Genomic DNA, 72,089 nt, shown 5'->3' with positions numbered 1-72,089 from the left:
GTGAGGGGACAAGTGGTGGTCCTTACTTGGCTGATTTCTCAGCTCGAATAGTGCTATGGGTAAACAATACACCCAGTTCTTTTTGAGTGAGAAGCATAGTTTGGACAATCTTCCTTTTAATAGGCCGTTGATCTTCTCCACAACGTCATTGCTTTGAGGGTGATAAATCGAGCAAATCTTGTGTTTGATCCCCAATAATGCAGTAACTTCCTTGAACAGTTCATTCACAAAATGAGTGCCATTGTCTGAGCGAATCATGTCGCAAATTCCCCAGCGCGGGAATACTTCCCTCACTAGGAACTTTGCTGCGCACTTAGCATCAGGACGTGCACATGGACCAGCCTCAACCCATCTTGAAAATGGACATACAACTACTATCAAGTAGCGTGCCCCATTACACCTCTCCCCCATGTCTGCTTAGTCAATATGTAGTTCCCGGAAGCGCCCTGTTGGTTTTGGAATTGTCCCACTGAGAGTCCGTAATGTCATCCCAGAATTGTATATTTGACACGTTGTGCACTCCATTGCTAACCTTGATATATGTTCCTGGAGCCCTGGCATGAACCAATCTTCCTGTATCTCTGCTGCTATGTGTTGTTTGGCATTGTGTGCTGGAAAGTGCAATTGCTGGAACGCTACCTCCATCAGTTTAATGGGAATCACCACTTTACCTGTGTTATTTTGGCGCCATAGTAAATCTGTTGCCGACTGGCTGCAACCCCTTTTTTCCCACAATGCATTTTCTTCATTGCTTGCTTCTTCCTGTAACTCTAGTATTTGTGATATGGGCATGGCATTGTACCCTTCTGGTAATTCCTCACTCGCTTGTTGCTGCAACATGTACTCACCTGCAATTTCCTTTTGGAAATATGACGCCTCCTTGGCGGCAGCGTACGCTGCCGCGTTTCCCAAAGATACAATATCTGTATTGGACGTATGTGCTTGGCACTTGACGATTGCCACCATTGTAGGTTCTTCAAGTGCCTCAATTAATTCCTGTAGCAACTCGGCATGCTGTACTGGGGTTCCATCTGCCCTGCGAAAAGCTCTCCGTCCCCACCGGGCCAGACCACCGTGTACCGTTCTAGTCATGTATGCTGAGTCTGTATATATTGTGACTGTGCATCCCTTGGCTGCATGTAAGGCTTCAATTAGGGCAACAAGTTCTGCTGCTTGTGCGGAAAAGTGTGATGGTAGGCGATATTGTACTAGCACTTCGTACTCACCTTCCTCTAGTCTCACCACCGCCATTCCTACATGTTTTTCACCTGTATCCATGTCAATTGATGCTGATCCAACTACAAAGTATACCACTCCTTCTGTTAGGGCATTTTCACTTACCACCGTGCCCTCACCCTCTTCTCCTGTGTATTTTGCACAATCGTGTTTTTGCATGTCTTCTACTGTACATGGCTCTGTGATGAATGTCGCTGGATTTACTGTTCTACACCTCACTATGTGAATGTTAGCGCTGGATAACATTATCTCGTACGCTGTTGCTCGCTGTGTTGTTAGTGTACTTTTTGATCTTTCCAGTTTCGCGAAAAGGGAGTTTTCCACATATAATGTAACGAGCATCCCATTACTAGGGTGGCGCTTTTCTCAATGGCGAACGCGGCGGCAGCGAGAGACTGTTCGCACACAAAGTATCCTTGCATAACTGCGTCTAGTGTGCCACTGTAGTAAGCCAATGGCTTGTGTCCCATGGATGTCTTTTGTGTCAGAACAGCTGTCATTAGTGTTCCCTTGCAGTGAGAAAACAGGTAAAATTTGCGCTCATAGTCTGGGTTGGCGAGCACTGGAGCACTTGAAATTAGTTGTTTGAGTGACGCAAATGAGTCACTCATCTCTTTTGACCATTTTATTTCTTTATTCTCCCGCTGGGCCTCTTTGAGTGCTTGTAGTAAAGGTCTTGTGTATTCTGCGTAGTCTAGTATCCATGCTCTGCAATAGTTGCACATTCCTAAAAACGTCTGCATTTATTTTACCGTTTTTGGCTCTTTTACTGCTGTGATTGCTTCTACTCTGTCAGGTATTATCTTTTTGCCATCCTTTGATATCAGCTTGCCCAGGTATAATACTTCTTGTTGGCAGTATTGCAGTTTCCCTTTATCCATTTTGTACCCCTTGTGGGCTAACAGTGTTAGGAGTGTAACTGAGTCCTTCCTGCACTCTTCCTCATTCTGTGCCCATATGAGCAAGTCATCCACGTACTGAATGATTGTACTCTCAGCTGTCAAATTTCCCAAGTCTTCATGGAGGATACGATTGAATATACTGGGGCTCTCACAGTAACCCTGTGGTAACCTGCAAGGCTCATATCTTTTCCCCCCTAGTGTAAATGCTGTCAAGTATCTGCTCTCTTCTGCCAGGGGAATGGAGAAAAATGCATTTTTCAAATCCACTACTGTGAAATATGATGCGTTCTTTGGGATACTGCAAAGTATTGATGCATGGTTCGGGAATAGGGGAAACTCTTTTTGTATGACGTCCTTTAGTGGGCGTAGGTCCTGGATCATCCTCCATGCCCCTCCCTTTGCTTTTTTGATCGGGTAAATGCAAGTATTACATGGGGAATTTGAGGGTACTATTATTCCCTGGGCCAATAAGGCACTTATCGTTTCTTTTATCCCTTCCTCAGCTTCACGGGACAATGGGTACTGTTGACTCGGGGCAGGATTGCTCCTGGTTTTAGTTTTATCGTGACTGGGGTAATTCCGTGCAACAACCCTACATCATGGGGACCTGTAGTCCACAGGTTGCTTGGCACTAATTTCATGTCATCATCAAAGAACGAAGGTGGTGCTCCCACCACAGCCATTAACTGTACAGGCACTTTTCTCGTTTGTATCAAGATATCACATGGTATTGCTATTTCCATTATTATTTCTCCGTCACTTTCTGAGTCTGAGAAGAGATCCTCATCTGATAGGTCACGTAAGGCAATGTCTGCATTGATGCACAACAGAGTGCGCCATTGACATCCGTCTATGTCCATACCAATTACTGCAATTCTTTTGGCTGATATCTGTACTGCGTGCAAATCCAGAGATATCACTGACCCCGTTGTAATGTCTGTGCGTACTATTGGGCGGAAGATGAATTCTGCTGGTACCCTCCATTCTAACCTTTTTAGCTCAGGTACTACTCGTGCTAGAGTTTTCAACCCTTCAATGAACACACTTTCATCTACCTGCATGCCACGTATCTCTGGTGCTGTTGCTCGCGCATGTACCACTAGCATTACACACAGCGGGCATATTCCTGGGGTTGAGCAAACTATCCCTCTTTCTGTGAAGGATATATTCATATTGAGCTTGCTGAGAAGGTCCCTTCCGAGCAAGTTTATTGGGGAATGTTCGTAATACAGTAGGGGTGTCCTCACTGTCTTACCCAACACGGTCACATCCAACTGTTCTGTGTAAGGAACTTCGATGACAGCCCCAGAGAACCCCTGCATCTCCAACCTATGGTTAGAAAGCGGAAACCGACCCTCACATATGCATGACTTTTCGGCTCCCGAATCCACCATAAATATGAACTGCTTGTCTCCTATCTGCGCCCCCACTAATGGTTCCTCCGCTGCATTGTAGGTGGTAGATAGGACGGGACACGCAAGTGTTCCCTGTGGGATGTCCTATGCTGGCTGCCTCATTGCTTCCCCCTGACTAAAAACATTGCCCGACACAACCGCCACACCGCTATAGGGGGCTGGAGCAGGTGCCCCGTTCGAAACTGTGGCGAAGGGGTTTCCTGGTGTGTAGTGCATGGGTTCGTCGTTCTGTGGGTGACCCTGTTTTCTGCTGTGTTGAACGTGTCTTTCTTCTACATACCCTTGCTCCTCTGGCCTCTGTTGTCTTCGCATTGGGAGGCCATATGGACTCCCTGGGTGGGGGTTACCGTATTGCTCCACATCCTGAAAACCGTTGTTTGGTCTGTTTCTACATTACCGTGAGAAGTGCCCCCACCTCCCGCAATTCCAACAACTCCCTTGTGCACCTCTGTGGCCTTGCCCCCCATATCCTCCATTACCACCGTACCCCTGCCCTCCTCCTCTGCGACCCCTGTACCCACCTCGTCCCCCACGAGGGGCCCAATCCTGCCACTGCGGACCTCCGTACTGCTCCTGTCCGTTCCACTGTGCTTGTCTCGCTCCTACCCAATTCGCTGCCATCCTCCCATGTATTGCTACCAGCCCCTCCTCCTCCTCGTCTCCCTCCCTACTATGTGGGAGCGCCGCTACTGCTGCAGCGACCTTCACCAGTTTCGTTTGTACTAACTTGGCTTCATCTGCCAATCTTTTTTGTGCTATTTCCTTTTCTCGTTCCTATATTCGTTTGCAGTGGTGTACTATTATACTCTGTATTTCGGGCCACCCCTTCGCTTCGATTCCTGCAATTTTGTCAAGTGCTTTTTGTACCTCTTTTGGCAATCCTCTCTTGATTATGAAATAAAATAATGATGTTGACTGGTGCCCGTTTCCGCTCTCCACATCTCCTGTACCCGAAAAATGTAATCCATAGCATCCTCCCCCTCATTCATTGTGCATTGCATAACCGACTGCAAGTCTGGTGTGTCTGGAAATGTTTCTCTTAATGCGTCCCACACTCGTGCTCGTACTGTGTTAAAGGAAGCACCATCATGACGGTCACAATCTAATGGTATCCCCGGAAAACTGGCTTTTATCCACACTCTATCTGCTTGGTCCCCAACCGCTGATACTAGTAGGCTTTTTACATCCCCTACCACCAGTGGGACCCTCACTGTGTGTTTCTCGAATGCATATATCCACTTACTTGCCCCTCCGGACAGTGGTAGTAATAGTTTTAACAGATTGGCCTTATCCATTTGAGCCCAGGGTATGTAGTTTAGTCTCCCTCCTCCCCTGTGTATCAATGGGAGTTGTAACTTCCCCTTTGTTGCTTTGATTGTAATCACCTTCGTTCACTTCCTTCCTAGCGGGGCCATTCTCGCTAGCCTGTTTCTTAGTCGCCCAGTCCATTCCTCATCCATTGTTCTCCCCAGATGTGCACTATCCATTCTCCCACTCTCTCCTCCCATTGCCACACTTAATCTCCTACCTTCTTCTTCATCGTCCTCCACATCACACCACAAGTCCTCTCTTCCACCTGTAACCAAAAGCTCATCAACTGCATGCTCACTTGCCCCGTCTATTTCTATTATTCGCGTGGGCTCTTCTTGTATTCTGAACAATATTTCCCCCTTCTTCCACCCCTCCTCAATCGTCCTGTCAATGTTTTGTGCCCTTGGTGTTTGCTCTAGTCGGGCAGCGTTCGTCCCACTTTGCTCGCAGATATTTCTAATTCTAGATAATTCATCTCTTGCTAATGAGAGCCTTGAATCTAAATCCTCTGTTAACTTCTCTATATCTACTGTGCATGTACATATCTGTCCACGCTGTCTATGACCCTCGTATGGCGGGGCGCAGTCGGGCCATGTGTTGTTGTAGCTTGAGTTGGGGGCACAAATGTGGGGTCACTATAGCCTTCTGCGGGCACCGGTTTATTAAGTATAGGGTACAACCGTGTCACTTGTTTTTCTTCCTCAGTCAGTTCTTTATCGCTTTTGGGTATCAGTAACGGGTTGTCTGTGGTAGATGGCAAATTGGTAGTCGGCTCTATTTTTTTGATGGGAGGCACCTCTTCAAACAATCGCCAGAGATCTAATATCTCCCTCCTATTGTGGAACTGTTTCCCCTTATATTTCATGAAAATGCATGTAGCCACCATGTCTAGAACATTTTTATCAAAAGATCCTCCTTCGGGCCATATTTGGGGCAGACCTTCTCCCTTTAACTCTGTGACCCACTGATCGTGGTACTTTCTAATGCGTTCAGCATATCCAGGTAAACTCTTACAGATATGAGCCGGGGTGTCTCTGTCCCCATTGTATTTGGTTGGCTTCTGTAACAATATATGTATAGATATGTATCTCTAAAATTCTATGCTTTTCTGACACCTTGGCAATAAGGGGGTGTGCGGTTGTGTACTTTATACTAGAAATTACTTAGGGGGCACATACACTAGCAAACCACCTTCTGCACACTACCAATATTTCCAGCACAAATATTCACAAGAAACAACTTAATTCATTGGGCTTACCACCTTATAATGTTTCCTGGTCACACTTACCATGACCACACCATGATCATGCACATTTTACAATCCACTAAAATCATCATAACATGGATTTGTGTCAACACATATAATGCATATGCAATGATAGTCGGTACCCTGTTGGAACTTTAACCTTTAATCTCTTTCCCCCCTCCCTTGTTTCCCCTAACCTTTCTTTATGTGTTATGAGGTCTCCCTTTTTCATGCGAATCTCCTTTTGTCTTTACTAAGTATTTCACCTATTTTCATTTATAGACCCAGAAAGAATCAAAGAAAAGCGTTTACTAATATATTCACTGTGTCTCCTTTTTCTACCAAACACTTTTATCTTATTCTCCACTTGTTTATATATTCCCAGTACTAGTCAAGATAGCACGATGCGGCGCCGCCTTCTACGCCCTTGCAGAGCTAGGTTCCCGTCTCTTTATCTCTTTTCACCTTTTGATCCTAATGGCCATATGCAAAGAAAAAGGAAAGAAAGGATAGTATTGATTCTAGTGATCCCCACCGCGTCCCCCTTTTAAATGGCCTCGTTTTTTAAAAAAAACAAAAAAATGTAATCCTGTTCCCTTCCCCTACTCCCCGTATCCCTTATGATCACTCGCACTTAATACTTACGTGCCTGTCTTGAACCGAGAGTCTCTGAACTGGGTTCGTCTAGGCGGCGCTGCCTCACACTCAACTTCCAGGCCCAGCTCCGGCGAGCGGTACTCAAAGGGGATTTTTTTAAATGGAATCCCGTACCCTTTCTCTAATGAGTGCGCACTTCTGAGCGTATCAGGAGATGTAATCACGCAATCGGGATCACCACTGAAGGCAAGCGTCCCCAGATGGCACGACCCTCCCTGCAATGAGAGGCAAGAATGGACTCACCCACGAATGGGAATAAGGCTAAAACCAAGTGCGGTGAGCTTAAGGGAAGCTTTATCTAAGTCAAAATAGGGCATGCAAAGAACTCTGCAAACTCTGAGAGCGCTCTGTCTGACAATAGCAAAGACAGGCGTTTATATTTACAAAATGTGTCATAGGCACCTACACACTATAGGGGGCACATGTACATGGGGATTGGGTGGCGACGACTAACTATATGTGCAGCCGTGATGCATCTCTCCGTGGTTGGTGGACACCGCCGGGTGCCAACGTGGGGTGGGGTGGGCAGGTCAGCTGGGCTCATCCGGGAGGCGCTGTCCGGTCAGGCGTGGTCAGTGTCATTGATGGACGTCTTTCTTGGCTTTCTGCCCTAAGGGCCAGGCACACCCCATTCATTCAATGTTGCAATGTCAGTTGTCCTGTAAATCCTACAACGGGTTATTCTACAGGTTAATATAACACAGGGGGAATGCGCATTAGGTGGGGTACTTTGGCGATACATCAATACAGGGTTGCTGTTATCCTGTTGACTAGGCATCATAGGCCACGGGGTCGGGTCTCAGGGCATGGGGCAAGCTGTCCAGGCTTTGGGTCTCGTTAGAAGTCATGACGGATGCTTTTACACAATGTTGGTGCAATGTTAGGTGTCTTCTTTTACAAGCGTCATTAATCTGGGGTGAGCTGATGGGTCGTGGGACCTATGAGGGGGCACCTCTGGCCTCTCGTTATGGCCGGATTTTGCTGCTGGGCTGTAAATAATTCAGGTGGCTGTTCGTGGCCATGTGAGCTGCGGGGGAATCATGAATGCCTGAAACGGCTCCAGCCGAATTGGGGGAGGTGAGGCGGTGTCGCTCGGGGCTTTGCTTTCTCTCGCAGGCTTCAATGGGAAGGGAGGAGAGGTGGCCTTGGATAGGGCCCACAACGATAGTCTTCTAGCAAGCTGCAAACTGTAAAACGAAGGGATTCCCATAATATAAAATGGCTAAGGGGCCACACATCAATAGCATTTACAGCAGTATATATTCATTTCAGAATTCGTTAACTATATCTACAACTCCATTAGTCACTATAGGGTAAGTATTTGCAATATTAGCAGTTTTAGCATCACACTGTAAACATGATACGCGAGGTAGCATTAGGGTTGGTGGAGCACGCAGGAGCAACAGACCAACACGGCCAGGGACCCTGAGTGTATTGTGCATACTGAGGGGGTTTGGGTATTATGACCATGTGGTCGCACAATGACACATTCTTCGGTTCGTACAGGGTTTGTAGATTTTTGACACGGAAGTCGTACACGAGGGATACCATTGTAATGCAATATATGCATATATGTATATGTGTATTGAGCAGTTTCCTGGTGAGGGATTAAGGCTTTTGTTTCATCGAGGGCGGTTTACAGTTATTTTCCAAGCCAGCCCTGCTGCCCGGGTCACGCTGAGGATAATGATACACTGCGGAAGGTGAAAGATGCAGTGTTTGCTCTAACACTAGCTCATGTCCGACTGGTCGTGGGAACGGGCTTTCAGCGGATCTGCCAGGGAGCGGAGGCAACAGGGTAGACGAGGACTCTCTAAAGGTGGGGGCCGTGCTGCAGCGCACAAGGAGTCATGTCTTAAGATGGCATTCTGGTTTTCAAAATGGTTTCCTGGACCTAGCCTAATACAGTATGTTTAGTCGATGTGTCGGCCAGTGGTCCACCCACCACCTGGGCCCTGGTGGCAGGGGGGGCCCTGATGAGTCATGGACATCACAAGGAGGGGACTGAAGGGGAGGGGGGTCTCTTTGACCTGTCCTCCCATACAGTTGCCAGGAAGGCAGTGCAGGTGTGCGAATGGATGGGGTGGGCGGTACTTGGGCCTGAGATCAGAGGGTACCAGGTAACCAGTGCAGTTTCAGTTTCTGCCAGGAAGTCAACAGGAGACAGGAGAAGAAAAAGCAGAAGCAAAGAGAAAGGTTTTGAGGTGCTTCCGGTAACCGGAGATGATTGTCCTCAAGTTTCAGGGAGGGAGGGAGGCTGTTCCAGAGGGAGGCCCCAGCCAAAGAAAGAGATCTACAACCAACTTGTTGCTTGGATAAGCGACTAACCATGAGGGAGTTGGAGGTGAATTTGCGAAGAGCTTGAGAAGGAAGATATTTTGGAAGAGATAGTTGAAGGTATAGAGGCCCCCAGTGTCAGAAGGCCTTGTGGACAATGCAGAGGGTTTTAACTTAATCCTTGCAGTCACTGGGAGCCAATGTGGAGATTTCAGTCCTGGAGAGATACGATCCCTGGGCTTGAGGCCAAGGACAAGTCTCGCAGTCCTGTTCTGGATGAGTTGCAGAGAGTAGAGGCAGGCAGATTTATAAAGAGGCTGTTGCAATAGTCCAGCCTAGAGAGAACCAGAGCTCTGCAGACAGTAAGCTTCTAGGGGAAAGAGAGGAAAGGAAGAATACCTCTGAGGAGGTGCAGCTGGTAGTGTGACTTCTTAGAGACATCGGAGATGTGAGCAGAGAAGGAGAATGTGGAGTCGAAGATGACCCGAGGGATTTAGCCTCACAGGTGGGAGCAGGAAGACGGCCAAGAGAGGCAAGCCAGAGAGTGACATGTTGGAAGGTGAGGCAGGGTAGTATCTGTTTGAGTGTATGATGAAAGTGGAAGAAGCATTTATTTACCACTGCGTTGACTTGTGGTTCTAGAGAGTTAAGATGTTTTCCATTAGTATTCCAAGGATTTTAATTACTTTTGAGACTTTCCCATGTGACGAATCCCGAGATGTCGTCACTTCTCCCCGAGGGGGCGCCCCTTCCCATGAGGCCAGGGAGGTAAGGCTGATACACGATAGTCCCCCTGGGGGTGGTATTCAGCTGGATGATCTGATGTGGTACAACTTTAGTTTAGTTATAAGTTATAACAACATCCTGACATTTCCATTAGCACTTTTAGTTGAGGCAGGGAAGCCCCTCATAGATATAGGGAAAGATAGGTATTCTCTTTATTTTGATCTTAAATAAATGTCTATAGCAATTACTATGCCACCTGAGTGTCATTCTCCTCCTTCTGCACCCTTACACACATTTCCGTATGCCATGTGATGTAGAGTGGGTTTGAGGGGTTGTTGGGCTTGATCATGATTTCTGTTTTGTCTGGGTTGAGTTTAAGACTGTTGGTGGTCATCCATTTGTTAATGTCTGAGAGGCAGTTTATGAGGGTTAGATTTGTGTGTTGTCTCCATGGTTGTAGCAGGTGAGTCTGTGTCCTTTCACTAGATTGATGAGAGGGGTCATGAAGATGTTAAATAGCAATGACGAGAGTGATGACCCTTGTGGAACTTTGCAGGTTGTAGTGCTTGGTGCTGTGTTATAGAAGCTGAGCCACATTGTTACCATCCTTTCTGTTAGGATCATTTTAACCATAGTAAAGCCATGTCACTGATTCCTAGTTCATTGAGACTTTTGATGAGGGTTTTGTGGTGGACTATGTTTAAGTCTGCTAATAGGTCAAGTAGTGTTAGCACAGAGGTGACGTTAGAGTCGGCATTGGTTTTTAGATCATCCCACATTGGAAATAATGCGTTTTCATTCTTCTCATTGGTCTAAATCTGACTTGCACTTGATCTAATAGCTGGTTGTTTTCTACATATTCCAGGATTTGTTTGCAGACATAGCTTTCTAGGAGTTTTGCCGGGCATGGAATGTTTGGTATTGGATGTAAGTTGGTTGGGTCTTCGGTGCTTCCTGAGTGGTCTTTAAGGAGTTGTTTGAAGTATGCAGATTTGAAGCTTCATGGTAAGTTTGCAGTTGTCAGTGAGTGGTTAAAGAGGTTGTAAAGGCAAAAAGCCAGTACTTCAGAGAACCAAGATATAACATCAGCAGGGGTAGGAAGGAAGGAAGGAAGGAAGGAAGGAAGGAAGGAAGGAAGGAAGGAAGGAAGGAAGGAAGGAAGGAAGGAAGGAAGGAAGGAAGGAAGGAAGGAAGGAAGGAAGGAAGGAAGGAAGGAAGGAAGGAAGGAAGGAAGGAAGGAAGTTTGCATTGTCCATTAATGATCCACTCCCAAAAAAAAGCATCTAATTTAATCTCATTCTTCATTTAACACAAATAGGTCAAGCAATTAAGTCACCTGACTAAATGAACAATGTAAGCCGATCAATAAAGATAAAGTTCTATATTTTACTCCACCCTTGATATCTTCATTCTATACCGAGCTCAGGTAATGTTAACGGGAGCTCTCAAGCTAGTAAAAGTGTTGCCATTGCTGAAGAAGCACACCGGATTCAGCCAACCACTGCTAACTACATCTCCACCAGCCCCGTTCACTAGAAAAACTTTTAAAATGTACATATGCAAATAAGAGCACACTGCATCCGGGTGTAGTATGTAATATGTTTCCTTCCAGAAAATAGATGACACCGTGTTCACACCAAACAGTTGAAACGCCCACATCCAAACCAACCCCTTATACAGCTCTATGTACAACATCAACACCGGTTCTAGTCCTTCCAAAAGTTCAAGACCCTCCACGGCCCAAAAACTCCTCCCCGCCCCCTCAGCAGCACCACTAGACACAAGCTCATTCCTCACCATCTACACACAAAACATTTATGTATCTTAAGGGGAAAATATGCAAATATGGAGACTGGACTGTAGGAATGTCTTGCTATCGAAACCCACCCTGCTTCTTCTAATAGCAACCTTACATGCAGTGGTCACAGTGTACAAAATAAAGTAGTGGACCTATTTTCCCCCTTCCCCAGCCCCTTCTACTCCCTCTCCAACCCGGGCCCCTTCATTCCGTCAGCACCGATTATGAGGTCGCCTTTGCAGGACCCCGATCAGACGTCTGGTAAAACCAGATGTCTTTTCCAGGTCACGCGAGGGGAAGAGGGGACTTGTAATGTGCCTTTGTTACCTCCCTCCCCATTCCCATTGATCACTATGGGGCCTCAAATGGGAATGGGGAATGGTTCCTGCAAGGAGGAATTACCGGGTCCTCCTATGTCGGAGTAACCGGGTAAGTCCCCATTGCAGGAACCCGGTAATGGAGCCAGGTTTGGAGGCAGCCATGGTGCTAATAGCACCATGGCTGCCTCCAAACTTGTAATGAGGCCCCATGCCTTTCTTTTCTCCACTCCACACTTCTGTGTTTACAACAGTGCTATCAAGACGGACATAAACACAAAGGAAGAAAATACAACAAGACCAGCCCAGCACCTGCAAGAAAATGCAGCAAGGTGTGAAACTGGTGTGTTACTAGCACAGCCCAAGTTCAAATCCCCAGTAGGGGAGAAGTTAAATAAATAAAGGTGTCCTTCACTGCCGTCCTGGAACAATGCTCGGGGTCGAATAAAGTAAGGGAACAATGACTCATTTCCCCAAAAAGTAAGGGAATATCGTACCCCTTGGTTCCCGCCGGCTTTGACCTCTGCTTACATGCCCCTGACGCCTCATTACTGGCACACAACGCTTCAGCGATATCATCGAAGTTTTAATCCACACACAATGGGCCTCATGCCAAGTTTGCCGGTCCATAAATAAGGGTGCCGGGAAGGTCACTGGCACCCTTGTTTCCGGACCGCAAACTATGGGTTTGCCTGCCAGAGACGCTATGCCTGTCGGGTCTGACGGTAAGCAAAGCCGTCACGGAAGCACCGGCAGCGTTAACAACGGTGCCTGTACTTTCGTGTCCCCATTCCCATAGAGTCCTACGGGACTCTATGGGAATGGGGATTTACAAATTTACTAGCGCCTGACTTCCTGGCTGCTGGACTTGTAATGAGCCGGTGGCACTGGGAAGTCAGGCACCAGTACATTTTTACAGGTCCAGCGGCAACCCGCCGATAGCACCTCTGGGTTACCGCCATGCCCGTAATGAGGCCCAATGACTCCCATTTCACTTCTGTACTATGAATGAATGGGTTGCCTCTGCTACAACTAAATTCACCATCAACAAGCAAGGTTCCTGGCAGAAACGTTCTTCACGTCCAAGGAGGTCACTGGGAAGAAAGGTAAATCTTTGCCAAGAAAGACCGCTACTCACAGGAAAACACAGCTGTCTAGCTTAAGGCTTCTATAAATGTTTGGACACTTCTGGAATAACCAACCCATCAAACCGCTTAACACACCTGTCTATCGTTTATTTGGGTCAGAGTGATCTCTTCAGGATGTACTGGTTAAGTCTTTCAGTGGTATAGCCAGTAGCCAACTATTTGGAACAGACTGTTCTAGACCTTCACCAGTAAACCAAAGGTTTGGACTTCCATATTAGATTTGCAGCAGGTGCAGAGACAGAAGCCTATACGAAAGTGAAATTACATTTGAGACACCATTCATTGACCTCAGACTGGACCCCTAAGCCAGCAGGACAGACCCTTTAATGCTCAGCATGTGAAGCTTTGCGCAAAACAAGCATTGACCCTAGCATCTGCCCCAGGTTGGAATCCTGGCACAGCTGATTCAGTAGTTCAGGAACAAATGCCACTCCAGTCCAGATCCGCCCAGTGTTAGACAGCGGCACTGCTGCGGTAGTGCGGCGTGCAGGGAACAGTCATTAGAGCGAATTCTGGCAACTAGCTCAGCTGAGACATCTTTAAGAACAATTTATTTTAAAGGTTAAGAGGAACTCACCCATTGCCTCACGGCGTGGCCATACTATGATCAAGCCCAAGGGACGGCATGAAACTACCATTGGCAATGGCAATATATCTGATCATTTCAATGTACAGGGTAAAATACGAATTTGAAAGTTTTCCCTGCAGTGCACGACAAAGAAAAAACATTTATAAAGCCAAACCTATTAACTTATGCAAGCTGCTCATTCCGCCATAAACCATTTACAACTGGTTACTGGAATTTCCATGAAATTGCTGATGAGTGTAGCAGGGTGAGTGATGTTGTGGCTGGGCACACTGGAAAGGCGAGGGGGGTCAGGCTAGTAAGCAAAAAACAACTCTTCACTGGTAAAATGCAATATTTGTTCCCTTGTCACGCCTCCTGCCTGTCTCATCCAGTTCCCTCTGGTACTGATTCAGGGCTTGCCCAAGGACTGCAGAGTTTGGTAAACACAGGATAAAAGTAGCAAAGCAGGAGGAAAGAGCTGACAAGCAAAGGAGGGAGGTCCCCAAACCTCCCTGAAGCGAACAGAAAACAACGGCAATGATGCAGCAAGAAGGACCCAATAAATCGCCCTGGGCAACAGTGAGCTGTGGTGTGCTGATACTTGTATTTCGGCAGCTATGGGTGGTCAGCTTTGTCCAGGGTGTAAAAGGGCAAAGTCACAGTTTGACTACACGAGCTTTGCTATTTTATTTCCTTTCAATGACAACCCAACCGCAACAGAGGACTACATGAAAAAATATATACACATATCCTTAAAGGCCTTCTGGGAGGACAATACTGAAACTGTGACCAACAGCCTGAAGCATTTTCTAAATACAAATAACCAAAAAGTGACTTACTGCATTTGCTATCCAGAGCTTAAAAGTAGGCGAGCAAAAGGCTTAGTTGAGAGGGACATGGAAATGACTGTTTAAAACATGCCTGCCTTCAGTATGTTGGCACATGCTATGACTGACACTACCCCATCCCTCCATTCCACTTTGAGAGCAGCACAGCACTGTTTATTCTCTTGCCTGCTTGTCGTTTTCAGTGCCCCACATAAATCTTTGTGACTGGAATGCTGGGGTGAAACTTCTGGAGTGTAAGGCTTCTTGTGAAGGAAACCAATCAGAAGCAGACACAAACAGATAAGTTATTCCAGAGGTGAATCCTTGAGCTGCCTTGCTATTTCCAAAGCTTCATTCTCTTCCTATGCCTGATGAAGTCATTTGATATTTGCGAAAGTTTCCACGTAAATTACTTTGTTAGCCTAAGTAAGGTATCATATTGTCTTTTCTGGAGCAACTATATATATTTATTTATTTGCCAAACCATCAAAGCTTTCACACCAGCACCAAACAGTCACAGGCACTGTGGCTAACTTAAAAAAAGACTCGGTGCACGATCTATAAAAGTGATAGATTTTAATTTCAATTCATTTTACCAGCTAATTTCAGCTCAATTTTAAATGTGTCATGGCTCAGGAAAGGTCTGCCATGCAACCGTGCACAAACGAAATGCATTCCGTTCAATACAGGTCTTCATAAGACTATGGGCCTCATTACGAGGTGTGCAGTAATGGTTAACGGGCACCGGTAAGGAGACCGGTGCCGTTAAACCCTTAGCACCCTATTCCAAGGTCCCTTAGCGGGTCCCGCTATGGGCGCCTGGTTTTAGCAGGCGCCCTTAGCGGGAGCCGCTAAGGGACCAGGGAGCTAATAACGGGCCCGCTATTAGCGGGCCCGTTATTAGCTCCATCCCCATTACCATTGAGCCCTATAGGGGCTCAAATGGGAATGGGGAATGGTTCTCGGAATGGGGACTTACCGGGTCCTCCAAGGTCGGAATGACCCAGTAAGTCCCTATTTCAACAACCCGGACCCGGAATGCGGTAAGGGGGTAGCCATGGTGCTAGTAGCACCATGGCTACCGCCTACCTTGTAATGAGGCCCTATGATTATTTACAAGCAGAAAGCTCTGTGATTTAAACATACGACGCTGCTTCACTTCCTGTTATTTAGAATCACGTTTCCAAGCTATCGTGCATTACAAGTCTTAACCAATAGCAGCGCCATTACTAAATGGAGTTCAAGCGTCACATTCAATTGAGCAGATAACGGATCAAAGTCACAGGGCCTCCAAAACCGGGTCCGGGTTCTCTGAATGGGGAATTACCGGGCCATTCCAAGTTCGGAGGGCCCAGCAATTCCTCCCTCAGGGAACCCGGGCCCGGACCTTCCCCATTCCCTTCCCATTCGAGCCCCCATAGTGCTCAATGGGAATGGGAGAGGGAGCTAACAACAGGCCGATTACGACCGGGCCATTGTTATCTTCCTGGTCCCCTCACGGGACCCGGTAACGACGCCTGGTTTTACCAGGCGTCCTTCCTGGGTCCCGCGAGGAGACCTTGTAATCAGGCAGAATGGGAATAACGGGTCCGTTAACCCATTCCGCCTGACTCGTAATGAGGGCCACAGATTCCCTAAAAGAAAAAAGATATCACATGACAATAAATTCGAAGAGCAGCTGCATCATTATAATTTAAGATATCTATGGAGCTAAAGTGCAAATGCAAATAACTACAGAACAGTCACGAACTATAAATACTATATATATATTTATGACATTGTCATAAGCAGAAAAGTACAAAGTGGCAGCGGAAATTAGATGTCATATCTAATACATGAAAAAATGCAATATTGCAAAGAGTGATAAATAGACAACAGTTTGGCATTCAATTCAACCAGAGTGGGCACGGCACAAACGTTATCATATTGATAAAGTGCAATGTAATAGCAGCACAAATATCAGTACATAGTGAAAATGTAAAGTGCCAACTGAGAATAAATATGATCTCAAATAAATATAAAATGTAATGTTGCAAAAAATAGTAAAAAGACAACAATTTAGCCAATCAATTCAACCCATGCAGGTACAACACAAACTGCATCATTATTATTAAACGGAAGTGCAATGTGCTAGCATCTAAAATACAAAATAAAGTGCAATGTGCTAGCAGCTAAAATACAAAATAAAGTGCAATGTGCTAACCCCAAATCCTGGTCAGTCATCAATATGTGCGGCCCAAGTGGGCACAACAGAGACTCAATGTAATTCTATTCTCAAGGAGTTTATTCAAATATAGAGAAAACAGCAACCATTGTTCAATAAAAGAATTCTCTTGCTCAAACGGGTGGAAGGAAGAGAAAAACAACCCGAATTAAAGACATTAATATTAAATCTAGAAAAGACATATTAATCTAAGAACACAAGTAACTCTTCATTACCATAATGTCCAAACATTTTCATTGTTCCCATTTTCAAAATCTTGATTCCAATCTACGTAGCTTTTGTGTTCTATTGCCCGTTTTATTTTTCTGTAATAAGTGCTAAAGACCTAAAGGACACAAGATCAACATTACTGCCGTGAACCTGTTTGAAATGTACTGACAGAGGATAGTTTTCCTCAAAATTCTTTGCTCAAAATTAATATTCTTAAATTCAATGGCCCTATGGTCGAGCGGATATATATAAGCTTACACTGATAGTCAATGTAATAAACCACATATTTTGCAAGACAAGTTATGTCTTGACACATTTTCTACTATTCTTCTTCAAATATCCCCAACCTTTGCATAGCCACACATTTGACATTTATTGCATTTGCGGAAGCCCTGCGTTTTTCTTAGAGTACTTCGCCAATTATCTGGTTGTACCTTTATTTCCCTGTGCATGCTATGAGCCAAATATGTTTTCAAAGACGGAGCCTTACAAAATGTTATTTGAGGTGTAGATGGCAATACTTCTGCTAGATCTGGGTCATTTAATAAAATAGGCTAATATTCAGACAATGTTTTTCTAACTCCTCCAGATTGGACATTACATTTAGTAATGCATCTCATAATAGATTCTTCATCAGATTTTGGTTTCGGTTTCAATAACTCCAATCTTTGTTTGAGTGTAGCTTTCTGATAGGCTAAATCAATGGTACGTCAAGCATGACCTCTAATCAAAAAGCAGTCACCAATTTTTCTAGCCACTGAGTTAAAGTCTTCATATCTCGAGCAAATGCCTACTTGTCCTAATAAACTCACCATAATGAATGCTGGATATCAAAGATCTAGGATGACTCCCAGCATCAAACAGAGAATTCGAAGCAGTGGATTTTTCTGTGCGAATCAGACATCAAACACTCATTATCAATGTAGAATCATACATCTAAGAAAATATGTTCCTTGGGACTAGTTGTTACTGTCATGATCTCTGCTTCCAAAAGGTCAGGGTTTTCCCAACTCGCTTGGAAGCAGATCCATAACCCAGGTTCCGAGTGCCAACCAGTCCCAATTGGGACCTTTTGGACCCAGTCCTGGCGCCAGTGGCACCAGGCTCATAAATATGCCCAGTCCCAGCGCTGGAAGCGCCGGGCTCATAATGCTTGGGTGGACTTACCTGCAGCAGACCATGCTGCTTACTTGCCTGCCAGTTGAGCCTCTGATCCTCTTCTGTTTGGAACTACTTTTCCTGTTGGGTGGGGCTGGAGCCACTCCCTAGATTTAGAACACTGGAACTCTTCTGGAAGGCAGGAACTCTTTTCTTACCAGGAACTCTTTTCTTACTTAGGCGTGGCTGTGGAAGGAGACACCTAAGCACTACAGGAGGCTATTTAAACCACACCCGGTGGATGAATCTTGCTTTGCGTTATTCTGCACCCTCTGCAGCAGGACGCTCATCGTGTCTTCTGCATCCAGTCCTTGGCCTAAGGAAAAAGGCTTACCATCCTGAATCCAGTCTTCAGCAACACCTATAAAGACAAGAAAGAACAGGTTAGCATTCCGGCATCTGAAAGGCAAAGGCTTACCATCCTGAATCCAGTCTTCAGCAACACCTATAAAGACAAGAAAGAACAGGTTAGCATTCCGGCATCGGAAAGGCAAAGGCTTACCTACTCTTCGTGCGCTCCGGAGGTCTTCATACTGCATTCCGGCATCTGAAAGACAAAAGCTTACCAACTCTTCGCACGCTCCGGAGGCCTTCGGCGCTGCATCCGCATCTGAAAGACAAAACAAGGTGCGTTTAAAGACATTGGGGAACTTTAATACTCACGTGCCATTACTCCTTTCCACATCTAATCCAGTGGGTATTCCGGCACCCTGCAGCCGCTCCGAACTCGTACCTGCAAAATAAAAAGACAGTTAGAGCGCATAGTGAAGCAGGCAACAAGCGCTTACTCACGTGCTTCCAGGCGCTTCTATTCATCACACGGGCTCCATCTTCAACTCACTTCAGCCCGTCATCCGCCATCGCCGGAACCCTGCAAAACAAGAGACATCATTACTAAAGACTTTAAAAAGACATTTGAATGACTCGAAACTTACCATTCGTGCAGTAAACGAAGGACAGCAGTCCTCTGAAGTCAAGAGGCCTGCGCTACCTATCCAGTGAAGAAACTGGCTACAGCACCCTGCCCCGAGGCAGATGGAGAGCTCGGCATTCACTTACCTAAGGTGAGAGCGTTAACCTTTGGGGTCTACAGGAGAGGAGAAGAGGAAAGAGATAGGGACACCCCAATAACCCCAGTTCATTAACCCCATATTTTCTATCTGCAGACATCTCACTCTACACGTCAGGCATACAGTCCACAGAGGTCCAGCCCAAAGAGCCAACCGGGTGCTACACATCACCTTTGAAGATACGGTAGTCGCCCAGTCAAGACCGGCGCCTCTGCGAGAATCAGGTGAGCGTTACAGAACGCAAAGCCTACCGCAAAACTCTCGCCCAGGCGCTATGGAAACCTCGGATACTGACCCCCTAGCCCGGTTACTTGGGGAACTAAGGGCAGAAGTGCATGCAACTCGTCAGGAAATGAATGCTCTAAGAAGGGAACTAATTATTTCCAAGGAGAGAACAGACAATCTTGCTAGACAAGTGCTACAGTCACAAGCCGGACAGACCCCGTTACCCGCATCAGGGGCAAATCTTCCTTCAACATCCTCTATGAATCCAGTGCAGATCAACCTACCTGGGAATGTACCTCTGGCTCCGCCCGAGCGATTTTCTGGTGACCCAAAGAGGTTTGCAGTATTTATCAATCAGTGCCGGTTGCACTTCTTATGCCGGCCAGCAGCCTTTCCAACTGATCAAGCTAAAGTAGCTTTTGTACTTTCGTACCTTAGTGGCAATGCGGCAGACTGGTCGATCCCTCTAGTTCATCAAGATGATCCGGTTCTCCATGATTTTCAAGCCTTTCAGCTTAGTATGGAAAAACTGTTCGCAAGACATTCACAGGGACAGGCCTTGGACAATGAGCTTCTTTGGTTGCGACAGGGTAATCAAGACCTTTTGGCTTATGTTGCATCTTTCAATAGACTAATAGTGGAAACTCAATGGCCTGAGGACAAAAGGATTACGCTGTTTTATAGAGGTCTACGTGGAGAGCTCAAAGACGTTTTAGCCCAAGTAGTGAATCCCCCACAAGACTGTTCGGATTACATAGACTTGGTCGTTCAAATAGATCACAGGCTGCAGAACAGGAAGGCCGATCGTTCCAAGTTTGATGCTCGAGTATTTTCCAAACCGCCAACTCCTTCCAAAGGAGTAGACTCTGGGGAATCCATGCAAATAGGGGGTCTGAGAGGTCCTCTAACACAACGGGAGCGGGAAAGGAGGAAACAGTTGCAATTATGCCTATATTGCGGAAACTCAGGGCACTTTCTTCGAGACTGTCCGGTGAAACCTGCCAAGAAGGCAGTAGGAGCTGCAGTTACCAAAGTTACAAACTCTGAGCAGGGAAACGACCTCGCCCGACAAGAATAGAGGTCCTCTTGCCGAGCGTAAAAACCAGTTCCGTGACCTCGCATTTCGTGATACCTATGGTCCTCATTAGCCCTGATAATCCGGATCGATTACATGCAATTGAAGCTTACGTCGACAGCGGTGCCATCGGCAATTATGTGGATCATGAAATGGTTTTGAGGATGAATCTAACTCTTTGTCCCAAGGCTGTAAAGGACGTCATTACTACGGTGGATGGTACGGAGATAGCCTCCGGGCCAGTAACGCATACCACTCAAGAAGTGACGCTAGTAAGTCAAGATGGACACCATGAGAAGATCGTGTTCGATGTGATCAAGGCCCCTCAGTTTCAGATTATTCTAGGAATACCTTGGTTAGAGAAACACAATCCTCTGATCGATTGGCGAGCAAGAACGGTCCAGTTTCCAGAATGTGTCTCTACTTGTCACCCTCCACCTGGTGTTGCACTGGCCGCAATTTCTTCAGAGACTCCCCAGTTATCTCCCGAATACCTAGAATACCAAGATGTTTTCCGGAAGGATCAGGCTAACTCTCTACCTCCTCATAGGTCTTATGACTGCCAGATAGACCTGATACCTGGATCTACTCCTCCTTGTAGTAGAATTTATGCCCTCACCGAGCCTGAGAACCTTCACCTTCGACAATACCTGGATCAATACCTGGCAAATGGGTTTATTCGTCCTTCCAAGTCCCCTGCTTCTTCAGCTTTGTTCTTCGTTCCAAAAAAGGAAGGAGACCTTAGAACTTGTATCGATTATCGCTCCCTGAACCAGATCACCGTTAAGAATAGATATCCGTTACCTTTGATCCCTGAACTCCTGGACCAAGTCAGAAAAGCATGCATATATACAAAGCTGGATCTTAGAGGAGCTTACCACTTGGTGCGAGTAAAAGAGGGCGATGAATGGAAGACGGCCTTCCGCACCAAGTATGGGCTATTTGAATATCAGGTCATGCCCTTCGGACTTTGCAATGCCCCGGCCCCCTTTCAATATTTTATGAACGATGTCCTCAGAGAGCTCATAGATGTATGTGTTGTTGTTTACATTGACGACATCCTCGTTTATTCTTCATCGGAATCTGAACATCGGAAACACGTGAAAATGGTCCTCGAAAGATTGCGTCAACACAAACTTTTCGCTAAGTTGGAAAAATGTGTTTTCAACGTGACTGAAGTTGAATTCTTGGGATTCATATTATCACCTGGCGGGGTGTGTATGGATTCAAAGAAGGTCGATGCAGTTCTCAAATGGCCATCACCATCCTCCGTAAAAGGTGTGCAAAGCATGTTAGGCTTCGCTAACTTTTACCGCAGGTTTATCCCCGAGTTCTCTCGAATAGTCCAGCCCATCACTGCCTTGTTAAAGAAAAACAAACGTTTTGAATGGTCTACCGAGGCGGAACAAGCTTTCCAGGATTTGAAGACTAAATTTATCTCTGCACCAATCTTAAAACACCCTCGCCCCGAACTCCCCTACATCATGGAAACTGATGCTTCAAGCCTTGCCATGGGGGCAGTTCTATCACAAAAGGACCCGGTAACCAATCAGTTGCATCCCGTGGCATTTTGGTCCCGCAAATTCTCGCCTCCTGAAGTCAATTACACGATTACTGACAAGGAACTTCTGGCTATCAAGTCTGCCTTTAAGGCTTGGCGGCATTATCTGCTGGGGGCCCGACACACCGTTACTGTGATTACGGATCATCGAAACCTGCAATATTTGAAAACCGCAAAAGCCCAATCCTCTAGACAACTCCGTTGGGCATTATTCTTTGCCGAGTTTGACTTCATAATTACCTATCGACCAGGTACAAAGAACGGTAAAGCCGATGCCCTTTCTCGGATGGGAGTGGAAGAACACTTGATCAACCCTAAACCTGTACCAATCATTCCCGAACAAAGAATTCTGGGTGTAATCGCCACAGAATCCATAGAGGAAGTTAAGGATAAAGCCAGGCAACTTGTAACTCCAGCAGATATACAGAATTGGCATCTGCAGGGAAAGGACTTTGCAGTAAAGGACAACTTATTGTATTTCCAAGAACGATTATACCTACCCAGCACAGATTTACAGAAAAAAGTAATCTCTTGTTATCACGACTCTTTAATGGAAGGTCATCCCGGTATAGCCAAGACCTCAGAAAAGATCAAGCGCTACTTCTGGTGGCCGTCTTGGAAAAAAGATATCAGAGACTTTATAATGTCCTGTGGAGTATGCGCCCAAAACAAGAGTCAAAAGGAAAGACCAGCAGGCCTCTTACGCCCTATTGACATCCCACCTCGCCCTTGGCATACGCTTTCTATGGACTTCATCACCGATCTACCTCCATGCTCCGGATACAATACGATTCTAGTAATCGTGGACTTATTCTCCAAGATGGCACATTTCATTCCGCTCAAAGGCTTGCCAACAGCAGCAACTCTGGCCCGAGAATTTCTCGAAAACATCGTCCGACTGCACGGTTTTCCTTCGGTTCTAATTTCGGATCGAGGTAGTCAATTTATTTCTCATTTTTGGCGAAGTTGCTGTCGGTCGGCTCAAATTGATGTGAGACTATCGACCAGTCACCACCCTCAGACCGACGGACAAACCGAGAGGACCAATTAAACTCTGGAACAGTATTTACGCTGCATGCTGCAACAAACTGAAAAAACTTGGAAAGATATCCTTTGGATAGCCGAGTATGCCTACAATAACTCTGTCCACTCGGGAACTGGGAAAACCCTGTTTTTTCTTTTGTACGGCAGTCACCCTCGAACCTCGGAGTTGGATCCCCTCCAAAATCTTGAAACACCAGCAGTAGACTACCTGCATTCTACAATCACCCAAGCCTTTAAGGAAGCTGTTTCTCACCTTCAAAGGGCTAAAGAACAATACAAGAAAGGAGCAGATCAACATCGGAAGGAAGCCCCTCACTATCAAGTAGGGGATCAAGTCTGGTTATCCACCAAATATCTATCTCTAAAAGGGCCACGCACATTCAACCCAAGATACCTTGGTCCCTATTCTATCACTACCATAGTAAACCCAGTAGCGGTCAAGTTGGACTTGCCCCCGCACATGAAGATACATCCGGTCTTCCACGTCTCTCTATTAAAACCCGTGCAACCTCAAACCCGACTAACCAAATCTCCAAAACCTATCCTAGTGGATGGAGAACTCGAGTTTGAAGTCAAAAGCATTCTGGACTCCAAGATCTCCAAATCTAAACTATTCTACCTAATTGACTGGAAAGGCTACGGCCCCCAAGAGAGATCATGGGAACCTGCTGAATATGTCCACGCTCCTCGCCTAATCAAAAGATTTCACCGAACATTTCCTGACAAGCCAAAACCCCCGGAGAAGCCCGGTTTGGGAGGGGCCTTGAGGGGGGGGTACTGTCATGATCTCTGCTTCCAAAAGGTCAGGGTTTTCCCAACTCGCTTGGAAGCAGATCCATAACCCAGGTTCCGAGTGCCAACCAGTCCCAATTGGGACCTTTTGGACCCAGTCCTGGCGCCAGTGGCACCAGGCTCATAAATATGCCCAGTCCCAGCGCTGGAAGCGCCGGGCTCATAATGCTTGGGTGGACTTACCTGCAGCAGACCATGCTGCTTACTTGCCTGCCAGTTGAGCCTCTGATCCTCTTCTGTTTGGAACTACTTTTCCTGTTGGGTGGGGCTGGAGCCACTCCCTAGATTTAGAACACTGGAACTCTTCTGGAAGGCAGGAACTCTTTTCTTACCAGGAACTCTTTTCTTACTTAGGCGTGGCTGTGGAAGGAGACACCTAAGCACTACAGGAGGCTATTTAAACCACAGCCGGTGGATGAATCTTGCTTTGCGTTATTCTGCACCCTCTGCAGCAGGACGCTCATCGTGTCTTCTGCATCCAGTCCTTGGCCTAAGGAAAAAGGCTTACCATCCTGAATCCAGTCTTCAGCAACACCTATAAAGACAAGAAAGAACAGGTTAGCATTCCGGCATCTGAAAGGCAAAGGCTTACCATCCTGAATCCAGTCTTCAGCAACACCTATAAAGACAAGAAAGAACAGGTTAGCATTCCGGCATCGGAAAGGCAAAGGCTTACCTACTCTTCGTGCGCTCCGGAGGTCTTCATACTGCATTCCGGCATCTGAAAGACAAAAGCTTACCAACTCTTCGCACGCTCCGGAGGCCTTCGGCGCTGCATCCGCATCTGAAAGACAAAACAAGGTGCGTTTAAAGACATTGGGGAACTTTAATACTCACGTGCCATTACTCCTTTCCACATCTAATCCAGTGGGTATTCCGGCACCCTGCAGCCGCTCCGAACTCGTACCTGCAAAATAAAAAGACAGTTAGAGCGCATCGTGAAGCAGGCAACAAGCGCTTACTCACGTGCTTCCAGGCGCTTCTATTCATCACACGGGCTCCATCTTCAACTCACTTCAGCCCGTCATCCGCCATCGCCGGAACCCTGCAAAACAAGAGACATCATTACTAAAGACTTTAAAAAGACATTTGAATGACTCGAAACTTACCATTCGTGCAGTAAACGAAGGACAGCAGTCCTCTGAAGTCAAGAGGCCTGCGCTACCTATCCAGTGAAGAAACTGGCTACAGCACCCTGCCCCGAGGCAGATGGAGAGCTCGGCATTCACTTACCTAAGGTGAGAGCGTTAACCTTTGGGGTCTACAGGAGAGGAGAAGAGGAAAGAGATAGGGACACCCCAATAACCCCAGTTCATTAACCCCATATTTTCTATCTGCAGACATCTCACTCTACACGTCAGGCATACAGTGCACAGAGGTCCAGCCCAAAGAGCCAACCGGGTGCTACACATCACCTTTGAAGATACGGTAGTCGCCCAGTCAAGACCGGCGCCTCTGCGAGAATCAGGTGAGCGTTACAGTTACAGTTAATTTCAAATTGTAGGGATTTTCATTGTGGGAACTGACATAGGGCCTCATTATAAGTCAGGCGGTAAGGGGTTAACGGTGCTGGTAAAGGTGCCGGCGCCGTCAACCCGTACCGCCTGATTACGAGGTCCCCTCGCCGGACCCGCTCTGCACGTCTGGTTTTACCAGACGTGCAGAGCGGGTCCCGCAAGGGGAAGAGGGAGCAAACAACGGGCCGCTCGTAATCGGCCCGTTGTTTGCTCTCTCTCCCATTCCCATTCAGCACTATGGGGGCTGAAATGGGAATGGGGAAGGTCTGGGCCCGGGTTCCTGAAGGGAGGAATTACCGGGCCCTCTGAACTCGGAAAGGCCCGATAATTCCCCATTCTGGGAACCCAGACCCGGACCCGATTTTGGCGGCAGCCATGCCGCTAATAGCGGCATGGCGTCGTAATGACGGCTATAATATCTCTGCAGGGCCGTCCCAAATGATGAATAGATCATCTATATAATGATACCAGTGTCTTACATGGGTCATAAAATTATTATATTTTTCTGACCAAGGTGTTGTCTCTTCCCCCCAGCCCATGTATAGGTTAGCATAGGTGGGAGCCATACAAGAGCCCCTGGCAGTACCAACCATGGGTCTCATTACGAGTCCGGCGGTAACCGAGCTGGAAAAACCAGCAGGTTACCACCAGACTCGTACTACCATTCCTCCTCCATGATTCCTGGAATTACAGGAGCATTACGACCCCAGTGACCTGGGAATTCCAGAGGCGGAATTGTGCAAGTCCTCATTGCCATGGAGCCCCATAGGACTCCGTGGGGATGGGGACCATGGAAACACCGGTTCCGTCTATGACAGAGCCGGTGTTTCCATGTCCGCCTGCAGGCGGGTGGTGTTAAACCGGCCAGGGGAGTGACACCTCCTGCCTGCAGGACTCTTAATCAGCCGGTCCGGAAAGAACGGTGGTGGCGGTTTTACCACCACCGTTCTTTCCGGACCAGCAGGGTCATAATGAGGCCCAATGTGTCTAAAATATGTACCTTCGAATAGGATATTATGTGTGAGGCAGAACTCATGGACAGGAGCGTCTCATTGTGCTGCTTATAGTTTACTGATCTAGCATCTAAGTAGTTTTTGCAGGTCTGTAAACCAAATGTATGCTTAATACTAGTGTACAATGACACCACATCTAATGATACTAGCATAAAAAATGACTCCCAAACCAGATTGTCAAGTTTCAAAAGCAAATCTGAGGTATCCCTAATGTCAGAGTTAAGACTCACAACACATGGTTGAAAGAAATTGTCAAGATATTTTGAGACTTTATAGCAAAGAACCAATAGAGGAGAAAACTGGTCTCCCGCAGGATTCAAGATATCCTCATGAACCTTAGGTAGAAAATGCAAAAGGGGAGTCACAGGAAAATCAATGTTCAAGAAAAGAATATCTTCCCAGTCCAAAAGACATCTTTTATGCCAATCATCAAGTAAGGAGTCAAACAGTATCTTATTTTGTAACAGATCTTTTTCCTCTGCCACTTTATAGCAGCTTGAGTCTAATCATTGTCTGTGTGCCATTTGCAAGTAATTCGATCTCAAATAACCACGCCTTCACCTTTATCAGATTAGTGTATTACTATTTATATATATATATATATATATATATATATATATATATATATATATATATATATATATATATATTTTTTTTTTTTAGTAATAGTTTATTTGAAACTTTTCATTAATAAATATTGCAGTTTTCCTCATTAAAAGAAAACAGAAAATAAACAAAAAGAAAAGTAAAGGAACAGAAAAGAAAGGAAAGGAAATTCCTGTTTTAGGTCTGTAAAACCACAATAAATCAAATAGCAGTCCAATATACCCATTGTGGTTCTCCAGTGATCTATTGTCCAGTCCCAGCACGTTCTGCAAGAATTGCACAACCGTAAAGATTAGTTTATTTTCTCGTCCATTCATTAGAAGAGACCATCGAGCTGTTACGCTCACCTGGCTCCCACAGGGGCGTCGATCTGAACTGGACAGCTGTGGTCTCCACCAATGTGACACGTAGTGCCGAGATGACGGACTGGACTGGCCCACCTAGCTTCGTTTGCTTGCCCTGTACGAATATTCTTCTACAAATGGAGAACGGGAATTAACCACCCGTGGAGTTCAGCGTTAACCCCCCCCCCCCACTACCGCTGTTCTCCCCACTGATCACCTTTGAAGTCCCCTCTTATAGTCTCACCTGATGGTTTGGAAAGATGAGCTCTCCATCCTGCATTTAGCGCACGGGCGCGTAGATAACCAGTTGCTTCACTGGCTCAAAGGAATTGGTGAGTTCCAGAACAATATTGACTCTGAGATTCCCGGCAGGACGCCGTAAGTATGTAGTTCGTAAGAGTTCAAATGTCTGACTTTCACTCTTGTCCGATTCCTTGCAGGTTGCAGCTTGACCCTAGCGAAGAGTTCCTTGTGGCAACCGGTAATATTCAGGTAAGGATTTGTAATATCCAACACAGTTCGATAAAATAATGTCAATATGTAACCTGTTGCTTTCTCCCTTATTCAGGCGCTGAGAGAAAGTATGAAGTCTCGGGGAATAATGCCTCCGGCAGTAAAATCAGGTAAGTCTTTTGTGGTGAGGAGGGTTCCCCTTGTTAGTCCCTTGTTTCACCTTGCTGTCCTTTTGTTTCCCCTTAGGGGCCGGGGTTCGGCGAGGATGAAGTGGAAGCTGCGCTGACCCATGAAGAGGAATAGTACCCCCGGTGGTAAAATCAGGTAAGTCTATGGGGGGTAACTAATATTGCCTCTGTGTATTCCGTTGGCTCACCTTGCTGTTCTTGTCTTCCCCTTAGGTGCCGGAGTGCGACGTGAACATGCAGAAGGATGCGGTGGAATGTGAAGATGCTGCGAGGCCGGTGAGTTCAGTGCGGCGCTGCAGCAGGCGAGGCAACGCGCATAATATAACTTCTTTCTTCCAGCTCGAAGGCGCAATGGATCGGGAATTCAGGTAAGGATCAAAGGTATTGTTCTTGTTCTAACCTTTTCTCCTTCTTTCTCCCTTTTTCTAGGAGCTCCAGACTCGAAGCGGGCGTGGCAGAAGACTGGATGCAGACTTGCAGGCACGGTGAGCGTTACGCTGCTGGATGCAGAATAACGTGAAGCGTGTGCTGCTCTTCGGGCGTGGTTTAAATAGCCCCCAAAGTAGTCCCAGGTAAGTATTCCTCCCCAGCCCCGCCCAAGTAAAAAAATAGTCCCTAGGTAAAGTAGTCCCTTCCAAGCCTCTTTTGGCTTGGAGCTCTTGCAGCATGGTCTGCATCAGGTAAGTTTTAATCCATGAGCCTGACGCCTATTGCGCCAGGACTGACTCTCCATATGAGCCTGGCGCCATAGGCGCCAGGACTGCACCCAAATAGCCCCTAGCAGGATTTGTTGGGCTTGCTTAGAATAACTTGATGCCTGCTTCTGGGTTTGCTGGACTTGGTCTGGGTCCCCAGGGGTAGGCATTATGACACGAGCGTTCTTATCCATATGCTGGGTTGAAATATTGAAATATTTGACAAAAAATAAGCCTTTTTTGCATCAGTTATGGACATACCATTAGTAGATGGTGTATTGTTTCTGGCACTTCACTGTTTTTGCAGAATCAGCAATGTTGTTCTGTCTTGGGAATTTGCCGGGCCATAGCTAATTTTTCTCTGGTTGGTAGCGTGTTAAGCCGAATTTCCATATAAGTTGCACGCACCATACAATCAGGGAACTTTTCCATGTGCTTAGGTATCTCATTAATTGATCGTATATCAGATTGGCAATGGAGATTTCTGCAGTACAAGGTTTTGGCATTGCAGGTCTTAATACAGTCATTTTCCGCAAGTTTTTTTGTGTGCTGAGGTCTTTTCGTGAGCATTTCAACTGATATATCTTCGTTCTCTAGCTGTCGTAATACATATTCTTTCCAGGTTTGAAGGACTGCATTATTCATGGCCATAGGGTTACATCTCAAAATTTCGATTGCTGGTATTTTCTCTTCAGTCAGAAGTTTTCCCATTAGATCTAGTTGCTTCCATGTAACTATTGATGATAATGATTGTGTAGCAATTTCATGTCGAATTCTCATCATTGGATACAAGGCAGGTACTCTTAGAATCTTTCTCCAGAACATTGCCTCCAATCTTGTCCAGTTTCTGGGTTGTGTGTAGATCATTGCATCACTTCCATAGGTGATTGCGGGAATCACTTTCTGTCTGTAAAATGACATAATGGGCTTCAATGAGAATTGGCCAAACCCCTGGTGGAGCACACATCCTTGCCTGGCTAGGCTTTGCATTTTTCCTTCTAGGGTGGTGAACTATTGTTTTTCTATTATCGATTGATTTATCATAATGCCAAGATATTTAAATGTTGACACTTCCTCGAGGCAGATTTCATCAATGGTCAATTTCAATGGCCTTTGCTTCCTGTAGGGATGTTTCACCAGGGCCATTACTTTTGTTTTAGCAATGTTAATGCGTAATTCATTTGCCTTCATATAGACCCCCATGAGGTGCACACTCTGTTGTAGCCCTGAAGTTATTTTGTCCAGTAAGATGATATCATTGGCACACAAAAAAAACTCTGCATTGTCCACAAAGCCTTCTGGGGCCTGGGGCCTAAATACCTTCAACTCAATCTTCCTAAATATCTTCCTTCACGAGCCCTTCGCTCATCCGTCTCCAACTCCCTCATGGTCAGCCGCTTCTCGAAGCAACGAGCTGGGGGCAGATCTCTCTCCGCAGCAGGGGCCTCCCTCTGGAACAGCCTTCCTGCCTCCCTGAAACTTGAGGAGAACCATCTCCGGTTTCGGAAGCACCTCAAAACCTTCCTCTTCGCTTCTGCCTTCTCTCTCCCTCTCCCCTGCTAAACCTGCTTAACTCCCCACTGAATTCTGCACTATACCTGCATCTAGGCCACTCTCAGCGACCTCGGTCCAGGGCCCAGTCACTCTCCACTTGCACTGCCTCCCTGGCTCCCCCTGCACTGCGGGACTGTCACTGTATCCCTACAGCCCCCTTCCCAGCTCTGCACTTACCTCGCACTTGCCACCAGCTGGCCCTTTTTATTTATTATTTATTATTTATTTACGCTACTTACCTTGTACTGCACTTTCCCCCCCACCTCCTCCCCCTGCACTTTCTCCTTTTCCCCTTCCTCTGCACTTGCGCGATCTGAATGACACCTGGCCTAGTAGGATCGTTTGTCTGTCTTCCCCTTGTTTCCCTCCCTCCCTGCCTCGTCGCGCCTTGAAACACTTGTGTATAGGCGCGTTACAAATACCTTATCATATCATATCATATCATACATCAGTGCTGGAACTGGGATCGGATTCAGTTTTGGGGGATTCAAGGTCAGGTTGCTTAGGTGTTCTTCAGAGTCTGCTGTATACAAGTTGTAAAGGGTGGCTGCTAAGGGGCATCCTTGCTTTAGGCCCTTTGTTGTCTTCATAGGAGGAGTAGTAATACCATCCTTCGATAGCCTTACCACTATTGAAGTGTTAGGGTAGAGCAACGTGATTGGTTCTAAGATATCGGTCGGGCAATTCCATGCTGTTAGCTTCTTCCACAACTTTGATCTTGAAATAGAATCAAACGCCATATGTAAGTCTAGAAATGCTGCATAGACCATTGTTTTTCTTTCTATGGCTTCATGCTTGATCAAGTACATTATAATCAAGTTTACATTTGTTCCAACATTGAAACCCGTTTGGCCTATTGAAAATCGATTGGTTTTCGTGCCTCACTCCTTCAGTTTTTTAAGTAGTATCATAGAAAAAAGTTACCTAATGGATCAAGTAATGCAATAGGTCTAAGGTTCTGCAGGTTGTCTCGTGGGCCCTGTTTGTATATTGGGACTATTGTGGCAGTTTGCCACGATGGGGGAATTTGGTTAGGTTTGTTTATCACCTCTAATAGTTGCATCATAAAGGTGATCCAGAGCTTAACGTTCTGTTTTAAGCTCACATTTGAAAGACTGTCAGGTCCCGGGGCTCGGGAGGTATTCAATTTACAGAAGATCTCTGACAGATCCTGCTTGTCGCAGTAAATCTCCCATTTCTTGGTCACAGTCTGTTCTGTACTAATCATGGCTGTAGAGCCATCACTGTACATGTCCACAAAGTGCTGGGTCCATTTCTGTTGAGTGACATTTGCCGTCAGTGCAAGTTGTTTACTGTCATTGTTGTTTAAGAGATTCCATAGAGCTCTGGATTATAATGGCTATTATATGTTTTCATGATGGCTTCTGTGTCATCTTGAGATAGTGTCGCACGGTAGGAGTTTCTCCAATTCACATAAGCTTGTTTTATTCTTTTCTTCTGCACAATGTGTGACATTCCATTCACAGTTTCTAGGTTGCATATGGCGTTGTGCATCTCTTTTTTTTCTGTGCAAGCTCAACAATATAAGAGTGCTTATGCAACTTGGTTCCACTCGTCTTCTTCGGTTTTAAGAAAGGGATCAAAAAACCTTCATATTTGAGCTTGTCTGCATCTGCCGTCGTCAGTTGTTGGATACGCTTCGTCACATCCCACGTTTGTGCGTAGGTCATGCGTAGTCTAAGATTTTCACCAGTGACTTCTATCTGTGGGCATGGACCAAGCTTGCTGGGCTCGCACAGACCGTGTCCTTTAACTGTTAGCTGATGGTGGTCACTTCTTGTCGTTGGCTCGCTCGTTATTTTCGTAATTGATTCCATTAGCTCTGCTGATAGATATATATGGTCTATTATAGTCATTGAGTTGCCTCGTACCCACTTCGGTAGAGTTGCATTCAAATGATCTTTAGGCTGGTCAACTTGTCTGAGGTTTTGCATGATGATTTCTTTCTGCCACCTCTTAGCACGGATAGGTAAGTCTGCATGCTTCATTCGTTCTCCAAGCTTTGTGTATAAGTGGATATTTAAATCGCCGCAGATGATAAATTCGGAATATTGGTAATCTGCAATTGTTTCATCAATAGTTAGAAATACCCCATCTAGGAAAATGTTATCAATCAAATTTGCAGGGTTCCAGTATACATTCATAATGGATATCAGTCGGTCAATTTTCCTCACGCTGTTGGTGTGTTGGTTTTGCTGAATTTGGACTACAGTGTTTTGCGTCCATGGATTGATGTTTTTGTTGCTTGGGAGAGATTCTGATCAGGGTCAGAAGTCCCGCCAAGGGTCTACCATGTGTTCCTTTGATAGCAGGGTTCAAAAAAGTGGTGAATCCATCACAGCTTGGTTTTTCCATCAGCCAAGTTTCTTGTAGGCAGACAATGTTGATTGATTCTAGTTCCTGTAATGGCTGGTTGAATAGGTGGCTGTTCCCTATTCCAAGTACATAAGGACCAGTAAGATTCATTTTTCATTGATGGTTATGACATACTATATATGTGGCTGCTTGCACATTTGTTATGGCCAAACTTTGTTCTTTACTTACATTATATTGGGTAGAAGAAATTTTGTTACACAATTCTTTTAAATCCTTCAAAACAAATTCCTCAAAAACATCAATTTTCTCATTGGAAATATTGGGACAAACTTGCAGTGAACTTGCAGACTACTCTCGGTGCTAATATCCAGAGTCAGGCATAGCTAACTTGGGTGCAGCCCCTCTGCAGCCCCAGTCTCCAGTAACCTATGAAGACAAAAAGAGGGGATTCAACCTTGCACACCTGAATCAGATCTGCCTCGCTGAATATTGCTGAGGCATGAAAGCATGATCTAGGAGGAGAACACCGCTGGAATGTGAGCTGATTGCAGCTGGGTCCCAGAGTTTTGCCCCTGAAAAAAATAGATACAAACCCTTATCTAACTATTAACTGCACTACCAAAGAAAAAAAATGTAAGTGTGCACTTTATATAGATAGTTTGTACACAACCTCTGTCTTACTGTCACACAAAGAGTTGGCTGTTTGGCTTGAGCTGTTTGAGGTTAATTTTGATGATGCAAAAGTTGAATCATGGTGGTGGATTTGCAAACAGGAGACACTGTCTGGTCTGAGGGAGCAAGCCGTCAGAACCAGCAAGATCACGTTCATTGCGATGAAGGCTCTGGCCTCCAATTGCTCTTTAATACCCACAGCACTAGCCTGGAGGAGGGAGTCAGCCAGATGAGTATGCCAGGAGCAGCCCAATGAGTGGTTGCAGTGGGAGTCCAGATGAGACTGTAGAGAATTCCTGGCCACATAAGCCAGGATCGACCCAGCTGTGGTGAAGGTGGGGCACAGGAGGAGGTAGTCCCAGATCCCCTAGGCCGTGCATGCCAGATGGAGCCTTGGTGCTGACTTGAGTGAGCAACTGAGGGCCTGGGGTAGAGCTGGAGGAGACTTTTGGAGAGCCTTTGGCCGTGTTGGTCAAGGCTGTCATGACTCTTAGCATCCCAGGGGGTGCCGCAGAAGACAAGACTGCTGCTAGAAGGATTTACTACCTGGTGTTGGGTTTATCGACAGCAGTGGCAGCTGGTGAATTTCTGAATTGGAGGAGTGTAAATGACTCTGACAAATATGTCGGAGCAACCGAGTACAGCGAGGGAGCTCCAACCAGGAAATGTTTAAAATATTGGGTTAAAATCATGCATTTTCAGAACATTTACTGTAAACATTGTGGTAAAAAGCCACAGTTTGCAATCAGTTTTGTAAGGTAACACAACAAAAAATTAAATAGATGCAAGCCATCAACAGTGTACAGAAGCATTTTCCAACTAATTTTAATGATGCCTTAGCCCGTATATGTCCATTGTGGCTCCACCAATATATGCCATACCAGAATTACCATATATGCACATACTGCTGTTGGCTTTACCAGTAATAAATGCCATGCCATGGTAAGAAGTTATGTCCAGGTTGCTGCACCATAGTCAGGACTAGCCAGTTAATAACACTTTTCATGCTTGGTTTACCCTTAATGTTTAGTATTATATGCCTTGTCACTGTAAGAAAATATATCCAAACTGGCTGCGCAAATGTAAGTCAGTCTAGCCACGCAACAATACTCATCATGTTGACTTCACCCTTGAAGGACAGCAAATAAATGCCATGCCACGGTGAAGAAATATGTCCGGACTTCCACACAAATGTAGAGCAGAACCATGTAGGAATGCTCATCATGCTGCTTTCATGACTTGATACCCAGCAAAAAATGCCATGCCACATTAAAGAAATATGTTCAGACTGTCAACACCAATGTGGGCCTGTAACATGTAGGAACATTCATCATGCTGCCTTCAACCTTGATGTATAATATAAAATGCCATGCCACAGTAAAGAAATATGTCCAGAATGGCCCCATCAGTGTAGACCGGTATCGCACAGGAACACTCTTCATGCTACCTTCACCCATGATGTGCAGCAAAAAGATCCTATGCCACAGTAAAGAAATATGGACAGACTAGGTCACCTGTGTGGGACAGTTCATTGGAGGAAAATTCATCATGCTACTTTCACACGTGATGTGCAGCAAAGAATGCCATGCCACAGTAAATAAATCTGTCCAGACTAACCCACCAATGTGAGCTAGTATCAGATAGGAACACTCATCATGCTGGCTTCACCTTTTATGACCATTACAAAATGCCATGCCACAGTAAAGAAATACATCCAGACCTGCCCACTAAGATGGGTCAGTGCTACAGGGGACCACTCTTCATGCTGCCTTCACCCTTAACGCCCAGTAAGAAATGCCATGTGAAAGCAAAGAAATATGTTCAGACAGGCCCACCAATGTGAGCCAGCACCACGCAGGAACACTCATCATGCTACATTCACCTTTTAAGTGCAGTAAAAAATGCCATGCCACAGTAAATACATATGTTCAGAGTAGCCCACCAATGTGGGCAAGTACCAGGTAGGAACACTCATCATGCTGCCTTCACCCTTGATGGCGAGTAGAAAATGCCATGCCACAGTCCAGACTGGCCAGTACTGCATGCAAACACTCATCCTGCTGCCTTCACCTTGATACCTAGTACGAAATGCTGTGCCAAAGCAAAGAAATATGTTCAGACTGGCCCACTAGCGTGGCCCAGTACCATGTAGGAACACTCATCATGCTGCCTTTACCCTTGATGCCCAGAAGAAACGGCCAGGCCACAGTAAATAAATATGTCCTGACTGGCCCCACCAGCATAGGTCAGTACCATGCAGGAACCCTCATCATGCAGCCTTCACCTTTGATGAGCAGTATAAAATGACATGCCACACTAAAGAAATATGTCCAAACCTGTCCACTAATGTGGACCAGTACCAGGTAGGAACATTCATCATGCTGCCTTCACCCTTGATGGTGAGTAAATAATGCCATGTCACAGTCCAGACTGGCCAGTACTGCGTAAGAACACTCATCATGATGCCTTCACCTTTGATACCCAGTAAAATATGCCATGCCAAAGTAAAGAAATATGTTCAGACTGGCCCACCAATCTGGCCCAGTATCATGCAGGAACATTGATCATGTTGCCTTCAACTTTGATGCCCATTAAAAAAATGGCATGCCCCAGTAAGTAATTACCATATAGCTAATTTCTTTGAGTCAAAAACATTGTACATGACAAGACCGAATGCACCAGACTATTGAAAGAAATGGCGAAAAGATTTGAACAAAGGGATGCACATGAAGAAGAATTCAGGAGCTCTTTACACAAAACTGACACCATCAGTAGGAAAACTACACTGGAAAAAGAGAAAATCACCACGCAATCTCCTTTAATATACATAACGAAATACTAAAAACATAGTAGCAAGATCAAAAAAATGGTGGAAAAACACTTCCATTTCCTATTCGAGGACAGAACTTTGGGAAACCTCTACACCACACCACCTATGTTTGCTTATACGCAGAGCAGAAATATGAGAGGCATGCTAGTAAGAAATGACACACGAAAGCTCAAATAGAAACCCAAAAGAAAACCCAAAAGACAGGGCACATACCCATGTTTGAACTGCATGAATTATAACATGATACAAAAAGGAGACATAATATTTCATCCTAACACTGGCAAAATAGTCTTTTTGAAGAAATACGCTACATGCGTCACCCCAAATGTGATCTGCAGCATCAAATGCCCATGTGGAAAGTACTAAGTCGGACAGACCATTAGGAAAGCCAAAATACGCTGGAACGAACACTGAAAAAATATCTGACAGGGAACACCAAATCTCCAGTGGCACAACATTTCAAAGAGGCAAAGCACCATATCTCACAGATGAAATTTCAAATATTGGATACCATAGAAAAGAGAGGAGATGCCAGTATACACATCAACAAACTCCTTATTCAAAAAGAAATGTATTGTATAGAAAAATTGAATTCCCTACACCAGGGGGGATGATCGAAGAGTGTAACTATGCGTGTTTTCTTTAATCAAACTTGGTCCAAAAGGTTCACAGTAAATGTGCATTGGTGAACATTATTGGAAAATACTCAACCAATGACCTGGACAAATAGTAAAGCAGCAGAAAAGCGAATTGACTGAACAAAAAGAACACCTCTCCGCACTAAGATGCAGAACGCTTCAAGAAGGCGAACCGGGGATTCTCTATTAGCATACCAAATATTTTCCAATTAATTTCAATAACTCTTACTATGAATTCTCTGTATTAATCCATTCTGAGCACCAGATCGCCAATCTTCATTTTATTCGAAGTGACAAAATGTATGATGTATAACTGATGGGCCATATGTAAATTATGTTTTCACTTAATTTATTTACACCACGTGAAGACCTCTGTATGGATAATAACATTATTTCGAAATTTGACTAATCCAAAAAGGGCCGCTGGCACGTGATGACGTCATCACGTTACGTATGCCAGTGCCCAGGGCTCCAGATAAAGCGAGCACTAGGCCTTTTTACGCATGAAAATCTTGTAAATACACCAGATTTATTATATTCCTGGGTACATTTACACACAGGTTTAGAGTAGAGGGCAGTGCAGCGGTCAGGTTACTTGACAGAAACCAGAAGGCTTCTTGTGATTTTTATCTACATGGATGTAATTGCAAGCCACCTCTGAAACAGAATGTATTTCTCTGAAGCCTTTCAAAAAAATAAATTGCACACTGATAAAAGAAATGGTTTCTTTCCATTCAGCTTCAGAAGCACTGTGCATGTTTTCCTATAATGTTAGGATTGTATAATTAATAAGATGGAAAACTAAGTTGCAATTGAGAATTATTATAATTATTTTTTTTAACAAGCTATGCTTTTTTCCAGGGAAAGCAAACCAGTATTGCACAATTGTATTTGCAGAGTTCCGGTGCTGTGTGCATAATCATGCAGAGGTAGATAATTTGTACACTTCTAATTTAATTTACAGTCTAATTATAAAAACAGTGTGTAAAATGAAGACTATGCACAGTCTAGTTTACATCCATTCAACCTTGCAGTCAATGGGGTACATTACTATAAAAGGTCAGTGCAGCCGAGTCTTTGCTCAAGGGTGAGTAATTGTCATTACACTGATCACATGTGTTCTAGCCTCTCAAATCTTCAAGACTACAAATAAAACATCCAAAACCTGACCCTGGAAAGTGCAAGCGCTATTCAAAACAAACAAATTAAAGTTACATTGGTAATCGAAATAGAAACTCAGCAAAATCTGTCCCTGTGATAATCCAGATAGGTATTTAACTTTATGTAGCTCTTCATAAATGGTTTGTCATACATCTATGTACTGTGATCATTCTACCTCAGTCGATACTCAGTTAACCAACCTCTGAAGGATGTTAGCCAATAAGATAGCTCAGCCGGTTGAGCACTCGTTGCTGCAATCTCTGCGTGATCTGTGGGTTTCGGGTTCGAATCCCGGCAAGTTCAACTCAGCCTTTCATCCTTTTGAGGTTGATAAAGGAGTACCGACTTTGGTTTGGTGGTAATTGTGATAAATATGTTCTATGTACAGCGCTTTGCCAAAAGAGCTATATAAATAACCATTTGACCACTAGATTAGATATAGAATTTAGCATGGAGTCCTTGCCTCTCTGCACCGTTGTAGCATAACATTGGCATACCATTAGGTAGTAATAGCTCCAGGAAATTATGACTTTGATTAAACATCAAAAGACAATTCTGCTATCGAATCTCAAAACAGACCATACAATTCATGTTTGCTTTACTATATAATTGGCTAGGATTTTGTGATTTCAACATTTAAATATATACAGGAGAGATCAAATGGACAGAAATAATGGAAGGTGTATTCTGTCACAATGCAGAAAGCTGCTGCATAGTAATGATTTCCATACATTTAAATATATTTCACACGTCAGCTGGATGTCGCATACATTTTACTCTCTTGTGAAGGCTATTTTACTGCTCCCCTTTATTCTTTGGACTTCCTGCCTCCCAGCTTACCCCCCCTCAAATCCATTTACCACTCTGCTGTTCGTACCCTTTGTCTCCTTACCTCCCGTGATTCCATCTCCTCCTCGCCCTCTCTTCTTCGTTGGCTACCTTTCCACTCTCAGTTAAAATTCTGCTTTCTCTGCCTTGTTTTTAAATCCTTATATGGTCTCGCTCCTCCTTATCTCTCCTCACTTCTCACCTTCTACTCCCCCTCACGCCCTCTTCGTTCTGCTGACCGTTTCCTCCTTACTTTACCTCCTTCCCCTTGTGCTTCTTCCAGGTTTCGTTCCTTCCAACTTCTTGCTCCTCTTCACTGGAACGCACTCCCTCTCTCAATCTGCTCTTCCACTACCCTTCCCTCATTTCGCACGTCCCTTAAATCCCTTCTCCTCCACTCTCCTCCTTGAAGATCTTCCCATTCTCTCTTCACCCCCCCTCTGCCTCTTCTGACTCCCTAATCCCCTCTCCCTCCATTCTCCCACCTTCCTATTCCTCACTTGTTCTTTTCTTTTCTATTCCCCCTCGCCAATCCTACTTCCTCTCTACCTCCCCTTCTCCACAGTTAACTGCTTTTTGCACTGTTTTACTGTTGAATGATTCATCATGTAATTTTGTTCACATTGTTTGTTTATTGTTTATTGTTGTTCACTGTATGAGTTGTTCCATTGTACAGCGCCTTGGCATAAAGCGCTCTATAAATAAACAAATCAATCAATCAATCAATGTCGCATACATTTTACTCTCTTGTGAAGGAGAAAAGTAATTTTTACTCTCCTAAAATCACATTTACTCTCAAAAGTTTAAAAATAGAGAGTAAAATACTCCCACCTCAAAATCTTATCTGGAGCACTGCTGGTGCCCATTTCTCAAATAAAAGGGAGCAGGACACACAGGTAGTCGCATCTCTGTGAACCTGGTCTCCTGCCAGAAAATGCTATGCAAAAAAGGTAAGCTGAAATACCGTCCAAGCTATGCCAACTTTCCATAACTATTATGGACTCTGATCTCACAATAATAATGTATAATTACCTATAACTAATGCTTTTTTGATATGCACGTTAGCAACAAACATTAAGGTATGATATATATATAACTTTTCATTAAAGCACTGAAACTGCATTGAAAGGATCTAGGAGTTCTTAAAATACCACAATATCAATAATTCACTGATATATTACAGATACATCTGAGGGCACCAGACCAAAAGAGATTCAGATTTTGGCTAAAACCAAGCAAAGACATAGAAACCTGGTAATTATGAATGTACAACAAAAAGTGAATTTAACATGAAATACATATGAATTACAATTACAACAGTTTAGAAATATGTTTACATTAAATATGGTTTGCTGTATATGTTTTTTTCTGTTTTGAAATAGTCCCTGAAGATGGTCATAGTGACCGAAATGCATTGGACGTTCATTTCAACAGGCCTTTTCTTTAACAATTTCTTTGGAATAAATAGTTTTCCTTGGAAATCTTCAAGACATGTTATGAATATTTTTTCAACATTTGCAAAGATCCCTATAATATAAGATAGAAAGCAATCCAAGTGGATATCCACGCAGGTCCTTCCAGCTGTCTGGGGCATTATACCCAGACAAACATTTGGGCAAATTTTACTTAGCACTCCATTGTGCAAATGGGGTGACATCTGGCGATAGGACCAAATAACTAAGAATGCAGCACAAGAACTATTGGAAAAAACTTTCACAAACTAAGCTGTGCCCACTCAACCCCACTTGATAAATTGAGGCCTCATTAAGAAAACATATTCTCCTGTCTGTTCTATCTCCTCACCCACCCAAATCAGAGGCCTTCCTCTGCCACACATGCCGCAACATTCATACAGCATCATTAACACATATGCATAAAAAGTAATTCTTCATTGACTCTCACATTCATACAGCATTCATACCTCTTTCATTCACCCATTCACACAAACAACATGTGCTCTCTCATTCATGCACACACTAAAACAAAAACCCTCACATGAAAGCATACACAATTGCATTTGACTGCATCAATCATAGGAAGCTTTGGGGCACCCTATATGAGCTGGGCATGCAAGGCGAGCTCCTACAGATGTTAGTCGAATTGCACTCAAACTTATCATCCAGAGTAAGGATGGGAACGCAAGGTAAAATGAAACAAGTATTTCGGATTTTCTGAGGAGCAAAGCAGCGGTTTGTTATAGCGCCCCTGCTCTTCAACCTCTATAATAACTCTCTGCAACCACACTAGCCGTTTTGACGAGTGATACGCCCAAAATGTCAGGACAAAAGAAGTGCATACTTTTATATGCAGAAGACGCAGTCTTGCTAACCAAACCAAACACGCTCTCAAAACATTAGTAATTGGATTTAAAGACTATATTGAACAAAGAGATTTGAAAATCAACATTGGGAAGTCAAAAGTGATGTGTATAGGACCCAGTTAACCACTTAGGAATGTAATAGTTATTAACGAGGAAAGCTTTGAGTGTGTACATTCCTTTCGCTACCTAGGTGTAACAATATCTCGTGATTTAAGGTGGATTACACACACAGAACAGCAATCAGTAAAGGCTTCCCAAATAAATTGCTTCATTTTGAGATATGGCAGGAATCTAGGTGGCCTACCACTGGACCACGCTCCAAAGATTTTCTCTGCTAAATCAGCAGCCATTTTAAGGTTTGGAGCTGCTGTATGGGGGTACGCGTGCACTAATGTGGGCCAGGTTACCGAAAATAAGTTTCACAGGAAAATGGTGGGTGTCCATCAGGGATTTCCTGGGTACTTGTTGCATGAAGAATGTGGCATGACCTATATTGAAGACCTGATAGCTGTGCAACCACTAGTTTACTGGCTTGTTTGTAGGGAAAGCCCCACCTCTTAACTCACAAAAAGATTGCTGGAGGATGTATTGTTCTCAAATGTAAGCAGCTCATCATTTTGGCTAAATAATATTAAATCCGCCCTGCGCAACCTTGGTTACGAACGCTTGATTAGTAAAGAACGAGTGGCAAGCCATTATGAAAAAAAAGGCAGCTGGTGAATGATTTCCTGAAAGCCAGGGAAGATGCTAGGCTGAAGAAAGAAGCGACAAAGCAAAGTGTTAAAATGTATCACTCAAATGTCACCGGCATCTCCAATACCATGGGTTATGTACAGTGGTGCACAGACCCTAGGAAGAGAGCAGTTGTCCTCCGTTTTAGAACAAGTTTACTGTTCACAAACGATAGCGGGAGCAACAGTGTGAAAAAGAAGACATGTTTATGCTCAAGATACAAGGTAGATGACTTACTACATTTTATGTTATTTTGTCCTCCCTTTACGACCCTAAGGAAGAAACTCCCCTTATCTTTATTGAATGTTCATGGAGTAAGAAATGTACAAACGGCTTTCAGGCTTCTTTTATCAGTGCAAGATTTGTCCGCCGCCCAATGTGTTTATTTGTATATTGAACACCCGCTCAAATTGCAAAGGAAGCTATTGTCTGAAAATCGCTCATGTCCGGATGTAGCACTGCTGGACTAATTATGATATTTTTTAAGATGGCTTGTGTTCATTTAACTGTTGTCTATTTAATTAAGTGTTTTTATGCCATGTTTTTAAATTTTGTATAAATTTGACAGCTTATTTTATTCTGAATAAACTTAACTTGAACTGAACTGTTCATATGCATACTTTTAAAAACATGTACTTATCTGTAGCCAGACTCTGCTTTGCGCTATCTGCTGCAATGAAGTCAATACGGCTCCTGTGCTGCATACAACAGGAACCAGAAATCAGAGAGTGCTTCCTGAATCCTGCATGTGTGCGGTAGAGTCGCAGCACCTTCATCATGCCGCAGGCTTGCATAGCTCACTGGTCATGCACTCTTGGGTACTTGGGTACTACTTAGCTGTCAAGGGGAAACCTTTTGTCAGGTATAGGAAGAATGAGGCTTTTGGAAAAGCAAAACAGCTGAAAGATTCACCTCTGGAATGTCTTATCTGTTTGTCTCTGTTTCAGATTTGTTTCCTTCACAAGGAGCCTTACACTTCAGATGTTCCCCCCCGTATTCCAGTCACAAAGATTTCATAGGGGCACTAAAAATGAAAGGATCGAGAAAATAAAAGTACTGTGTACTGGGGAGACCCCCGGCCGGCCCATAGAGTCAGGGTTTGCTCCAAAGTACTTTAATACGAGATAGCTGCACCTTTGAGATGGATGGGGGTGCAGGTATATTAATGCAACACCAATCAATAAGAATAACTCAATGGTTTGGCAAAGGGGAGTCCGTACAAAAAACGGGGAAACATGGAAATCAACAGTGATGCGATAGTCCGTCTCGCTTCAACTCCCTCGAACTTCATACAAATGGTAACATTTATACCCAAAACTCGTCATCATTGACGTGTAACACTCAAAAGTTAACATGCAATTCTATTGGTTAGGAAAAGGTAACTTTACCATAGGTACTATATCTGTATATGGTAACGGAGTGAGAGGATTGAATAAATACTATCAGGTGGGCGTCTAAGCCCTTCCTTCTAACATTACTCTTGTAGACGTCACAAAAAGTACAACGTCCCATTTGTTCTACTACCTATAGGACCCTAGATTATTTGGTCCATTGTTATTGGGTTGGCTTCAACCCAATCTCCACTTTACTTAGCAGCACGCAGAATGGTCAGCCAGGTGCAGGGTGCCCTACGATTCACCCGGCCTCCCTTCAATCAGTTATTACTTTAGTGGCTATGTGTCAGTTAGTTGGCTGTGGTTGGCCTCAAAACTGTATCGTCTTGTCAGGAAACGTTACGATATCTCTGTCTGGGCTTCACCCAGGCGTAGGTATGGACCCGTGCCTCTTCTTTCTCGGATGGTCATGTGCTGTTATCCCGTGAATCTGGCTTGTTTCCCTCAATTTGTGCATTTAGTTCTTATTCGGCTTGCCACCTACCCTACGCCTCCTTATCTCGGCCTTCCTGAGATAGGCTATTCTGTTCGATTTCGATTCCGCAAAGCTACTGTTCGCTCCTTCTATTGGTCCGACCTTGGCTCTTTCCTGGAGCACGTTGCCTCTGCTGAGTTTCGATTCAGCCATCTCTTCTCGTTTTAGCTGGAATACTAATCCTGTCCTGTTTGACCTCTAGCAACCTGATATGATTCTGCTTTTGTGTAAAGTGGACTCGCACTTATATAATGTGCTTCGTTGAGGTAGGTATGTATAGGTGGCACTTGCCGCGGTCTATCTGCTAAGCATAGCAAGCCGCTCTGTTTTCTTAGCTTTCTTGCAGTTTCAAGCATATGTACAGGCGTTAACTAGTTGAATGACTTCATCCTGCTTTACAGCTTAAGTTTCTCTGTATTTCAACATTGTCTCTCCTTCTAGGTTCACGATATCCTTATTCATGGCGTTTCGTCTCTGTGTGTCATTTTTTGGTTCTGCACGTTAGTCCGGGCCCTCGTGACATCACCATTCGTCTTCCATTAAGGCCTTTTGAGTTTCTTCTGGGGCAGTGTTTAGGCTATATTCATTTTGTCTTATTTGTTGGTAGGGTTTTCTCAATGGATACCTTACTGTCCATGGTTTTCTAGGTATCGGTACTTCAACAGGTGTTGTTGTTCTGATAGGCACTGGACAGAGCCCTTACTGCGGCTCTCTGGTGGTTTATTTGCTCATCATACGTCACATATTTTGGTGCAAATGTTCCTGGTATTTCAAAATGATCGATGGGAGTGCAGGCTTTATTTGTGACCTCCTCTACACTCCCCCCTCTGGGCAATTTTTCGACCGCTTCCTCTTTTGGATTCATCTTACTTGGTTCCTCCTTCTTCATCTTCTGGGTTTGTACATGATGGTTTGAAGAAGTGTCTCTTTGGAGTCCATATTTTTATTACTCCTTTTAGGCTTCCTGCTGTTCTTACATGTTCGCCTTTATTCCATGTCATTAAATGGCATTGTCCATTTGGGCTGCAGTAAATCCATTTTCCCTCATAATTTCTGCATTTCCTGGGATAAAGAAACTTTTTACCTTCTGGTGCATGCTCGCCGGCCTTCACAAAGTCTCTTATTTCATCATCAGTGAGATCTCTAGGTCTCCATCCTGGTTTCACATCAATCAAGTTCTTCATCCCTATGGCTTTCTTCGCAGTTTTTTCGCATTATTATCTTGATGACACAAAATCCTAGTAATATCATCAATAGCAGGGCTCCCAGAAACTTGAATATGGCTGCCGTACATTGTGAGACCCATGAGAATAGCGATCCAAACCAGCTGTCATTGTCAACTTCGTCAGTTTTTGTTGATCATCTGGTTCTGTAGCTTCGTCAACATTCCTATAGCTTCTGTTAGAGTTCCATTTTCTTCGTCATGGGAAGGTATAAATGTGAAACACGATTCTCCGATTTTTGCACAAACTCCTCCATCCATAGCTGTGATCATGTCAAGGACGTATCTGTTTTGGAGAGTCATCAGTCGGATTGCTCTTAACTCTTCCTTAATTGCATTGAATCCTTTTATGGTGGTATTGATTGTCTGTAGCAATTCCCATCTGGTTATCTGCAACCGTTTAGCATTCACTCCAACCTGGATTCTTGGCATGAAGATCGTTGTGAACACTGATGAGGTGAGGCTGAACAGCCTGTGTTCATATGGGATTGCATGAAATGCGTCTTCTGATTTAGCAAAGAAGTAGTTTTCTCTCTTCATTCGAGTTATTAGTTCCACAGATCTCCTCTTCCTCAGGTAAACATCTGCTTTCGGGAAACTGTCAATGTTCAGGTTGCTTTTTTTGGGATTACTAATGCTGGAATGTGGACATTCACTATTGTGCATACGCCTCCCCCGTTTTTCGGCAGTCTGATGTATGCCTTGGATCTGCATGCCCAATAATGATCCATAATTACTGCAGTTCCGTGCACCATTCCTGAAGCATCAAAGATTTGTCCACAGTTCTGATTCCCTCCCATCTTCCTTGTGCCATTGTTCCTGAACCACAATTTCAGGCTTTCTACTGGCACTATCTGCAAGAGTCCACCTCTGTCTTCAACCCATGTCAGCAGTTTTGTGGGTTTTTGCCATACTGGTTTGCACAGTCTTTATGAGTTTTCGATGGCTTCCTTGCAGGCTCCAAAGACCATCCATGCTCGACATATCACTTCTCCTTGCTCCCATCCGTTTGGTGAAAGTACTGTTCCCCAAGTCTGTATTTGGCCTCTGTTTTTCCAAATTTGAGCTTCTTCTGGAGTTTTCCCTTGGATATTTAGTCTCGGGTTTACTTCCCATCTTAATCCTGCTCCTTTAACTTTAGGTTTCTCATATCGAATCACATGATTCCTAGTATGAGCTCTGTTTCTTGTCTTCATGTCCTGGACATAATCATCTTCATCAGGATAAGCTGTTTCAGTTGCCTATATCAATGAGGGGTCACTTCCCATGAACTGGCCTCTGGTCTTGCACATTGCTACGTGTGAGAGACAGTGTGCTTTCGGGACATTAATTTCTACAGCTACGAAGATCTTGGACTTCCCCATGCTGAATGGAAGAAGTGCACAAACAAAGCATTCTCCTTCTGAATTTCGTCTTCCAACTTCTTTCATGTGCTGGTACCAAATGTTGTTTCCCAGATGTGCTATGCTGTCCAGGTAATCGTTTAGTTCATTGTCATCTTCATGCATGCTTCTCTTGATTCTTAAGGTTTTCTTGTAGTTTGCTATAACTACATCTCTGAATGCCTCTGTATGGCTTTTTCTTGCTGGAGGATTCTCAGGTATCCTAGTCCATGGTGCAGGTCTCTTCATCTGCGCCATTTGAGTGGACAGGAGTCTGGCAGCTATTTCCTGGTCCTCATGCATATTTTCTCTGCTGCATGCAAATGCCCATGCCAACCAGCCTGACACTGGTCCGGTATATGCAGTATTGTCGACCTAGTACTTGTCCCTTGTGTTAGAACATGTGTGCTTGGCAATACAGTCTCTGCTGTTTTGTTCTTCATTTCTTCTTGTAGTTTCCTTGCTCTGGTTATTTGCGGGAACAATAAGTCTACTATCATTTGTGTCCGTGCAGAGAGTTTTTCCGAGTTGGCTTGTGTTTTCTCAAGAATTTCTAATATGACTGCTTCTGTTGGTTTTTCTCTTAATTCTTCTTGTTTTCTTACAATATCTGTTATGAAGGTTTTCGTGGCACGCAGTATCTGCTTCTCTGCTGCTTTGGTTCGAGGTTCTGCAGTCATTGACACTAGGCCTGTTTCATGTGCATTCAGTGTTTGTGTGCGTGTAGTTGTCAGTGATTTCACTTCATTCACTTTGTGCTGATCCTGTCTCCTGCTTTTCTTTTCATTTGTTACCACAAGTGTGTGTGTATCATTGCTAATCACATTCATTTTGAGTTCATTCACTCCACCGTCAGATCTCCTAGGTACTGGAATGATTATATAAGGTCTGGGTGCTTTTGTGGGTTTCATACGTGTATCATCAGGTGGGTGCACTGAAATTGGAACGCTTCGTGCACCAATAAAGAATGCAGTTCTAATGACAGAAAAATAAAGACAAATATGATGCATAAGTACATTATGGTTCTATGTGTTAGGCGACAGCATTTCCTTCCAGAGAAGCGAGGGCGCCTCTTTTCTTGTGGGAGGAACAGGTTACTGCTCTGGACCCCCATCTTAATCATTTAACAAGATGTCACTGTTATTACTCCCCCACCCAATATCGTCTTTCCAGTTCTGTGTTAAAAGTGTGAGGTGCTTCACAGTTGTTGCCCCTCTTGGGAGTGACAAATTGTCTTTTGGTGCAGGATACAGTTCTTTTGCTAGACTATGGGAAGAAAAATCAAATAAAATAATGTTTCAGTGAGTTCCTTTACCATGCATATTCAAAGTGAGTAAGCTCCCAGTCCACTCTTCGAATCTGCATCAGTCTTGAGGACATATTGAGCACTGATCAGTATGAAGAAGTAGGGAAAAAATGACTACAAATATAACAAATGAAGTTCTTGACTCTGCTCCCTCGATCTGTCCCTCAGTCGAAAGCTTTCTCAGAATCTCCTCAGATAATCTCTCTGATGGTTGGAAAGTTCCACTTGGAGTATGATTCCATGCAGGAGCATTCCCATCTGTGCGACATTAGCTGGATCTCTGATGAAGGTGAAGATGTCAACCTCGATAGGTCTCCCCACTAGATCTGAAAGGTCAGAGACTAGGCGAAAGCGGACATTGTGTGCCAATCTGCTGTCTTCTGGTGACAGGGACATCTGTCTTGTCTTGCTGGTTTCAGGATTATATGTTTTTTCCTTAATGTAAACAATGTCTGCACTGTCCAGTCGCATGGAGTGCGACTAGAATGACGATCTTATTTAAAAGATGGCTTAAATGTTCGGTGTTTGCTGGGTCTCGAAGAAACGTGAGTGTGTCTGTCGTTCTTCCAATTAGAGTTGGACAGTCTTCGATTATGCGAAAGAACAGTGTGCTGACAAGCTCGTTTATTTCCGCCTGTATTGGGAACATCTGATTCTTTCTCACTGTACTCAGGGAGTAGGATAAATTGTTCAGCAATGACAGTGAGGAGTTGTCTTATTGTCTTTTCATTTTCAGGATCTTGTAAAAAGTCTGTGACACTGGTGAGCCTCCCTACCAGTGACGGGTATGACCTCAATACTAAGTCGAAATAGGTGACTTGGTCCTTTGTGATGTCTCTACTGTTGGACATCATAAGTGATTCCAAATAGGGTTCCGGTGCGGAACAAGTCGGGATATTGCGTTTGCTTTCACTGTAAGTGTCCTTGGTCAAAATTTGGCATAGTCTTTTTCTCATTAAGGCTTAAGTGTGCCTCAGTCCAAAGTTCAAATCAACAGATTAAGAAGTGGCTTATACGTGCAATTTTCTTCTTCACCCTGCAACTAGGATGCACAGAGTGTCCGTTTTTATGTCCTTATCCCCTTTTTTGCTTAGAGGAAGTGTCCAAAATTAAGACACAACTTGCAAAACGTTCTTTGTCTTTACTTTGAGGTCATGCGTCCTTCCTCCTCGCCATGGATCTCGTCTACACGTGCTGTGGTTCTTCCCCGTTGCTCGTCGATCCCTCTCATTGGGGTGCAGGCAGGGGGCCTTGTCCGATGTAGGGTTTGATATCACTGAGAAAAATCCACGCTCTCCTGCCCTGTAGCTTCACAGCGGACGGAGTGCAGTCCTCTACGATAAAAGGACCGTTGAATCTTGACTCGCCCCACCTTTTCTTTGTATGGTTCTCCACAAGAATAACAGAAAGAAGCAGGAAGACTCTGGACTCTGGACCAGAGTATTATTATGAATCACAAGTCTGAAGGAATGTCCAGAGAGCAAAACTGTATTAATCACAGAAGTGTATCAAATTTTATTCACCATGATACAAAATATTTTCTAAAATGTCAATTAATGACATATTACTTTACATAGCATCATTATATCACATAACACGACAACATGGGAGTACATTAAAACTGGCTAAATTTAGTCCATCACAACAACCATTCATAGTGCAGCATTCAGACCATAGATCACACTCAGTGACATTCAAGCAAACAACAATAGCTAAAAAACATGACAAAATTAATTAGCAGTAGGAGGTGGGATAAACATTCTTCTTCCTGTGGCTACCTCGTGTGGCGTAAGTTGATGGTCGGAGCCTGGTTGGTGCCGAAGTGCATACAGTGCTAGTGGAAGGCAGTGCAACCATCCCCTCCTTAGAGTAAGCTTCAGCTTGGCTATTCTCTCCTTCAACAAGCTGCTGAGCTTCTCACAGATCCCATTACCTTAAGGATGATAAGCCGACGAGAACTTGTGCTTTATACCAAGCAGCAAGTTAATCATCTGTTCAAGTACTGCATTAACAAAGTGAGGGCCATTATCTGATCTCATGACTTTGCATAACCCCCACCTTGGGAACACTTACCTCACTAAAAATGTGGCCACATAGGTAGAGTTTGGGTGTGTACATGGACCTGCCTCTATCCATCTAGAGAATGGACACACCACAACAATTAAGTATCTGTACCCGTTGTATACTTGAATCATGTCGACGTAAATGACATGCAAGTGCTGAAAAGGCCCATTTCGCCTGGCGATGACTCCTCTCATAACTGTTAATGTGTGCCCAGTGGTGAAATGCTGGCAGATTATGCAGTTCACCCTAAATAATGCAACATGCTCAGCTAAATTCGGTATGAACCAGTCTTCCGCGCGCGTTGCTGCTAGATTCTCCTTTGTCATATGCACTGGGTAATGTAACTGCTCCAGTGCTATTTTTAATAGGGCTACAGGCATTACTGGTTTATCAGTGCTGTCTTGTCACCACAAGCTGTCAGAGAGGTTTAAAGAACACCCCTGACATTTCCACAAGTTCTTCTCTTCCTTTGGTGCCTCCCCTTGGAGTTCCATTAGCTGCGTTTGCCCAAGACTGTTATGGGCTTCAGGTGTTGTTTGTGCAATCAACATTCTTTCATTGGTACAGGCAACTTCCACTTCCATAATTGTCTCACTTTTGGATGCCATATGCTTGGTTTCCATGTCGGCTGCTTGGTTTCCGCGTGAGACAAAACCTGTCCCTCTTGTGTGAGCGGCCCAATTCACGACCGCTATGCCCACTGGGAGCTGTAGTGCCTTAATCAGCCTGTCCAATAAGGCTGCGTGCTGCACTGGTGTGCCGTCTGCTCGGAGGTATCCCCTCCTTTTCCAGCGCGCTAAGCCTGCATGCACTGTTGACGTCACATAGGTGGAGACACTGTACACCGTTACTTCCTGGTCTGCGTGGTTCTCAACGGTGATAATTCTGCAGCCTGTGCTGAGAAATGAGATGGTATTCACGCACTGACAAGTACTCGAAATTCTCCATTTGCTATGTATTTCATCACAGCGACGCCTGTATATCTTTGTCTGTCATTTTGATCGATCTTTGAAGACCCGTCAATAAAGACGATCACTCCTCCTGCCAAGGCATTTTCTTTCACCCTGGGAACTTCATCGTAGAATTCTTCATAATTTGCACAGTCATGTATCGGCTCTCCCTCAGTGACTGGCTCTGCTATAAACATGGCTGGGTTTACTATTTTACATCAGACTATTTTTATCGAGGGATTCGATGTGATCACTTCATAAGCAGAAGCTGTCAATGTGCCTTTTGGTTTCTCTAGAATAGCAAATAATGAGTGCTCGACGTACAATGTAATTGAGCATCCCATTACAATGGTTGTCGCTTTCTCTATGGCGAACGCTGCGGCAGCTAAACTTTGTTTGCATGGGAAGTGGCCTCACATTACTGGGTCCAGATTCCCACTGTAATAAGCCAGGGGCTTGTACCCCAACGAGGTTCTTTGAGCGAGCACTGCTGTCATGACGCTGCCATTTGTGTATGAAAACAAGTAAAATTCCTCTGCATAATTGGGGATCCCTAGAACTGGAGCTGTGCAAATAGCTCTTTTGAGTTCGGCAAACCCTTTCTCCATGGCCTCAGACCATTCGATCTTTTTTTCATCACTTGGGCCTTCTTTAGGGCCTGAAGTAAAGGCTTAGTGTAAGAGCTGTAGTTGAAGACCCATGCCCTGACATAGTTGCATAGGCCTAAAAAGCTCTGCATCTGCTTTATCGTGTGCGGCATAGCCGTGTTCAATATGGCTTCAGACCTTTCTGGGGTCACTTTATTTCCTTCATGTGAGATCAGCTGGCCTATGAACAGCACTTCCTATTGACAATATGGTAACTTTTCCTTGTCAACCTTATATCCTTTCTCAGCCAATATAATCAGTATTTGAATAGAATTGTGCCTGCATTGCTCTTCTGTTGTGCTGCAGATTAAGATGTCATCCACATACTGCAGGACAACACTTTTTAATGCAATATTGCTTAAGTCCATCTGCAGGACTCTGTTGAAAATAGAAGGAGACTCACAGTACCCCTGTGGGAGCCTCGTGCTTTTCAGACACATCTGTCTGAACGTGAATGACGTCAGATCTTGTGAGTATCGGTGCAACGGGATTGAGAAAAATGCATTTTTCAAGTCAATCACTGTGAAATATTTCGCCTCAACAGGTAAATTACATAGGATTGTAGCCGGGTTAGGTTCTAGAGGGAACTCAACCTCAACGACATCATTTATTGGGCGTAAATCCTGTATTAGCCTCCAAGACCCTCCCTTTGATTTTTTTATCAGATAAACCGCAGTATTGCATGACGACTCTGACATCACTAAGATGCCTTGCTCATTCATAGCCGAAATTGTCTTAAAAATCCCATCATCTGCCTTTCTGGACATGGGATATTGTCATGCCCTAGGTAAAATTGCTCCTGGTTTCAGTTTAATTTTCACTTCTCCAACCCCTTTCAAGAGACCCACGTTATAGGGTCCTGTAGTCCACACTGAGACAGGCACGTTGGCTATCTTGCCATCAAAATATTCAAGGCGTTTTAGTGCCAACATTATTATCTGCGGTACTTCTCTTTTGATCATTTTTACCCAAAAGGTGAGACTCACTTCCACCATTGTCGCTCCCATTTCTGCTTGTTCTTCAAATAGATCGTCATCGGTGACGTCAGTCACTCGATATCCTTCTTCAATGGCAATTATCGCACACCATTGTCTGCCCTCATCATCGTAACCATCAACCAAGATCACTTTCCCTCGTATTGCAGCCATTTGTATCATCAAGGGAAATACTTGTCCCTTCTCCTCGTGCATCGGTATTCTTGGTCTGAATAGGAACTCATCAGGGGTGCTCATGATCCTGTCTGCAAGACCTGGCAATCCTGCAATAAGCACACGCATGCCATATGTGAAGATTTCGGGCTCTAATGGTATGGCCCTCATGGCTATGTGTCCTGCATATGCTCTAACCATTTTGCATACATTTGAATAGTGCATTCCTGGAGTGGAACATACTATGCCCTCCTCCGTGAATGAGATTGTCATGTTCAACTTTGTCATTAAGTCTCGACCCAAAATATTTACTGGGGTCTGTCGAGAATATAATAAAGGTACATTCATTTCGCACTCTCCTATAGAGACTGGAAGTGCCTTTGTAAAAGGAACTCGACTGGTCGCTCCTGTAAAACTCTGAGTATCTACGGCCTCCCCGGAGAAGGAAAATGTGCCTTCACATATGCACGAGCGTGTCGCACCCGTGTCAACTAGGAAGGAATATTCTTTTTCCCCTATGACGATATCCACCCTGGGTTCCCTGTGAGGGTCTGGCATCACCGATAGGATAGAACACATCAGGGTTCCCAGTGAGCTGTCCTAGCTCATATATAAATTTGGCCCACTGTGGGCTGCTGGATTTCCCCCATTCCCATTGTTACCTCCCATTCCAGGGTCCTGGGTCTGTCCTGTGCTCATCTCCATCACTCCCTCCTCCAGGAGAAACTGGCCATCTCCCAGCTCAATCTCCACAATGAATCTTTTGGTTGTCTTCATGTCATCAGTCTGGCTTCAGAGCTGGCAGAAGCACGGAAACTGCTCTCCTGAAAATTCGCGAAGACCTGCTCTCCAACCTCGACTCTAACACCCCTTGCGTTCTTATTTTGCTTAATCTCTCTTCTGCCTTTGACACTGTCAACCATGCCTTCCTGCTCGACCGTCTCTGTGATAACCTGGGTGTCACTGGCCAGGCTCAGCGTGGCTGACTTCTTTCCTCTCCGACCAACCCTCCCAGGTCCAACTTGGGTCCTTCCTCTCCGACATCTCATTCTTTACCTGTGGTGTCCCCCAGGGATCTAACCTCTCTCCCTGGCTGTTCAACCAATACCTAGCACTCCTTGCCCACCGCTTCGCCGCTCTCTGTCCCAACTTTCAGTGCTATGCGGATGATACCCAGCTCATTTTCAGGCTATCCTCAGCCTCCTCCTCCTCTCTTTCTCTCATCTCTGACTGTCTGCTGCCATCCAGGAATGCTGCCAACGACCTCTGCCTTAATGCCAGTAAGACTGAGATTCTACTCATCAGCACACCCACTCCCTCCTTCCCTACAGCTCTCTGGCCGGTCTCTCTTAGCCCTCCTCCCAATCCCACCGGCAAGGCTAAAAACCTCGGGGTCATCTTCGACTCTGCACTCTCCTTCTCCCCTCACATCTCTGATGTCTCTAAAAAAAGTCACACTACCGGCTGCACCTCCTCAGAGGTATTCATCCTTTCCTCTCCTTCCCCCAGAAGCTCTCTGTCTCCAGAGCCCTGGTCCTATCTAAGCTGGACTACTGTAACAGCCTCTATCTAAATCTGCTTGCCTCCACTCACCGCCCTCTACAATTTATCCCAGAAGAGGACTGCAAGACTTGTCCTTGGCCTCTAGCCCAGGGATCGTATCTCTCCAGGGCTGAAATCTCTGCACTGGCTCCCTGTGGCTGCAAGGATTAAGTTCAAAACCCACTGCATTGTACACAAGGCCTTATGGGGTCTGGGGCCGCAGTACCTTCAACTCTCTCTCCCTAAATATCTTCCTTCTCAAGCTCTTCGCTCATCTGCCTCCAACTCCCTCAGGGTCAGTCACTTCTCCAAGCAACGAGTTGGTGGCAGATCACTCTCTTCGGCAGGGGCCTCTCTCTCAAACAGCCTTCCTTCCTCCCTGAAACTCGAGGAGAACCATCTCCAGTTCCAGAAACACCTCAAAACTTTTCTCTTTGCTTCTGCTTTCTCCCCACCCCTCCCCTGCTGAATTCCTGACTGAAACTGCACTGGTTACCTGGCCACTCTTTCTGATCTGTGGCCCAGGCCCCGTCAATTGCCCACCTGCACTGCCTCCCTGGCAACTCCTGCATTTGGGGACCGTTTTCTGTATCCCTTCAGTCCCCCTACCAGCACTTATGTCTGCACTTCCTTGCACTTGCCACTAGCTGGCTGTTTTATTTGTCTTATTTATTCCGCTTTCCCATGTACTGCACTTTCCCCTCTCCCTTTCTCCCGCGCACTTCTCCCCCCCCCTTCCCATGCACTTGTGCGATCCGAATGACACCTGGCCTAGTAGGATCATTGTCTTTCCTCCCTCTGTTACCCCCTCTTGCCACGTCGCGCCTTGAAACACTTGTGTATAGGCGCGTTATAAACGCCTTATCATATCATATCGTCTGCGATAATTGCAATGGTGCCTGTTGAGATTGCCCTTGTGAAAAATTCCCCATGTTTTGCGGTTGCACCCCTTGCTGCGCTCCTTGTGCTTGTTGTTGCACCGTGTGGTTCTGTGCACCTCCCTGCTGTAAAACTGCAGGTGGATTTGTCATGCCTGCTCCTGTTCCTTGGCCGTTCTGCAACATGCCTTGGTTTCTGCATGTGCGCGCCAAATGCCCTGTCTTTCCACACAGCCAACAAACTGGTGATGGTCGGATCATTTGCCCATTTGACATATCTTGGTTACCATTTTGCATATTTTGAAAGCCTCCTTGGTTGTTTTGGGAACCTCCCCGATTGCTTTGCCATCCTCTAAATCCCCTAAATCCTCTTCCCCTTGCATAGAATCCCGTATTGCCCTGATTATTTTGCTGTGGATTAGCCACCTGTTGCATGCCTGATTCCGCTGTGCTAGTTATCATGGCTCCCTCGAGCATATTTTGACATTTTCTTTTGCACCAATTTTGCTTCCTCACGCTTACGAGTCGCTTCCTTTTTGCGATTCTTTTCTTGCAACAGTCTACAATATTGTGCGATGGTTAACTGTATTTCTGCCCAAGGTTTGGCTTCGATTCCCACCAATTTCTTGAGTTGTTTTTGCACCGGCTCTGGCAGCCCTTGGCACAGTATGTGGTAAAACACAGGTATAGATTTGTCCAATATTCATGTGTTTTGAGCACTCGCGCATCTTGGAAATTCTGTATATAAATGAATGGATCTTCCGACTCCTTCATTTTCTGAGTCATTATAGCTCCCATATCAGAAGTATCTGGGTAAAGTACGCTTAGCGCTTTTCATACTGTGGCTCTACAATTGTTAAATGGAGCTCCGTCATGCGAGGTATTAATTGTGGTTACACCAGAGTAGCCTGCTCGTGCCCACACATCGTCTGCTCTCTCACCAAGTATGGCGATCAGGAGACCTTTGATGTCCCCTACCACTAGCGTGTTGCCGCCTGACATTTTTTCTAACTCATGTATCCATTTTATGGCTCCCGATGTCAGCATTGGAAGCTTATTTTTCAAATTTTCTCGATCCATGTGTGGCCATGGAATATATTGCGGTCTTATTCCCCCCTTCTCGAGCAACGGAAATTGGAATGTGTAACCCTCTCTCTCTTCTCTCATTGTTCTCCTATCTATTACCAGGGTAATATTCCTGCATCGCCGTCTACCTGGCAATGCCCTTAGTCTATCTACATAGGGTGGCAATGACACCCCACTCTGACCATGAGATACTTATTCATATCGGTCAGGCTGCGTGGCAGACTCTGACCCTCTTGGTGCAGACTCACTAGCATCTGACCATCTTATTTCCTTTTCCCTTGGGAGTCGCCTTTCACTTCGCCTCCCTTCTTCATTTTCTTCGCGCTCTTCCCTTTCAAAGTCTCGGACATTGTCTGTCCCCAATTAACGCAACTTCTCGTATCCTCCTTGTTCCTACTTATTTCTAATCTATGCAGGGATAGCTCTCTATTCCCACTACTTCGGGAGACCTCCTCAGTGTCATACATCTGAGTGCTCTCCAGGCGCTCGTCTTCCCCCTCCTCTTGGGGAATTTGTTCTAGCCCCATTTCATCATATATTCTATCGATCGTTTCTCCGATGCTTCTGGTGTCGAAGTTATCATCAATGTTTGCCCTAGCCGTGCCTGGTACTGAATTGTATGCAGGAAAGAATTCTTCGATGTCTTCCCAAACTACTACTGGAGCAGGTTTTTTAACCTCTCTCCCCAGATATTCAAGATTGCGTGCTCTCTGCCTTCGCTTAGGTTCTATATCGTCATCAAATTCTTTGCGCTTCCTTGCCTCTTCGCTAACCCTATCTTCTTCCTTTCTCTTTTCATTTCTATGTTCATCTGCCTTTCGAATTTCCTCATCTCTTCGTCTCCTTGTTCTTTTCTCACGTATCCTTTGCTCTTCTTCTAACCTTTGCTGTTTCTGTCTGTCTTGATCGTTGGCTGCTCTTGGGTTGCAATCAAGCTGTTTTTCTTGCTCTTCGCGATATAGCTGTGCAAAGACCGGAGGGGGGGTCTGCACTTCCGCTCACTATATGGTAGAGGGGAGGCACAGAGACCCCTACCAAGATTCTCTATTACGGTAGCAATGGACGAGCAATCAAGGCCAAGCTTCTTGGGAGGTGATGCGAGCTGGTTCTTAAGTACAGTGTAGTCCCCAAGCACCCACGTAGGAATGTCCACACGCTGTATTGGTTAAAACACAGTCTTTATATAATTAATATTCAAAGTCATATACACGATCACGATAACTCACTTTGTGCTCCGAAAGTCAACAATGGTAAATATGTACAATTCTAAATGGTACCACTAACGTTATTAGATCTTATTAAAGTGCATACGGTCAGAATGACACACAGATCAAAATAAAGAGGAAACCAGCAGTAGAGAGAGGACGGAAAGCAAGATGGTTGAACAATAGGCAGAGTACTGGCCCCGTTACCTAGACACAGTTCTGTGTGGAGATCCCCCCACCTGGGCAACCTGTAGATGAAAGATACAAGCCCAGTCCATATATTGTTCACCCTTAGACTTCCCAATAGTTCTGCAACCCTTAAGTACCTTGGTGTTGTAGCGTTCCGCATCAGGGAAATCGACAACCCTTCTTGACTGCCCTCCCTTTCAGGCAGGAGTCACGGGTTGTCGAACGTCCGACAGAGAACAGGTTGAGCTGCGACGGTGAAGTGGCCATGTCGTTCCTAACGGTGCTCGTTGACGGGGAAGCGTAAACATCCTGCCAGGAAGAGGCATGCGGGGCACCTCGGTGTCAGTAGTTCTGGACCACAAAGAGTTGAAGAACTGTGGCCCAGCAAGGGCGTCGAGTCGTCAGCGTCTCTGTGGTCTTTGGGTGGAGGGAAACCTACCGGTGGATGCTCCTCGGCACGTCGACGGTCATGCCTTCTCCAGCAGGATACAGCGGCGACGATGCAGACGAGAGCGTCCTTGGATCAATGAAGTTCTTAGGCAACGGGAGCACGGTGGCTCTGGTCGGTGATGGCAGATGGCGACAGTGGCAGACAACAGTCCGGGCGCTTCTCCTTGGAGTTCCGCAGCAGTCCCTGTATCGGGTCGGCAGCCTGTCGAAGGTCTGTCTACCAGGCAGTTTAGGCAAATATCAGCTGTGCACGATTATCCCTCGTAGCTCAGGAAGAGGGCACCTAACCAGGTCCTCTCTGGGTCAGTTCTTGAAGCACAGCAGCTTTCAGATTGCGAAGGAGAGCAACGGCAATTCTTCTCATCCAGCAGGGCTCAAGGTTAAGCTTCACTCCAGTTACTCGTCGTAGTGGACTTCAGCTTCTGAACACGATTCCTAGCACTGAGAGGTCCCCAGATATACTGTTGATATCCCATTCATTCCGCTGGGTCGCACTCAAGCATCCAATCATGACTACGGGCATTAATGCAGGCCGGCAGCCAATCAGGGACACGAGGTATTCTGGCCATTCACTTCTCTCTAGACACTCACATCAAGTTATGTGTATTGGGACAAGTACCGAGCCATTCAACACTCCAAGCTGTATTCATACCGGTTTCGGGCAGGGATGTCTCAACCATTGTGTCAAACACCAGATACTAGACAGTCACAACATAGAATGTATATTCATCACACACTCCATTCACCCAGGTCCCACCCACAGGCGTACCCACAACATACGGTCGTTGAAAAGAATTCCAGCCAGTCTGGTCAGCACTTCTCCACACTACCATATATGGAACTTCCACCCAACAGCCAGTCAGGGGGAAGGGACAGAGGCAGGGCTTCCCGGGACTTCGGGAAGATCAGGGTAACAGGTGATGGAAGGCAAGAGGCCAATGGGGCCATTTTGTCTCCATCAGGAATCTACCGATTCCAATGACAGGGCCTGGGCATCCCAAAATGGAGGATGCTCAGGGCACCAGTCATTTCAGAACGGAGCTGCCACCAGCCCGTACCCTGCTCTTTGGGTCACACAGGTGCCCAAAAACATACACTAGGGACACAAGGTTGTACCCCTACCCATGGGTGCCATAAGGCTATCCCACGGGTCCGTTCACCAAACCAAAAGGAAAGAGAGCTGCACCGCCAGGAGTCCCACATGAACTCCTGCGTGAAAAACACGACAGAACACATGATAAAAAGCAGTAAAGGACAAGGATATGGAGGCCCTGTCTCTCCGATGCATTTCCAGCATCACAAGCTGTTCTCGCCTTTGTCTGTCTTTCCTTCTTATCCTTTCATCTCTTAACTCCTTTTCTTTCCCCTTCCTCTGTTTCTCATCTAACCTCTCCTTTTGCCTCGCGTCATCAATGCCTTTGCCATCGAATTTCAATAAAATGTGTCCTCCCACCCATTCGTTTTTCACGAATGCTATCTCATCAGTTCTATCTTTGCTTCCATTCTCTCTCCTTGTCGAGAGATGTACTTGTCTGTGCCTGATCTTTCCTTTCGTCATCGCGCCTCCCTTGTCCCTTGGGACTGCGGAGGTAATATTCTTGTCCTCATCTTTCCCTTGATTCTCGTCACTACTATGTGTAGGTGACTCATATGCGGGGTTGCTGTACCCCGTGGCTGCTTTAAGTTCCCTCAATGGGTATAATCCCTCGTCCTTACTTCCTTCAATTTTCGTTTCAGGCGGGGCAGGTGGTGCGGTAGGCGTCTCATCCCCCCTCTGTGCATACGTTAAGTATCCAATCTGTTGGCGGCTCTTCCTCCTTTACCTGTTCGTACATTTTCCACAACTCGAGAACACCAAGGCGTTTTTCTAACTTCTTGCCTGTATATGTGGCGTGCAAATATGTCGTCATATGCTGTAAGATGGCTTTAGATGAAGACCCATTTTGTGGCCATGGCATAAACATCTTGTGGGCGGTACCCTTAACCCACTCTGTACTATATTTCTTTAGCTTGGGTGCGTGTTTTGGCAATTGCTTGCATAAGTGTGCCAATGGAGTTATGTCTTTCATGCTTAAATCTGTTCCATTTCCCCTTATATAACACTAGTCAATGTTTTGATGTGGTTTAAAGAGCTTCTAAAAATATGAGCGAGCACCAAATATCGCAAGCTCCAATCCAAATTTTCTACAAAATTTTATATCTTCCGATTTGCTCAAAAAACATCAATTCATGTGCGATTTTGTCTCAGCTATCAAATCGCATGAAATTTTAAAACAGTTCTCTCAAAAACAAATTCAATACACATGTGTGACGTCACAACAGAGAAACATGTAAGACAGACGCTTGACAGACTAGACGGACACCAGCTGGACACAGATATCTCTGCCTCTAATCATTACCCCTTCATGGAGTGTAAACTTACCCCTTTCACAACGTCTTTAAACGTTGTGGTAGTCTATTCATTCCCCATTATGTGGGACTTTGGGTACACGTTTCTTCTAGCCACTATATTAAAGCGTTGGAATAAGGCGAATCCTCTCTCTTCTCGGGTGTCTACCCCAGTAACCTCTCATTTACCTTTTATTACTCTCGAGTCATTATCCCCTTATATATACAGACTTCTCTACTCCTAACTATATTTTGTTTTCCCTCCTGCCCCTGTTACCTTTTCCCTTTACTTGTTCTAAGGCATGTACTATTTGCTAAAGCTTTTAATTTTTTGCTTCACCATTCGCATGGTTCGTCTCTGGACCCTCAGGATCACCGTCTTTGTTACTGCCTCCTTTGGTTTTTCACTCGCTCAGCTGCCTGTAGGAATGGGAAGGGACGTGAGGGAAAACGGGTCCCTTCAGGCCCTTTCTGCAGACTCTTGCTTAAGCTACCATTGTCTACAGGGAGCTTCACGGTCTACTCAGCCGAATGGCAAAGGACTCGCTATATTGCCAAAGACGTAGAGTTACTTTATGTCGACGGTTAATAGGTGTCTTACTTTAGTCAAATAATCGATAGTTGATAACCATCAAATCTCCTCTGCTACCAAGTGCACTGGGGAGAGCCCCGGCCGGCCCATAGAGTCGGGGTTTGCTCCACAGTACTTTAAGACGAGATAGCTGCACCTTTGAGATGGATGGGGGTGCAGGTATATTACTCCAACACCAATCAATAAGGACAAACGAGGAAACATGGAAATCAACAGTGATGCGATAGTCCGTCTTGCTTCAACTTCCTCGAATTTCATACAAACAGTAACATTTATACCCAAAACCCATCATCAGTGACGTGTACACTCAAAAGTTAACATGTAATTCTATTGGTTAGGAAAAGGTAACTTTACTATAGGTACTATATCTGTATATGGTAACGGAGTGAGAGGATTGGATAAACACTATCAGGTGGGCGTCTAAGCCCGTCCTTCTAACATTACTCTTGTAGACGTCACTAAGAGTATGATGTCCCATTAGTTCTACTATCTATAGGACCCTAGATTATTTGGTCCATTGCGATTAGGTTGGCTTCAACCCCATGTATAAATCTCCACTTTACTTAGCAGCATGCAGAATGGTCAGCAAGGTGCAGGGTGCCCTACGATTCACCCGGCCTCCCTTCAATCAGTCATTACTTTAGTGGCTATGTGTCAATTAGTTGGCTGTGGTCAGTATCTTGTCAGGAAAAGTTATGATATCTCTGTCTGGGCGACAGCCAGGCATAGGTGTGGACCTGTGCTTCTTCTTGCTTGGATGGTCACGTGCTGTTCTCCCTGAATCTGGCTAGTTTCCCTCAATTTGTGCATTTAGATCTTATTCCGCTTGCCATCTGCCTACGCCTCCTTATCTCGGCCTTCCTGAAATAGGCTATTCTGTTCTTAAGTTTCGATTCCGTGAAACTACTGTTCGCTCCTTCTATTGGTCTGACCTTGGCTCTTTCCTGGAGCATGTTGCCTCTGCTGAGTTTTGATTCAGCCATCCCTTCTCATTTTAGCTGGAATACGAATCCTGTCCTGTTTGACCTCTAGCAACCTGAGTTGATTCTGCTTTTGTGTAAAGTGGACTCGCACTTATATAATGTGCTTTGTTGAGGTAGATATGTATAGGTGGCGCTTGCCGCAGTCTATCTTCTACTAAGCATAGCAAGCCGCACTGTTTTCTTAGCTTTCTTGCGGTTTCAAGCATATGTACAGGTGTTAGCTGGTTGAATGACTTCATCCTGCTTTACAGCTTAGGTTTCTCTGTATTTCAACATCGTCTCTCCTTCTAGGTTCACGATATCCTTATTCATGGCGTTTCGTCTCTGTGTGTCATTTTTTGGTTCTGCACGTTAGTTCTGGGCCCTCGTGACGTCACCATTCGTCTTCCATTAAGGCCTTTTGAGTTTCTTCCGGGACAGTGTTTAGGCTATCTTCATTGCGTCTTATTTGTTGGTAGGGTTTTCTCAATGGATACCTTATTGTCCACGGTTTTCTAGGTATCGGTACTTCAACAGGTGTTGGTCTTCCGATAGGCACTGGGCAGAGCCCTACTGCAGCTCTCTGCTGATTTATTTGCTCATCATACGTCACATTTTTTGGTGCGAATGTTCCTGGTACTTCAAAATGGGCGATGGGAGTGCAGGCGTTATTTGGGACCTCCCCTACAACTGGGCTGCTCTGAAATAGGCATGACGGAATTAGGTAGTGTCAGTCATAGCATGTGCAAACCTACTGAATGCCAGTATGATTTAGACTCTGAAGAATGCAAAAGCCTGCAAATAAATGACTGTTAGCCTAACTAAAGTATCATCTTGTTGTCTCTTTTAAATATAGGTTAGGTTAAGGTCAGTCGGACTCCCATGGGAACCTCGAACAAATGAATTGCTAATAACTTTTGACTCATGCAATGGGTTTGGCCAAAAATCGGAAGTGAAACCCGCTGCAGTCATACATACAATGCGGTTGTATTTATAAATGCTGTGGTTTTCTTTAAGTTTCCCAGGCTCCCCTGTGCCGGAGGAGCCCGGGAAACTTAAAAAGAAAACCACTGCATTTATAAATGCAACAACATTGTATTTATAAATACCATGGTTTTCATAAGAAAAGAAAATAAGCACTTACCGGCAGAAGCCTTTCTGCCTGCATTCTCTGCTCTCCAGCACTAATGTAGCAAAAGCCACTGTAATAAAGGCTTTTGCTTCAGTAGGGCCGCAAGGGCAGTGATTGGCACAAGCACAGGAGGCTCATCCATTTAAAAAAATAGATGCCCCCTAGTGCTTGAAATTAAAGGGGTTTAAACATTATTTGTGCAAAATTTTACATAGAAACATTCTTTAAAAAGATGTTTAATATATGTTTTTTATTATTGCCCATCTTTTAAGAAAATACAATTTTTGAGCGCACAATTCCTTTAAGGGGAGAACTTAATGCAACAAAACCCCTAAAATTCAGCTAAAGCCACCTTAATTCCATGCCTGTGCTGTGTTGCAAAGCCTATGACCATAATGATGACATCATTGATGACATCATCTATAACATACTCAAAAGTTAATGCATAAAAACATTGGATACTTTTTAAAAATAACATTTACTTTGGAACTTTGGAATTAAACACGTACTGTACAATTTTTGCATGTTAATCACTTACAAAAGACACACAGAAATATACATCTATGTACATGATTTCAAGCAAATGTAGGTCTTTCTCAAGGCTAAATTAATTCTTGGCTGCCCATGGTTGGTGCGTGGATTGGCTTGGTGATTGGGAGAATCCCGATTGGCATAAGCAGAGCTGATGTTCTTTTGCTCTGTTTGGTTTGTCAAGGTTTCCATGGATATCTACAGCTCTGCAATACTATAAATACTTGACCTGGTGGGCTTAGCTGAGCTATGCCTTTCGGCTCGTGGTCTGCTCGACTGGTCTCTGGATAGTGAACCAGACTTGAGAAAGACCTGCATGGGTCAAAACACATGTCGCTGACCTACCTAAACTACGAATTAAACCCTTTACATGAAAACCTGGAAAACTATGTTTACTTCATTACATTTACCAGCACAAGATATCCAGGGTCCAATCCCTATACACAAACTAAGTGTGGTCAATGTAATCACACAGAACCCTGAGACCCTGCCCAAAATTGTGCAGCATGGAAATCAACCAAAGTGGAAAGGTTTGGCTGAGATACAAAAGAAAATAGCTGGGGCATGGCCAGCAGCACCGGCTATGCAGACATTCTGCTGATGGCCTCTGCATGAAGCCCAACGCCTTACTACATTTGAGCGCTTCCGGCACCCTACAGTATTTTGTGAGGGCAAGGACAGTGATGGAAAGGTCTGCAGGGGAGGCAGATCTAATCTCAGCAAGTAACGGAGCCCGGGAGCCAAGTAATTCCTGAAGATCTTACTCCCGTTGAGTAGGAGGTGCGGCCCCAAGATGGTGCCCAGGGTTTTCAGAAATGAAATCAGCTGCTTCCATTCTTGATATTCTTTGCGCTGAATGACTTAAGTGGATAACGCTTTAATGCGGTATTGAAAAGAAGCTAACACTACCCGGAAGGGAGAAAGAGACGGATCGGGAGCAGAGGAGACATGTGTTTGTGGCAATAATTATCTACACATCGGACCGCTCTGAAAGGTCTGGAGGGCTCGCAGCTCTGTCTGGGGCTCACGCGGGTCAGAACCCCAGCGATTATTGAAGGTGAGTGGCAACATTGCAGCTGACCTTAGCAGCATCCCCTATTTTAAAGGAAAGATCATTTTGGCATCTGGATCTAAATAGTGCCTGCATCTGGGGTAACAACGAGATTGTGCCTGGTGTGGAGCTACACTCTTGTTAGCTGACAGTCTTTAGTGTACATAGGAACAGAAAACAACAAGCAGTGCTGCAGCCATGGTGGGGAGGTCCCTCCTTTCTCTTCCTAAAATAGGCAGAACTAACAGGACATTAACATAGGATTTTCCCATCTGCTTTAGTAATAGTTTCAACTAATAGGTGACTCTACCCAGATGCCCAAGATGTCCAGACACACAAAATGACAAAAGCAGGCCGACATCTCTACAATGTTGTTTTCTTCAGACAAAGGAAAGAAGGCAAAATCAGCATTGCAATCTCCAGTCTGCCTTACAAGTCAACTGGCCACTAAAAAGGACATTCAGGCATTCATATTGGACATGAAAGCTGAATTTCGCAATTGCATGTCTGAAATTACAACCAAGCTAGATCACCTGGATCAAAGGGTTTTAGAGGCAGAACAAAAGCTAGGAGGGACAGAAGATCAAATATTAGATCATTCTACTACTAGCTCAGATCTCCAGCAGAGAATTCAATTTTTGGAGGAAAAACCGAGTCAATGGAAGACAAGCAGGAAGACATGGAAAACTATGGTTGTCACATCGAACTATGAACACTTAAGACTACAGCTACAAAAGAAACCTGATTGGTCTGTCCCTTCTGCATGGGTGAAGATGAGTAGGGTTTCACTTCTCCTCCGTACCAAAAGCTGGAATTTGTTTCACTTAATGTAAAGGGCCTAAACTCCCCAGCGAAACGGAAATCTATCTTGTGTCACCTAAGCGGTTTAGAGGGCTCAGTAATCTTTTTACAGGAGACTCATTTACTCCCTTTGGATTTCCCCTGCTTGTGAAATAAGGATTTTCCTGGCAGTTCGAAAACTGGTGGGACAGCTATCCTGTTGGCGAAGGAAACTCTGTTCATAGAATTTGACTGTATAAGGGATCTGGAAGGGTGGTATGTGGGGTAAAATGAATGTTATTCGGGCAACTGTACTCTCTAATCGATTTACGCCCCTAATGAAGGTCAGGAACAATTCTTTCAACATTTAGAGGCTAAATTTCTTCCCTTCCTTGAGGGTCAAATACTTATTGGGGGGACTTTTATGGGGTCCCTGACCCTACGATCGATAAGACACATGTCCCCACGTCAAGAGATTTTAAGATTGCACTGGGAATTCTTCATTATTAAAGACCATGGGGGTGGTGGATTCCTGGAGAATATTACATCGGGGGAACGAGATTTTACCTTTTTTTCTCATGTCCATCGTTCTTCCTCCTGTATAGACTTGCTCTTGGTATCTAACTAATTTATGCCATTTATAGAGGAAGTGTCAATTGGCCCTAGAGTGTTTTCTGATCATGCACCAAATCTCCTACCTGTTAGAGTTTGTGACCCAACCCCAGCTACCAGACCCCAGTGGCGTTATCCAATTTTTCATGATTGGGTGCTCAGGAAGGCAATAGGTAGAGCTATACAAAATCATTTTCAGCATAATCCTACCGAACCTACATCCACAGCAACCGCATGGGATGCAATGAAGGCAGTAATTAGAGGGGAACATACAGCGGCTTATAAACGCAAGCGACAGGCCTGAGCTAAATTGGAACAGAAAATAACAGAACTAGAGGGGACATATAAAAAGAAAGGATGGTTCCCAGGAGAGCATTGTGCTCTACAAATCACCAGAAACAAGTTAGAGGCGCTTTATGCAGCAGATATAGCGTAATCACTTTTGGTGACTAAACAGGCATATTATGCTAAGAGTAATAAAGCTAACCAATTTTTGGTGAGGAAACTTGCTAAAACGAAGAGGCGAAACAAAACTATAGGCCTACATGAAATTACAATAGCGGAATCTCATTTAAAGGAAACGATGGTGGCTTCCCCCCGACCTCTGGAGGGACGGAAACAATATATCAGGGAGTCTTCTTTACCGCACATTTCTCAGGAGGAAAGTTTGGCTTTAGAATCCCTGATTCAAATGGAAGAAGTAGATGTGGTTATTACATCTTTGAAATCTAGAGGCCCTGGTCCCGATGGATTTTCAGTTACATTTTATACGCTTTTTCGTGCCCAACATTTAGCCCCGTTGACAGCTTTATTTAACTCTTTTAGGGAAAAGGCACTACGACTTCCTCTATGCATACTTCAAAAACCACCCTCCTTTTAAAACCAAATAAAGACCCTAAAGATTGTGCCTCCTACAGACCAATTTCTCTTTTAAATATTGATGCGAATATTTACTCTAAGGTTCTGGCTAACCGTTGGAGCCTATCTTGCCGGTACTAATAGATTCAGACCAACCAGGATTTATAATGGGAAGGAAAACTGGGGACAATATTCGGAGAACATTACATTTGATAGAAATTGTAACTTTGGAACATATCAAGTTGGCACTTTTGGCACTGGATGCCACTAAAGCATTTGACAAAATAGATTGGACCTTTATGGAATTGACTTTGGAAGCTCTTCATTTTGGCCCCCTTTTTCGGCAAATAACTTTGGCCAATTATAAAACACCTAACACATTTCTACGAGAGAATAGAGAACAAACGGTTCCTATCGCTCTTACATGCAGAACACGCCAGGGGTGTTCTCTTTCTCCCTTATTGTTTGCACTGATTATGGAGTTGTTAGCTCAGAGGATACGCAACAATCCCAATATTGAAGGAGTTACAGTGGCAAATTATCAGCATAAGGTATCTCTTTATGCTGATGATGTTTTATTGACTCTAACTAATATTAAGTCCTGCCTTAAGTATGCTCTCCAGGAATTAAAATCTTTTAGAATAGCAGCTGGCTTTGCAATAAATTATTCCAAATCAGTGGCGCTAGGGTTAGGTCTGACATCAAATGAGGTTCTAATATTACAATCATTATGCCCTATAAAATAGATAGAGAAATCAATAGACTATTTAGGGATCACTATAACGGCCGGTCCATCAGATTAATTTGGGCCACCTTTCCGTCTTTTTTTAAGTTATTGGAAGTAGATTTGGGAAGATGACGATCTCAAGATATTTCCTTAATGGGACGTATTACAGCCATTAAAATGTATCTACTCCCTAGCGTTTTATACTTCTGTACATTATTAACGGTGGAAATCCCCTGTAAATTTATTGACCGACTTCAACGGAAAAAATTATGGCTCATTTGGAGGGGAAGAAAAGCTAGGGTCATGATGGGTAGGAGCCGTATGGGGGGCATAGGGGACCCAGAATTGTCCAAATATTATGCTGCAGCCCAGCTTTTGCATCTTTTGACATGGATGAGCCTGGATTCGCACCCAAAATGGGTAAACATTAAACAATATAGACTACCCCTCCCCTTTGCTCGCTGCCATTTGTCCCATAATCAGCACGAAAACAATGGCAAAACCTGTTAATCTCTCCTAAAACATCACTGAAAGCATGGGATTGGGTATTACATCAAAAAAGGGTTCCACAGGGCATAGGCCCATATTCTCCAATCTTTTATACACCGGCCTTCTCCCCTGGAATGCAACCTGGAGCATTTATAAATTGGACGCGGGAAGGCCTGCAAACCTTATCACAATTATTTGAAAATAGGCTACCATGCACCTTTGAAAGCTGTAAAGCAGCTTTCCCTCTTTCTGAATCAGAGAGATTTCAATATATTCAACTATGTCACTGGATGACTCACTCATGGATTAGACAGGGGGCTACACGAGAACCGAGTGCAATTGAGCTTACTATTCAAGAGGGTTCACAAGTTGGAGGATTTTATAAATTGTTATGCAATGACATGTTGTTGGTTCGTCCTTCTTACATGTGTCAATGGGAGAATGACCTGGGATGCTCATTGGAGGGTCAGTCCTGGTTGGATATCTGGGCAACAAAATATTCTTCATCCAGATGCTTAACTGACAATGAATGTGCTCTGAAACTTTTATTTCAATGGTACTATTCCCCATCTCAGTTACACCACTTCCGAGTTACATCACTGGCTACATGCTGGTGGAAATGCAGAGCACAGGGGACATACTTTCATATGTGGTGGGATTGCCCTCTGATTAACTCTTTTTGGGTGAAAATTGGATCCATAATATAATGTACCACACATAATAACCTCCCTAAGGTGATTCTTCTTGGTGCTCCAGTTGCAGGAGTCTATCCTAAGCCTGGGAATGTCGCTAATTTAATAACTCAACTGCTACTAGCCAATAAGATTACAATATCACAGAACTGGAAATCCCCTGAAGGCCCACTGTTAACTCTTTGGTGGATAAAAGTATGGGACATAGTTGTCGCAGAAAAAATGACCGCAGTCAAGGAGGGTAGCTTAAGCGAATTTGCAGGAGTCTACACTCCATTTTTGGAGTTTGACCAGAAATTCCCAGCATTAACATCTAAACCTAAACAGGTGAGCCAATGTATGCATTCTCGGTGAAATACTTGGTTCGAGACCCCTCCGAGAGGATAGGATGGAGATACCTGTGGTTTATATATTGTTGTATGAAGTATTGGTGATAATGCTTTTGTTTGTTTATCTTTTCTTATTTCTGTAAAATTATGTTTATGTGAAGCTTACCATGTGTACACCTAATAATAAATACAGTAAAAAAAAAAAAAAGAAAATAGCTACTGGTTGACTGCTGAGCCTACTGTACTGCTAAAATGTCGCCCAAGCCGTATGCACAGAGGTGAGAGTGCTTTCGGCCAGAGGGAGGGAGCTTCCCTGTGGGGCTGAGGAGAGCTCTGGCTCTAGACCCCACGAAAATGACTACTTGTACAGGCTGTACTCACCGGACTTCCTTCTTGTTCCACAAGCCCGGCCCTGCATCGATTTGGCTCTGGAGGCATGAGTGCTGTGATCTCCGGCATCCACCTAGCTTCATGCCCACGACTTGCAGTGGTGGACCAGTACTCCATCTGGAGATCTGTGAGTGCTGGAATACTTTGTGGCCCATGTTCCTGTTGATGCCTCCCACATGAGCTGTCAAAGGGACATAGGTAAGTCTCCATCTTGGTAGAAGACTTCCCCTCTGGCCTCTCGTTTATCACATACTAAAGTACAGGGCTGTTACAGCTGTCATATGAATGGCAGGTCCTATGATTGTCAGGTGCTAAGGTGCTGAAATTTTCCCAAAAGAAATTTGAGTTCAAACTTGAGCTACTTAATCCAGGGACACATTTTTGGCACCTCCTCTGGAAGCACCAGTTAAAATGCTAGGGGAATGATCACCACCACAGGTACCTTAAATGAATGAGCTAGAGGAAGGTTTGGACATGTAGAGGTCATGTTTTAAAAAATCTGCAAGCTGGCCGTTTGTTGATTCCCCTAATTGAAATGAGTAATTCTATAACACTACGGACAGGGTTCACTTTTCTCTGAGATTCTTGGAGGAGTTTAGACCCTACTGGCACTTATTCATGTAACGTGCCCTTCTTGTCTGGAACACTGAAACAAGGCTGCCAGTAAACAACATGAAGGCACACAAAATCATCCTCCCAGGATAGGCTGCATGAATTGGCGTGCACATTTTCCAATTAACTGCTTTTTGTAGTGGGAGGAAGTCAGCCCTGAGCTTGGCTATCTGAAGATCGGCCAGCCAAAATCAAGCAGAAGGATCCTAAAATCTCCTCCATCACAGATCTACAGCAAATTCCCATGGATGCCTCCAAAGATATTATTCCTCTCATTCGGGGAACAAGGGAACCTCCTAACGAGCACATGACAGGAGCAGTGGGCAAAGGGACAGTTTTTCCTGTCACAAATTCAAACAAAGCATAATTACTCCAAGATCTATGTCTGAACATCAAGCAGGACATCGCAGTTTTCAAACAGGACTTGGCCGCGTCTATTACAGTCCTTATCAGAGACATCCAGGAAGTAGGTAAAAAATGGAACTAGTTGAGGATGCAATTTGGGAACACTCGCAGTTGGGGCAGCTGGTCCAACAGCTGGAAGGACACCACTCCCCAATAGCGGAAGAATTGGAAGACTATGAAAATGGTTCCAGGAGGAACAAAAGTCGAATTAGAGTTATTCCAAAGGCTATCACAAATGACCACCTGGAAGAGTAGGCTGTGTGCACATCAGACTTAACTGTAGACAGGACGAACAGTGTGTTTTTGAACTTTCAGCAGCAAAATGGGCAGATCCCTGACCAGGGTTAAATTCTTTCAAGTACAAAAAAAAGATAATGGCAAATATATATAGACAGAACTTGATTGAGTTCTGAGGGTTACAATTACATGTAGATATCTGCCCCGTCAACCATACTAAAATAACGTACAATGAAGTGGATTACATTGTGGCTCAAACACCACCAAACCCAATATCGATCGGGCTTTCCTTTTAAAATATTCTTCTCCCTGTGCAATATGAGGTATCAATTTACTTAGTTTGAAGCAGCAGAAATATTTCTGAAGAATTTTGTGGATGAACAGGACCCGGAAGAGGCCCAATTTCAAGCCACATTCGAATCTTCTTGATCACAGAAGGGCAACATGAGGAGTCAAAGAGGACGAAGACACAAAAGATTCTCAGTGGACTGAAGGGACCAGCATATAGATTCTAGTCCTATGTGATGATATTCTCTTCATAAACTGTTTATTGTAAGTGCTTATTGTAATGTATTATGTAACTGCTCAGTGTAATTGCTTTCTGATTGCCGACATCAGCTATACTGTGGACACTCTACTAAATTTGCTTTGTTTCTTTATTACTTTGGCTTCTCAGGATCCAAAGTGACACTATTATGCATTCATGTTTGATCTATATATTTGGTATATAGAAGGTATTCATGTACAAGGGTTCGCTCAATATGGAGTTTAAGTAAATAGAGCCACCAAGTCTGCTGAGCCCACAATATAACATTGGACATTAACTTTCAAGAGTTGGTTTAAACCCAACAGAGCGCCACCAGGCATTTCAGAAGAGTTTCCTGAGTCCCCTCTTAATCATGATTTTTATATGTTTTATGATCACATGGTAGCATACAAGAATATGCTGGAAACTTCAATATCAGTAAAAATAATCTCGAAACTGAAAGTATTTGTTTAATTAATACATTGCGCTTTATTTCTATCCCAGGCACTGAGGGCTAAGTGCTTTGTTAGCAAACAAGCATGAATCTTATGCAGGGATGTAGTCAGGCACTGAGGGCTAAGTGCTTTGTTAGCAAACAAGCATGAATCTTATGCAGGGATGTAGTCTGTCACTGTACTTAAAATGTGGCTATGAAGTGGTTAGGATAAAACTCCTAGGCAGGTCGAGGGGTGCTAGGAGTTTGCGAACCCAGACCTCATGGAATGCCTAACTCCTGCCATTCCCAAAAGGAACACAGGCCTAGACAGAGGGAAAGTTCAACCTGTGGTTTATTACAGCCAAAACCCACAGGGATCAGTACACAGAGAAACAACCAGGCACATCTCAGAGAATTCTGGCTCGCAGGGCAGTTTTGTAACACAGTTGCATCACACTGACATCACAGTCCCTTCTCCAGAAAACATATTGCATCCTGTGATTGGGCGTTGGGTGATAGTCCATCTATGGTGGTCCCTATAGCTGCTAGGCCATTGGTTCTCCCCTGTCAGATGGCTGGCCTGGCTCGACCCCAAAAAGTGCTACTTCTAAAATATTACAGGTACAGTGTGAGGGACTAATGATTGGTTCTTGCCCCTCGCTACCGACCCCTTGGGTCCTGAACTGTGATTGGTTAGGACTGTGACCCAAGTCGGTTCTCAGCTCGA

The sequence above is a fragment of the Ambystoma mexicanum genome, chromosome 5q (genome assembly GCF_040938575.1).
Source record: "Ambystoma mexicanum isolate Mex_15411 chromosome 5q, UKY_AmexF1_1, whole genome shotgun sequence".
NCBI lineage: Eukaryota > Metazoa > Chordata > Amphibia > Caudata > Ambystomatidae > Ambystoma > Ambystoma mexicanum.
Note: the sequence above shows the minus strand (reverse complement) of the source record.